The 72,089-nt window shown below is 35.9% G+C and overlaps 1 pseudogene across 1 annotated transcript; it reads left to right on the top strand.

Annotated features, from left to right (window-relative positions):
- The first annotated feature begins 54,432 nt into the window (after positions 1–54,432).
- LOC308279052 (eukaryotic translation initiation factor 5-like) lies at positions 54,433–59,825 on the top strand (annotated as a pseudogene). The gene is made up of 3 exons: positions 54,433–54,522; positions 58,391–59,401; positions 59,565–59,825. The product of its transcript is annotated as a eukaryotic translation initiation factor 5-like (transcript).
- The last annotated feature ends 12,264 nt before the right edge of the window (positions 59,826–72,089 follow it).

Below are 72,089 nucleotides of genomic sequence, written 5' to 3'. Positions count from 1 at the left end.
TTCTAGTTTCTTGAAGATTCAGAGTTCAATTCATGTGAGGCCAGGGTATGGTGGCAGGAAGCAGAGAGAAGGAAGAGCATTTGGGCTCTGCTCCTCACACCATGGAGGCCAGAAGTAGAGAGAGAGCACAGAACTGAAAAACTTTATATAATCCCTGAGGCCATGCTCCCAGGAGCCCCTCTGTAGCAACCAAGCCCTGCTCCCAACATTGCTACCTTGCTTCCATGTGGAATAGGGGAACATGCTACATCTAACCCATTACAACTCTCAAATTCTATGTGGTTAATTTTTTAGATTATAATATATTATATATTATAATATATATAACATATAATATATTATATATTATAATATATACTTAGTCTATATATAGATTATGAATGTTATGTAGTATTTGTGTTTTTGTACTTGGCTTATTTCACCTAATATAATTATCACTAGTTCCATTTAGGTTTTTGCAAATGACAGGATGTCATTCTTTTTATGGCTAAATGGTATTTCGTTTCGTCTATGTACCACATTTGCTTTATCCATTCATCAGTCAGTGGACATATAAGTTGTTTTCATTTCGTGGTAATTGTGAAGAGTGATACAATGAACTTGGAAGTGCAGATATTTCTTCAACATATTGATTTAATTTCCTTTGGATATATGCCAAACAGTGGAATTATCTTGTATTGTGGCTACATTTTTCTTTTTCTTTTTTGGGGGGAAACCTCTGTACTATTTTATAGAAATATACTAGTTCATATCTTCTGTACAATGTGAAGACTTTTTCTCTGGATCCTCATGCTTATCTTTATTTTTCTGACAAATTCCATACGTAATATAGATTGAAAGTTGTCAGCATCAATCTATATAACATATATAATGACTGGGAGGAAGTGAGGTGGAACCTAGAGGGAAACACAACTGTTGTCTACATGTATATTTCTCTCACTTGGAATCTCATTATAATGTATAATTATAATGTATAATTATGATGTGACAATAAAAACATTTTGACAGGTGAAAAATGATATTTCACTGTGATATTAATTTGTATTTCCCTAATGTTTAGTGATGTGGAACATGTTTTTCATGTACCTGTTGGACATTTGTATACCTTTTTTTGTGTCTGTGGTACTGGGGGTGGAACTCAGGGGCTTTTCTACCTCCAGGCTATACTCTCAGACCTATTTTATACTTTATTTGGAAACAAGATCTCACTAAGTTGCTGAGAGCCTCACTAAGTAGCTGAGGCTGGCTTCAAACCTGTGTGATCCTCCTGTCTCAGCCTCCCAAGCGCGGGGATTACAAGCATGTGCCACCACACCTGGCATATACCTTCTTTTAAGAAATATCTGTTCAAGTTCTTTGCCCACTTTTGAATGGGTTATTTACTCTTCTGCTATTGATTTCTTTGTATTCTGTACATACTTTGAATATTTATATTTATCCCTTATCAAATATGTTTTGTAAATTTATATTAATTAAATTCATTTTAAATGGAATATAAAAAATTTACATACTAAAGGGGCAGCATGATGTTTTAGTACATGTATATGTTATATAATGTTTAAATCAGATTAAACTTATCTTCTTAGACATTCAGAATGTCTTTTTGGTGAAAATTCCCCAAATCTCTCTTTTTACCTTTTGAAAATACATGATATATGATTGCTATTTATAGTTTCCCTTCTCTGTAATAACATACCAGAACTTCTTGCCCTTATCTAATTGTAACTTAGTATTTGCTGATCAAGTGTTCTCTTTCTCTCCCTCCCTATTACTTTCCCTGGCTTTTGGTAACCACCAATCCATCCTCAAATTCTATGATCAACTCTTTTAGCATCCACATATGAGTCACATCTTGCAGTACTTATATTTCCGTGCTTGCCTTATTTTAGTTAGCATGATCTCCAATTAAATCCATGTTGCCCAAAATTACAGAATTCGTTTTATTTTTATGGCTGAAGACTATTCCATGGCATGTATGGGCCATATTTGCTTTAACTATTCCTAAGCTTATGGACATTTAAATTCCTTCCATTTCTTGGCCATTGTGAGTAGTCCTGCAATAAAATGAGAGTTTAGATGTGTCTTTAACATAATGATTTTATTTACTTTGGATATATTTCAGTGGTGGAATGTTTGTAGCCTATGCTTGTTCTCTTGTAAAAAATTTGGAGAAACTGCCATAGTATTTTCCACAATGGCTCTAATAATTTATATTTCCAACAGCAGTGTGCAAGTGTTTTCTTTTTCCACATATTTGCCCTCAATTATTTGTATTAGTTTATTTGATAACAACCATTCTTGCAGGAGTGAGCTGATTTATCATTGTGATTTTAATTTTTATTTCCCTATGATTAGTGATACTGAGAACTTTTCATATCTCTATTGGTCATTTGTACTTCTTTTTTAGAAAAATGTCTGTTTATATCTATTGCCTAGTTTTTACTTGATTTGCTTTTCCCTACTAGGATTTTTGGGTTCCTAATATATGTAGCTTATGAGTACTTTCATTCCCTTATAAATTTTTCCTTTACTTTGTTATTACTTTGCTGAGCAGAGCCTTTTCTTTTTCATATAATCTCATTTGTTTCTTTCTGCTTTTGTTACCTGTGTTTTGAAGCTCAGAATATCATTGCCTAGGCCAGTGTCATGGTTCTTTCCCTTTATGTTTTTGTGTAGTGATTTGATAAATTCAAATCTTATATTTAAGGCTTCTATCCATTTAGAATCTTATATTATTTAAGATAAAAATCTAATTTTATTGATCTATAGAAGATATACAATTTTCCCAATGTTAGTTTTTGAAGAGACTGGGCTTTGTCCATGGGTTTCCTAGAAACATTTGTTGAAAATCAATTGACCATAAATGTATAGGCCTATTCTGGGCTCTCTAAATTGTTTTTATTAGTCTAAGTATCTTTTTGCCAATGCTATGCCATTTTCACTATAATCACTTTGTATTTGATTTTGAAATAAAAATTGCATTGTGTCCAGCTATGTTCTTTTTGCTCAAGATTGTTTTGCCAATCTCAGTAATTTTGTGATTTCATACAAATTTATTAATCGTTTACATTTCTTTGTAAAAGAACAATGAACATGTGACATTGGAGATTGTGACTTTGAAATTTTGATAGCTATTTCAGTGAATCTATAGATCCTATTGGGTGATGTGAACATTGCAGCAACATTAATTCTTTTTATCCATGTTTTTAAGGATATCTTATTCCATTTAATCCCAGCATTCAGGAGGCTGGGACCGGAATATCGCAGTTCGTGGAAAGCCTCAGCTATTTAGCGAGGACCTTTCCAACTCAGTGAGACCCTGTTTAAAAAAAAAACACTAAAAAACTAGGGCTGGGGTAGAGGTCAAAGGTACATGCCCCTGGGTTCCAACCCCAGTACCGCAATAAATAAATAAACAAACAAATAAATAAATAAATAAATAAAAAAGTACACAGGTTTTTTTCTTCCATGGTTGAATTTGCACATAAGTATTTAAATTTTGGTACTATTGTAAGTGGAATTGTTTTCCTGTTTTTTTCATGTACTTTATTATTAGTAGGTGCAAAACTACTGAATTGTTTATGCTGAATTGGTATCCTGAAACTGTGCTGAATTTATTACTTCTAAGAAGGTTTTGGTATAGTCTTGAGGGTTTCCTATTTATAAGATCACATCATAGGCAAGGAGAGAGAATTACATTTTTGTCTTTCTCATAGGTTTAAGGCCAGCTTCAGTGACATAATAAGGCCTGCAAATTAGTGAGACTCTGCTTAAATATAAAAAAAATTGAACTGGGGGTGTAGCTCAGAGTTAGAATACCCCTGAGTTCAACCCCTAGTACCACAAAATAAACACATATATGATTATATATATATATATATATATATATATATATATATATATATATATATATATAAATGCACTGGGTGTGGTAGTAAGTGACTGTAATCCCAGTACTTGAGAGGCTGAGACAGGAGAATTATAGGTTCAAGGCCAGCCTCAGCAACATAGCAAAATACTCAACAACTTAGTGAAACCAGGTTTTAAAATAAAGATTACAGCCGGTTGTGGTGGCACACGCTTGTAATCCCCACGCTTGGGAGGCGGAGACAGGAGGATCGTACTGGTTCGCCAGTTTTGCTGGCTTAAGAGACCCTGTTTCTAAATAAAAATATAAAATAGGTCTGGGAGTGTAGCCCAGAGATAGAAGAGCTTCTAGGAACCCCAGTACTACCAATAAATAAATAAATAAATAAATAAATAAATAAATAAATAAATATTAGAAAAAATACTGAGAGGTTAACTCAGAGATAAAATGCCCATGAGTTTAATCCCTAGTACTAAACAAACAAAACAAGAGTATTAACAAATATATAATGATGTATTCTAGGTTATCCTATTTGCTGTATGATTGTTTATAGTGTTTTTATAATCCTTTGTATTTTGTTGGTATCCATTGTAATGTCTTTGCTTTCATTTCTAATTTAATTCATTTGAATAATCTTTGTTTTCTCAGTTATGGATTTGCAATTTTTCTTTTTCTTTTTTTGTTTTTTATTGGTGCATTGTAGTCATCCATCTTAATGGGGTACAAGATGGTAGAGGCATACATGCACACATCACTCATTTAGCCCTTCCCCAATTCCCTCCCCATTCCTTCTTTTCAAAAGGTGACTTTTAATTTTTTTATTTGTTTACAATTTTTCTGGTTTCTACTTCAGTTATTGCTGCTCTGGTCTTTGTTATTTAAAGAAGTTTAACATTAAATTTTTTTGTAATCTTTCTGTTGTTGTAGTTGTTGGTGGTGGTACCAGGAGTAGAACCCAGGGGGCTTTCTACCTCTGGGCTATACTCCCAGACCTATTTTATATTTTATTGGAAACAGGGTCTCACTAAGTTGCTGAGAGCCTCACTAAGTAGCTGAGCCTGGCTTCAAACCTGTGTGATCCTCCTGTCTCAGCCTCCCAAGCGCGGGGATTACAAGCGTGTGCCACCATGCCTGGCAATCTTTCTGTTTTGTACGTGGGACCAGGGATTGAAGCCAGGGGAACTGTACATCTGAGCTACACCCTCAGCTCCATTTTGTTATTTTTATTTTGAAAGAGAATCTCTCTAGGTTGATGAGAGTCTTGCTACTTGCTGAGGCTTTCCCCAATTCTATGATCCTCCTGTGTCAGCCTCCCAAGCACTGGGATTTCTGGTGTGCACCACCACACCTGGTTTATTTTTATTTATTTATTTATTTTTGGTAGTACTGGGAATGGAGCCCATTCCCAGACCTATTTTATATTTTATTTGGAAACAGGGTCTCTGAAGCCAGCGCGGCTGACTCTGAACCTGCGTGATCCTCCTGTCTCCACCTCCCAAGCGCGGGGATTACAAGCGTGCACCATCACACCCCGCAATCTTTCTTATTTTTTATGCAGGTATTTATCTCTACAGATTTCCCACCTAGGACTGTTTCTGGTGTTTTTCATACGTTTTTGTATATTGTGTTTCCATTTTTATTTGTCTCAGGTATTTTTTTAATTAATTCTTGAAAGCTGGTGGTGTGGCTCTGTGGCATAACATGTTCCTAGAATATGCAAGATTCTAATAATAATTGGCCTCTGCATAGTTTTTTTTTTTTTTTTGCAGGTCTGGGGATGGAACCCAGGGGCAATCGACCTCTGAGCTACACTCCCTGCCCTATATTTTTATTCTTTATTTTGTAACAGCGGCTTGCTAAGTTGCAGAGGGCCTCACTAAGTAGCTGAGATTGTCTGCGAACCGCGATGCTCTGGTTATGTAAATTATTATCAGCCTCAGCATAGTTTTTTTTTGTGTGTGTGTGTGTTTCTCTTGTGGTTTTGCTTTGTTAACCTTCTTAATTCTCTTTTATTTTTATTTTTATCAAATTTGGGAAATCTTTTGCATTATTTATTCAAATTTTTATTTCATGCTCTTTCTATCCTCTCAAGATTCTTCAGGATTTCTTTGAGCTCATTATGTTCAGTTCATTATTTTTCAGTTTTTCTCCATGTAATCCATTTTTAATTGATTCTATGGCTGTAGATTCAAGTTTTATAATCTTCTACAATATCTAATTTACAGTCCAATATTTTTTCATTGTAACATTAGAGTTATTTCTTAAGTTCAATTAGGTTTATTATTTTTTATCCCTGATTAATATGTTTCATTTCATTCTACCATATGTGTGTGTGTGTGTGTGTGTGTGTGTGTGTGTGTGTGTGTTATTACTGGTATTGGACCAAGAAGCATTCTACCTTTAAGCTACCCACCCCCAGCCTGACTTTATATCTTACTTGGAAACAGGGTTTTGCTAAGTTGATGAGTCTCACTACTTGCTGAGGCTGTCCTTGAACCTGTGTTTCTCCTGTCTCAGCCTCCCAAGTACAGGGATTACCGGTATGGGCCATCATGTCCTGGCTTACCATCTTAATTATATAGAATTCAGTTATGAGAAATATTTGATTTACTTCTATTCATCCTTTTTTTGTCTATTAGTTCTATTATCTGTTTCATTTTGATTTTGGTTAATTTTTTCTTCTTTATTACATTTTTCTGACTCATTATATAACTGATGATTTCTTATTGATGTTGGTATTGTAAATTTTACCTTTGTGATTTCTATATACTTTAATGCTTCTAAAATTATTTTTAGCTTTTTTCTGGGATACTGTTACTTTCAATAGAACTTTTAGGTCTAGGCTTTAAGTTTTCATGCATGGAATATAGCAGTGCTTTTTCTAGGGTTAACTTTTCACCAACACTAACGCAAAATTCTTCTAATATTCTGTGTGGAATTATGCAAATTATTAGGTTTTCCACTCTTACAGGTAGGAACTATTTGCATAGTTGGGCCAATAATTATTTGCTACCTCAGATTTTTCCCTCTGGCTCTGGATAGTTTTCTCACATGCAAGTGTAATCAGTGTTCAACTGAATATTTGATGAGACCTCTCAGCAAATTTCTGCAGTTTTTTTTTCTATCTCCATCTCAGTCCTCTTCAATACTTAATTCTAATCATTGTCGTCTCCCCTATGACCAACTCCCATTCCATCTCCTTAATTTATTGGTTGACAGGATATGCCTAAATTCCTCTCTCCATGCTCTGAGTTGGAAATTATCAGGGGAGTATGTCTGACAATCATTTATTTGTCGAATTTATTTTCCAACTCTTAGTGAATCAGTGCTCATTCTTGCATATTGTCCAATGCCATCAGAACTATTTTATACTTCTTCTATATTTTGTCTGGTTCATAGTTGTTTTAGATAGGACACTATATATTGTTCCTCTTATTCCATCCCAGTCAGAAGTGGAAGCCTCGCTGTATTTTTAAATTCTGTAATAAATGTTGGGACTAGTAAAACATTCTGTAAATACATTACTATATAATCAGGAGGAAAATCATATATTTATTTATTATTTTGTCATTATTCATTTATTTTAATCAGGAAAAATAGCTTCATAGATTCTAATTACTCAGGATAAAAATCCTCAGAATATTTGCCTTTTTTCTTCTTTATTCTCCATACCTGCTTATTAAATGCTATAAAATATAATCCAAGATATCTTCCCACTCATTTCTTTCTCTCCTTAGTATTCTACTTCATGATCTTATCTGTTCTTACTTGGAATATTACAGTAGCTTCATTATCAGTATGGTCCATCACTGCATGTTCCAAACAATCCGTAACTCAACCATTCTTTACAACTGTATATATGGTGTAAGCCTCTTAACCTAGAATTCAGTGTATTTTATGAGCATGCTTCAAGTCATCCACTCTAGCTACCTATCCAATATTCTTTTACTCCTACTTTCTCTACTGAGATGATGTTGCTTATCATTTTTATATTTATGCCTCATATTTTTATGTTTCCATATTTTAACATGTTGTTTTATTTATTTTTTGAATACTGTATGTTGAACTGAAGGTTTCACACATGCCAGGCATCCATCTATCTATCTATCTATCTATCTATCTATCTATCTACCTATCTATCATCTATCTACTTATCTATTTACTTACTCATTCATTTCTTTTTTGGAACTAGACATTGAACCCAGGGACATTCTATATCTAAACTACACTCCAGCCTTTTAAAATTGTTTAGGTCAAAACATGGGTCTTACTGAGTTGTTGAGACTGTTTTTGAACCTGAAATTCTCCTGTCTCAGTCTCTTAAATTACAGGTGGAATTATAGTTGTGCACCACCATGCTGGGCTGATTTGTCCTCTATTTAAAATGGTGGCACATGCTTATAATCCCAGCATTTGGGAGGCTGAGACAGGAGGATCACAGTTCGTGGACAGCCTCAGCTACTTGGTGAGACTCTTTGCAACTCAATGAGACCCTGTTTCAAAATAAAGAATAAAAAAATAGGGCCGAGGATGTACCTCAGAGGTAGAATGCCCCTGGGTTCCATCCCCAGTACTGCAAAAAATAAATAAAACTAAAATAAAAATAAAATGCCCTGCTTAAAATGTACTTTTTCTTCGAAGCCTAGATCCATTTTCATTTCCTTCATGAATCTTAAATCATTTAAATGAAGGAATTATTTCTTCTTTTTTATTTTATTCTCATTTGGCTCTTTGTACCTTTCCTAAAATGCTGACATTAATTTTTACAAAGTATCTTGTGATGTACTGTATTCAACTAATCTAGTAGTGGCACATGCCTGGTTAAATATTTCTTGAAAGGCAGAATGATTTAATAAACCTCTGTAATTTGTTCTTCAGTTTCATTATTTTTAGATATGAAAATAAAACTATAGGAATAACATTATCTCCTAATTGGGTTTGTGTCTTTTGTGGAAGTATTCATATGAATTAGAATAGAAACAAAGGAAAGTATAAAGTACTCTAAATTTCCCTGAAGAGTATATTGATTTGTATGGTGATGCACACAATTATAAAGTGTAGTTCAGCTATAGGAGAGGAATAATCCTTTAGTGTTTGATAGAAAACCTTATTAAAAGGAAAAAGAATGGTATTCTAGAGCAAGATTGTTTTCTTTTTTGTATCATATTGTGGTTAAAAAGAATTAATTACTCGCTGGTGATTTCTGTCACTGATAGATTTTTTAGTAACATCAGAAGCATTATTATGCTTTGCCTTTAGTGGAAGTAAATAGCTTTATACTGAATTCATTCACTTCTGAAGCAATAAGTATATCTATCCTTGACATTTCTCAGGGGAGATTTACAGTCTAGGAGATTGTAATTTTAGAGGTTTTCAAACAGCATCTCCAAAGTTTCCATGAAACCACCAAACAAAGCTCCAGGTGGTGCCTCCTCCCAGTAATTATTACAAACAAATACCTTCTTCTTTTTTCCTGATAACATATTCGCAAAAATAAAAGATTAGGATCATGTTTGGATGAGCCTGCCCCAGAGCATTTGTAAAATTTTGAGGGAATAAAGAAATTGTTTAAGTAAATTAACACTTGGAAGTCAACTATTCCTTTGAGGAGGTGGTTATACTGTTTTTTTAAACTGTTTTAGTGGAATGCAGGCAGTGTTCCATGTTTCCTAAATAACAGAACATATATAATATGTAATAATTCACTGGAGAAAATGCCTTAATGATTAATATTCACCTTCATCTTTATTATATATATTTTTGGTGGTACTGGGGATGGAACCCAGGGGCCTTCTACCTCCAGGCTACACTCCCAGACCTATTTTATATTTTATTTGGAAACAGGGTCTCTTAAGCCAGCTGAGGCTGGCTTTGAACCTGTGTGATCCTCCTGTCTCCGCCTCCCAAGCGTGGGGATTACAAGCATGTGCCACCACACCCAGCCCACTTTCATCTTTAAAAAACACCTAGAGTTCAGAAAGTTCTCAGGAAAAGTTATTATTTTAAATGTTGATTATTAGTAGAATTAAAGATGGCAGAGTAGAGGAAGGTAGCGTGTGTTGGTTACTCTCAGATTCAGAACTCAACCATCAGGAATACTGCTTCTTGGTAAGAGAAGAAAAACAGTCTAAACTCAATAGAGGAAAAACAGTTGACATGTAATTGAATGTAGTTACAGCAAAATGGCAGAGGACTGAAAAGGGGCTCTGCGCATTTTACCCGGTGAACAGAAATCTGAGGTAGGAGCCATCATGACAAGCCTGTTCTGGAGCTGATGGCTGCTGGGAGGCAAATTCCAGTAAAGAAGAATCTAAATCCTATTATGCCAGGGAACCAATGGGAAAAAGCAATAACATTAACCTGTCAATGTACTCCCATAGCTGAAGTTGAACTATTCAGGACTGATAAACTATAGACACTTCTGCAGGGACCTGAGTGGCTAAACATTGCCTCTTCAGGACCACCTTGAATCTCCAAGAACTCAACCAGTGAACTCCTGTCTACAGTTGAACTCATGAGGACCAAGAAATGACTGAGTTGTTACAACTGGCCTTGACAAATAATCTTTGAGGAAGCCTGCATGATTGCAGAGTCTAAATGTGATGCATGTAATTTGCCACATGTAATACATGTAATTCACCACAGAAAAAGAACTAAGGAGAAAAATCACATGATCTTCGCAATAGATGCTGAAAAGGCATTTAACACCCATTTATTTTAAAAATACTGCAAAAAATAAAATAGAAGGAATTTACCTCAACATCGTTAAGATAATATATAATAAACACAAATACAACATCATCCTGAATGGGGAAAAACTGCAAGAATTTCCCTTAAAATCAAGAACAAGACAAAGATGTCTACTATAACCAATCCTTTTCAATATAGTATTCAAAACTCTATCTGGACAGATAAAGCAAGAAGAGAAATCAAAGAAATATAAATAAGAAAAAGTGAAATAATATCTATTTGTAGATTATATAATCCTATACTTAAAAGACACAAAAATCTCAACCAAGAGACATTTAGATATGAATAACAAAATCAAAAAAGCAACACGGTAAAAAATAAATCTATAAAATCAGTAGCTTTTCTATATGCCAACCATAAATCCACTGAAAAAGAAATACAGAAAACAATTCCATTCACAATAACCTCAAAATCAATAAAATGCCTCATAATAAATCTAACTAAGGAGGTCAAAGACCTCCACAATGAAAATTATAAAACGCTAAAGAAAAAAACTAAAGAAAATTTTAGGAGATGAAAAGATCTCCCATGTTCTTGGATAGGCCGAATAAATGTTATCGAAACAGCCATTCTACCAAAGGTGAGCTGTGGGTTCAATGAAATTTCTATAAAAATGCCAAGACCTAGAAAAATAAATAATAAATTTCATATGGAAAAGCAAAAGACCCAGAATAGCCAAAGCAATTCTCAGCAATAAGAGTCATTCCAGAGGCATCACAATGCTTAACTTCAAATTATACTACAGAGCTATAGTCATAAGAACAGCATGGTACTGGTACAAAAACAGACACATAGAGTAATGTAACAGAATATAAGACACAGAAACATTGTCATACACTTATAGCCAATTGATATTTGACAAAGGCACCAGACATCTACTTTGGAGAAAATATAGTCTTTTAAAAGACTAGTATTGGGAAAATTGATTTTAACATTTATAGCAAAATGGAATTAAACCCCAATGTCTCACCCTACACAAAAGTCAATTAAAGATGAATCAAAGACCTGAAAATTAGACCAGAAACTTTCAAATGATTAGAGTAGTGCATAGGTCCGACACTCTAACATAAGCCACTGCTAGAAACCTTTTCAACAAAACTCCAAAATCTCAAGAAATTAAAACAAAGATGAATAAATATAATTGAATTTAATTAAAAAGTATCTATCTGTTCAGCAAAGAAAAGAATCAAGAGTCTAAGCGAGAGAGAGACTGCAGAGTCAGAAAAAATCTTTGACGGATGAGAAGTGGAAGATGGTGACAGAGTAGGACCCTAAGGTGAGCTTGTCTTTAGTGTGTGTATGTGTGTGTGTGTGTGTGGTACTGGGTATTGAAGCCAGGGGCATTTTACCTCAGAGCTATACCCCCAGCCCTATTTTGTATTCTTTATTTTGAAAGAGGGTCTCACTAAGTTGCAGAAGGCCTCGCTAAGTAGCTGAGGCTGGCTGCAAACCTGCAATCCTCCTATCTCAGCCTCCGAAGTACTGGGATTAAAAGCATGTGCCACCACGCCCAGCTGTGAGATTGTCTTTAACTCTTATTGGGATATCAGAATTGAACAGCATCCTACATCCCAGACTACCTCCATGGTATGTGGAAACTCAAAACAATATCTGTAAGAAAGCTTTCAAACATCAAGGCAAAAGGAGAAAAAAATCTCTGAATAAGCAGAGATGCAAGAACAACAGCTTGTACCCATGAATGTTAGGAACTTTGGAAGGGCCAAAAATATTATACCCAGCAATCTGAGACTTACTCCATAGGCAGCACCAGACACAGATTCACACAGCCCCTTGACGGCTGCAGACAGAGGCAGGTGACCAAATCCACCACCCCATTCCTCACTATATTTCTGGACATACTGTGCACTTGGCAGAAGAGGTGAGTACAGGATCCAGAGGAAAGTGAGTGCAGGCACTATACCATGGATAGCTGAAAAGAGACTATAAAAAGAAAGGGTCAGAATACATGCCGACCTTTGCTACATGCTGCATTTGAAATTCTGAGAAAAATACCAGGCTTGGAAGATGCAGGTCAACCTAGCTTATTCTGTGAAAAATGTGGACACCCCTTGCTTGCTTTGGGAGAGACCCTAACCCTGGTCCCTGGAGCTAGGCCCCCCTGCAGACAGAGAAAACCAAGAGAGACACAGGAGCCCAGGATCTCACTAGAGGTCCTAATGCTATGGCTGCAGCCTGACTCCTTTTACAGGTTTCTGCGCAAGTTGAAATGTTAAAAATGGCCGGGGAAATGGATGGAACTGGAGGACATTCCGCTAAGTGAGAATAGTCAGTCACAAAAAATAAGAAATCAGATGCTTTCCCTAATATGTGAAAGCTAAGGAAAAATACGTCATAGGAGGACCTCTAGATGAAAAAGGAAATCCTATAGAGGAGCAAATAAGAAACCCTAACTGAGGGGATGAGAGGGGGAAGAAAACTCTCTAAAGCACATGATGTTCTTAAACATATCGATGTCAACCACTAAGCCAGGCAAGGGAAGGAGGGATGGGGAGGGAATGGGGTGGGAACTGGGTAGGGGCTAAATGGATGATGTGTACATGTATGTACACACATGTTTTTACCCCAATATGATGTATGAATATAATGCACCAATAAAAAACTTAAAAAATGGCCGGGCGTGGTGGTGCACGCTTGTAATCCCCGCGCTTGGGAGGCTGAGACAGGAGGATCGCACAGGTTTGAAGCCAGCCTCAGCTACATAGTGAGGCTCTCAGCAACTTAGTGAGACCCTGTTTCCAATAAAATATAAAATAGGTCTGGGAGTATAGCCTGGAGGTAAAAAGTCTCTGTGTTCCACCCCCAGTACCACCAAAAAAAAAAAAAAAAAGAAAAAGAAATGTTAAAAATGTACTCAGGAACCTACAGTACAAGTAGACTTTAAACAGCTGAAAACATTTACACAGGCCCAAGAGGACTACCGATTCTGAGTACAAGAGTCTGTGTTATTGCTGCTATTGTTTGGGTTTATTTTTAATATTTTTTGGATTTTGTTTTTGACTCTTTTTTTGATTGGGGTGCTGCTGTGTGTATGGTTGCAGGTTTTTCCCCCTTTGAGCTTTCTCTCTGCTTCATCACTCCTTCTTTTTCTTTTTCTTCTCTCCCTTTTGTTGTGGTTTATCTCAGAGGTGGAATGCCCCAGACCCACAAAAAACAACAACAACAACAAACAATAAATGTTGCAAGGATGTGGAGAAGTAGGAATTCCAATACAATGCTGTTAGGATTACAAATTAGTGCAAAAATTTTGGGAAACAGGGTGGAGGATCCTCAGAAGAATGGAAATGAACCTACCATATGACCCAGCTATGTCACTTTTGGGTATCTACCCAAAAGAACTGAAACCAAGCCGGCGTGTTGGTGCACGCTTGTAATCCCAGCATGCGGGAGGCTGAGACTGGAGGATCGCGGTTCGTGGACAGTCTCAGCTACTTAGTGAGGCCCTCTGCAACTCAGTGAGACCCTGTTTCAAAATAAAGAATAAAATATAGGGCAGGAGGTGTAGCTTGGAGGTCAAATGCCCTGGGTTCCATCCCCAGACCCGCAAAAAAAAAAAAAGTATTGAAACCAGACCACTATAGTAATGCATGCATATCTCTGTTTAGCTGCACAATTCATAATTGCCAAACTATGAAAACAGCCAAGATGTCCTTTAACAGATGAATGGATCACAAAATTTTGGGATATGTATACACATGGAATTCTACTCAGCCACAAAGAAGAACAAAAAATTATGTCATTTGCAGGGCAATGGAGATGAAGATTATGCTAAATCAGATTAGTCAACTACAAAAAAATGAAGAGTCGCCAGGCATGGTGGTGCATGCTTGTAATCCCCGCGCTTGGGAGGCTGAGACAGGAGGATCGCACAGGTTCGAAGCCAGCCTCAGCTACTGAGTGAGGCTCTCAGCAACTTAATGAGACCCTGTTTCCAAATAAAGTATAAAATGGGTCTGGGAGTATAGCCCAGGGGTAGAAAAGCCCCTGGGTTCCATCCCCAGTACCACAAAAAAAAAATGAAGGGTCAAATGTTCTCCCTCATATGCAGAAGCTATGAGAAATTTGTACAAAGGAGAGATTCCAGACAAATGAGAAATTTAGTTGAGTGAAGGACGGGACACAGAAAGTGAAGGGTTGTATGTTTTCACTCACATGTGGAAGCTAGGGAGTAATTGGGATATAAGAGGAGATTTAAATAAAGGAAGAGAGCCGGGCGTGGTGGCGCACGCTTGTAATCCCCGCGCTTGGGAGGCAGAGACACGAGGATCGCGCAGGTTCGAAGCCAGCCGCATGCGCTGACTTAGGAGATCCTGTTTCCAAATAAAAATGTAAAAATAGGTCTGGGAGTGTATCCCGGAGGTAGAAGGGCTTCCAGGAACCCCAGTACCACCAAAAAATAAATAAATAAATAAATAAATAAATAAATAAATGAAGAGAAATCCACTGTAGCAATGGAGGTAGTCTAGTGGAGGGGAGGAGAATTATCATACTTCCATTTATGTATGTACAAATGTGAGAATACCAATGTCAAACACAATATAGTGTATGGGGAAGGAGAGTATGTAGGGAGGGAGCTCAGAGGAAGCCCACCAATTGCTGTGTGCATGTATGTCCCTATAACTATGAACTATATTATGATGTGTGACTACAATATACCAATAAAAGGATATACACATCAATAAATAAATATTTTAAATAAATCTTTATTGTCTAGTATTAATGGAGTAATTAATTGGAAGTTTAGGAGTTTTTCTGATTTATTTTTCTTTTTTATTGTTTTAATTTTTGTTATTTTGAAAATATACTTCTATCGCTACATTGTGAACTTCACTAGAAGTGTTTCCTTCATAGATTTTCTCTCTGCACCACCAGCTTCCCCAGACTCTTTCATCACTCCACTACAATTTCTCTTCCATTATGTTCTCCAGGTATATTCATTTTCCTAAAAATGACATAATTTTGTTTTTCTTTATTACCGAGTAGAATTCCATTGTGTGGATATACCAGAATTTTGTAGTCTATTCATCTTTTAAAACATTTTTATTGGTGCATTTTAGTCATACACCTTAATGGGATACAAGATGGTGGAGACATATATGCACATATCACCCAATTAGCCCTTACTCAATTCTCACGTCATTCCTTCTACTTCCCTCCTTCTCATGTTTGGCTTGGTGATTGACATTGATATGTTTGTTAAAGTACATCATGTGCATTAGGGAATTTCCCTCTTCCTCCTGCCCATTCCTTCAGTTACGTGGCCTTATTTGCTCATCTATAGAATCTCTTTCTTTGTCTGAAGTTCCTCCTATGACTCATTTTCTTCCTAGCTTCCACATATTAGGGAGAGCATCTGATTTCTTATATTTTGTGACTGACTAATCTCACTTAGTATAATATCCTCCAATTCCATCCTTTTCCCTGTAAATGATGTAATTGTGTTTTCCTTTATGGCTGAATAAAATTCCATTTTGTACATTTCCCATAGTTTTATAATCCTTTCACCTGCTTATGAACATCTTGGCTGGTTCCATAGTTTGGCAATGGTGAAAACTCAAGGCACAAGAAAGTAAAAAAGGCGAATCAATACATGAGATTGTATGAAACGGAAGAACTTCTGTTCAGCAAAGGAAACTTTCAAGAACCTCAACTGAGAGCCAACAAAATGGGAGATTTTTGCCAACTACTCCTCCGATAGAGGAATAATATATAGAATATACAGAGAACTCAAGAAACTCAACACTTAGAAAACAAAGCACCCAATAACAAAATGGGCAAGTGAATTAAATAAACACTTCATGAAAGAAGAAATTTCAAATGGCCAATAAATGCATTCAAAATGCTGAACATCATTGGCAATCAGAGAGATGCAAATCAAAACTACCCTAAGATTTCACCTAACTCCAAATAGGATGGCAATCATTCAAAACACAAACAACAAATGCAAGCAAGGGTGTGGAGAAGTGGGAACTCTAAAACATTGTTGGTGGGATTGCAAATTAGTGCAATCACTCTGGAAAACAGTATGGAGGATCCTCAGAAGAATGGGAACAAATTTACTGTTTGATCCAGCAATACCACTCCTGGGTATCTACCCAAAAGAAAGGAAACCAAACTACCAAACTAATGCACGTGTATCTATGTTCTATTCTTTTCATCTTTTGATAGATACCTAGGTTAATTCCATGATTTGGCTATTGTGAATTATGCTGCTATAAACATGGATATGCATATATAACTATAATATTCTGATTTCAATTTCTCTAGGATGATACTTAGGAGTGGTAAAGCTGGATCATATGGTGGATCCATTCCAAGTTTTCTGAGGAATCTTAATACTGACCTCCACAGGAGCAATGCTAATTTGCCATCTCATCAACAGTTGGTGGGATTGTATAATAGTTTCTATTTCCCCACATCCTCACCAGCATTTAATGTTTTTGAATTCTTGCTAATTGCTTTTCTGATTGGGGTTATATGAATTTCAGTGTAGTTTTGATTTGTTAAACATATTTTTATATCTTTATTGACCATTTCATACCTTCTTTTATGAAGTATCTGTGTAGTTCAGTTGCCCACTTCTTGATTAGTTTTCATCTTTTTTCTTAGTGTTATGTCTTTCAGCAGCGTGTATATAGATTAAACCTTAGAAGAGAAAAGAGGAAAGCATTTGTCTCTACCACTGCTTCCTTAGTTACTTTCATTTAACATACTGCAATTAAATGATGATTAAACTAAAAGAATTCACCTTGCTAACCTCTACCTTTTCTTCACCTAAGGAAAGAAAATATCTTAAAAAAGTTTTCCCTCCTCAAAAAAAGGTTCAATTTTTAAAATGAAAATAACACACACAAATTAAATATAATAGCTTGTCACTTTAAATTGCAGCTGATGATATCTTTATTTGGTCTATGTAACTTATCCGTTTTTTCATATGTAAAGGATAAAATATGATGTTCTCTTAAAATTATTTATGTAAAATTAGTTCCTCCCAAGTTCCTTGTCATTGTAAATCCCAGATATTAATGAAAATCTGACAGCATACAGTCATCTCACATTTCAAATCAATAACTTTCAAAAAGATTAAAAATTAATGGCACAATCTAAACCATTTTCATCATGATAACTGACAGCCAAATTACTTTTATAAAATATTCTAAATATTTTTACTGATATAGCACTAGCTTTCCCAATTTTAACTAAAAACTCAAAACACCAAAGACCAGTAAGAATGTGTCACTTGGAGTGTAGATATTTTTACTTCCGTCCCCAATTGGGAAATCAGCACATTGTACAGGTGATGAAATTCCACGTCTGAAGCACTCATTCTGGCCTTGATTGTTGTAGTATTTGTAGAGCTGGTTTAAGTGACATATTGTGCTTGAATTTATTCTTCTATATATCTTTATTGGTGCAAAATAATCTCACATCATAGTGTAGTTCCTACTGATAGTGACACAAATGCACAGAGCACTTGATGAGCTTTCCCTTTACTCCCTCCCCACTCCCCCTGTTCTCATAGAAGATAGTGAGATTACCTGGTGTTCTCACATATGTATATAATGTCAGTAGAAGTGTTTCCTTCAATTAAGTCTCCCTCTCCCTTCTACCTAGCCTCCCCTTGACCATTTCCATTATTTCACTGGTGTTCCTCCATTATATAAAGTCCAGCCTGTATCCCAATTACTCCCTAGCTTCTGCATATTAGAGAAAGCATAAGGCCTTTCCCCCTTCCATGATGGTTAATATGACATAATATAATGTTCTCCAGGTCCATCTATATTCCTGAAGATGACATAATTTTTTCATCCTTATTGCTGAGTATAATTCTATTGTGTCTACATCCCATAAGATTGTAATCCATTTATCTGTTAATGTACATTCAGGTTGGTTCCATAATTTTCTTATTATAAATTATGCTGCATAATACATGGATATTCATGTATTACTATAATGTTCTGATTTAAGTCCCTTTGTAAAGATACCCAGGGAAGTATAGCTGGATCATATGGTGAATCCATTTCCAATATTCTGAGGAATCTCCACATTGATCTCCATAGAAGCTTCACTAATTTGCAATCCCAACAACAGTGAAGAAGAGTTTCTATTTCCCCACATCTTTTCCAGCATTTACACTTGTTTGACTTCTTGATTCTAAGTGGTATTAGATAAAATCTCAGTATGTATTTGTATCTCTCTGATTGCTAAAGATGTTGCATTTTAATGTATTTATTGCTCATTTATGTATAGTCTTGGATGAAGTGTCTATTTAGTTCAATTGCCCATTTCTTCATTGGGTTGTTTTTTAGTGTTGCCTTTTAATTCCTTCGTAATACTCTATCAGAAGAATAACTGGAATGATATCCCATTCGGTAGGACCTCCCTTTAGATCCTTGATGATTTATTTATTTTATTATTTTATTTTTTAGTGGTACTGGGGTTCCTGGAAGCCCTTCTACCTCCGGGCTACACTCCCAGACCTATTTTATATCTTTTATTTGGAAACAGGGTCTCTTAAGCCAGCATGGCTGACTTCGAACCAGCGCGATCCTCCTTTCTCCTCCTCCCAAGCGCGGGGATTACAAGCGTGCGCCACCATACCTGGCTTGATGATTTATTTTGATTAAGAAAAACATGTTAGTTTAGTGCTATCCCATTTATTATTTTTATATCAATTTCCTGATGCATCTTATTGGTTTTTATATCACTTTGAATGGAATTGTTTCTGGGTTTGTTTTTCAGTAAATTTATGATAGGCATATAGAAAATTACTGATATTTGTAGACTGAGTTTTTATCCTGCTATTTTGTTGACTTTGTTAATCAGCTCTAGAAATCTCTTGGTTGATATTTTTGGGTCTTCTACGTATAGGATCATGTCATCTTCAAATAGAGATCATTTCAATTGTTCTTTTCCTATTTGCATTCCTTTGTTTTACTTCTCTTCCCTTATCACTTTTTATTTTTGCAGTACTGGGGATGGAAACCAGGGGCATTCTGCCTCCAAGTGACAAACCCAGCCCTATTTTTTATTCTTTATTTTTTGAAACATGGTCTCATCGAGTTGCAAAGGGGCTCACTAAGGAGCTGAGGCTGGCTTCAAACCCGCACAATCCTCCCATCTCAGCATCCCAAATGTTGGGATTACAAGTGTGCACCACCATGCCTGGCTCTCCTTCTTTATTTCTGATTTTAATAATTTGGGTTGATTCTCTATTTCTTCGGGTTAGGTTGGCTAAGGTTTTATCAATTTTGTTAATCTTTGCAAAGAAGCAGCTTATTCTTTTGTATTGTTTTTTTATCCTCTATTTAATTCATTTCTGCTCTGATTTTAATGATTTTCTGCCTTCTGTTGGCTTTGGGATTAGTCTTCTCCTGTTTTTCCAGGTCCTTGTGGTGTGTCATAAGGTTCTTGATGTAGCAACTCCGTGTTATTGACACTCCGTGTTATAAATCCATTAGATGTAGCACTCTGTGTTTTAAATTTTCTTCTTAAATTTGCCTTCAAACTGTCCCCTAGATTTTGGTGTGCTGACTCTAGTTTCCTTTAATTCTAGGAATTTAAAAAACTCCCCTACCCAGGAGTGGTGGCACACACTTATAATTCCAGCATTTGGGAGGCGGAGACTAGAGGATCATGGTTTGTGGCCAGCCTCAGCTATTTAGTGAGGCCCTTCGCAACTCAGTGAGACCCTGTTTCAAAAATAAAACACAGGAATCAACTCAAGATGGATCAAAGACTTAGAAATTAGACCTGAGACTGTGAAGTTAGTAGAGGAGAGCATAGGTTCAACACTACAACATATTGGCACAGGCAGTAACTTTCTCAACAAAACATCCAAAGCTCAGGAAATTAAAGCAAGAATAAATAAGTGGGATAACATCAAACTAAAAAGTTTCTTCTCATCAAAGGAAACTATCAATAACCTAAAGAGGAAGCCTAAAGAATGGGAAAGGATCTTTACCAGCCACCATTCTGATAGGAGGCTAATATCCAGAGTATACAAAGAGCTCAAAAGACTCTACACAAGCAAAACAAACAACCCAATCAAGAAATGGGCAAATGAACTAAATAGACACTTCACAAAAGAAGAGATACAAAGGGCTAATAGATACATGAAAAGATGTTCTTCATCACTGGCCATCAAGGAGATGCAAATCAAAACTACACTGAGATTCCATCTAACCCCAGTCAGAGTGGCAAGCATAAAGAAATCAAACAACAACAAATGCTGGCAAGGATGTGGGGAAAGAGGAACTCTTTTACACTGTTGGTGGGAATGCAAACTAGCTCAACCACTATGGAGATCTGTGTGGAGATTTCTAAGAAAGGTGGGAATAGATCCACCATATGATCCAGCTTTACCACTCCTGGGTATCTTTCCAAAGGGGTTGAATTCAGAGAAATACAGCAACATATGCATACTTATGTTCATAGCAGCCTAATTTGTAATAGCCAAAATATGGAACCAACCCAGATCACCATCAACAGATGAATGGATAGCAAAACTGTGGGAAATACACACAATGGAATTCTATTCAGCCATAAAGAAGAACAAAATTATATCATTTGCAAGAAGATGGAAAGCCCTGGAGAACATCATGTTAAGTGAGATCAGCCAAGCACAGAAGGAGAAGATACATATGTTTCCTCTAATATGCCCAAACTAGGAAACACAAAGGATACCAGTGGGACTCCAGATATTGAAGGGGAAATACTAGCTAAGTTTGGATGGTAAGATAGGAGAGGAGGAAGGCTGATCTCGATTAATGAGGGTCTACACCTGAACATGTGTAAAATTATGAATAAGACATGGTTAACCTGGACAACCATTGGTGGGAGGGGGGAAGGGAAAACGGGGGCGGGGGGGAGAGGGCACCAAATATAGTGTAAATGTATACTATTTATGTTCACTAAAAAAATTGTTAAAAAATAAAATAAAATAAAATGGGAGCTATAAAAATAAAATAAAATAAAATGAGGTTTTGCTTAAAAAGAAAAAGAACAAAGCTAGAAGATATAAAAAAATAAAATAAATAAAAATAAAAATAAAAAAGATTTAAAAATAGGACTGGGGGTGTAGCTAAGAGGTAAAATGCTTCTTGTTTCCATCCCCAGTGCTGCAAAGAAAAAAACTTCTCCCCTTATTTCTTCTCTGATCCAGTCCTTACTCAAGAGTTATCATTCATTTTTTTTGTATTTATGTAATTTCTTTTTGTCTTCCTGTTGTTGATTTCTGCTTTCATTTCATTAGGATCTGAAAATATGCAGAAATTTATATTCCATTTTTAATTTATTGGTACTTGCTTTGTGGTCCAGAATGTAGTTTATTTCAAGAAGTTTCCATGAGCAGCTGAGAAAAATGTGCATTCAGCTGTTGTTGGTTGGGATATTTTTCATAAACCTATTAGGTCCATTTGACTGATAGTGTTCTTTAGTTCTAAAGAGTCTTTACTCATCTTTTTGCCTGAAAGTTGAATCTATTGTCATGGATGGTGTATTGAAATATCGAAATATTATATTTTTGTCTATTTGAGACCCAATATCCCAAAGAATTTGTTTTATAAAAGTGGGTGCACACCTATTTAGGGTATAAATGTTTCCTATCATTATATCTTCTTGTTGTATTTTTCTCTTATTAGTAAAAAAGTGATACACTTTGTCTCTTCTTTTAAATTTTGGCTTAAAGTCTCCTTTGTTGGCTATGTGCATTTCTATCCATGTTTGTTTTCAATCTCCATATGTATATCTTTTTCCATTCTTTCACATTTAGTCTATGGGTACCTTTGTCTGTAAGTTGAATTTTATGACTATGTTCTTTATTTCAGATTGTCATTCTATGCATTTTAATTGAAATATATTATAATCAATATTATATTATATTATATAATAATCAATATTATAATTGAGATAATTTTTGTTTTCTGTCATTTTAAGTTTTTTCTATGTTTTATAAGATGTTTCTCCTTCACTTAGTTACCAATAGGAGGAATTTACTCTTTCTCTGCTCTAGTATTTATTTATTTTTCCTATTTTGGTTTACTTTTTAAGTATTTTATCTAGTGTTAGCTTAGTATTCATGAATTCTTTTAGATCCTGCTTGTCTTAGAAGGTTTATATGTTTCTGTCAATTTTGAAAGATATTGTTGCTGGACATAGCAGTCTTGTTTGGAAATTGTTTTCTTTCAGGATCTGGAGTACACCATACTTGTCCCTCCTGGCTTTCATGATTTGAATTAAGAAGTCTGGAATGATTCTTACTGTCTTGTCCATGAATGTCATTCATTCTTTTGCTCTCAGTGCATTTAAAATTCTTTCCTTGATCTCTATGTTAGTCATATTGATTATTTTGTCACCTGGAGAACGTATTCTTTGTTCTTGTCTTACTGGGGTTCTGAATATCTTCTGTATGTGAATGTCCAACTCATTTTATATATTGATGTCATTCTATGATATTATTTCTCTGAAAATGTTTTAATACACTTGGTTGGTGCTTCTAGATTTTTTTCAATACTTATTATCCATACTTTAAGTCATTTTATATTATCCCACATTTCTTAAATGTTCTTACCATGTTATATTGTCTTCTCCATATTGTTGACTTTGTGGTCAGTTTTGAAGGTGTTTCTTCCAAGAGTTTCTCCTGCCTTCCAAGTACTGGGATTACAAGTATGTACCAACATGTACCTGGATTGTTGTAGCACTTTAAAACATGATTAGTTCTTAAAAAAAAAAACAGAGCAAGGCATAACTGAAGGAACCTTCCATATAATCTAGCAATATCACTTCTGGTTATTTACCCAAAAGAATGCAAACCAAACTATGAAACTAAATGCATGCATATCTATGCTCACAGTCACAGAAATCACAAATGCCAAACGATGGAACCAGCCAAGATGTACATCAAAAGATGAATAGATTGCAAATCTATGAGATATGTACACAATGGAATTTTACTCAGTCAGTGATAAAGAACAAAATTACATCATTTATAGGGAAATGGAAGGAACTGGAGAACATTATGCTAAATGAGATTAGTCAGTCACAAAAAGTAAGAAATTGGATATTCTCCCTAATATGTCAAAGCAAGAGAGAAAATGGGTGGGTCATAGGAGAAACTCTAGACAACAAGAAGAAATTATAGATGAGCAAATAAGGTGACCTGAGGAGAATGGGAGGGGAGAATAGGGAAATTTCCTAATGTAAATGATGTATATTCATAAACATATCAAAGCCATTCAGTAAGCCAAACATGACAAGGAGGGAGGGGTGAAAATGGGGTGGGAAATTAGTAAGAGATAAATGAGTGATGTGTGCAAGTATGTCTCTACCATCTTGTATCCCATTAGATGTATGACAACTCACCAATAAAAATATAAAATGTATTTTATATTTAAAATATAAAATATAAAATATTATGTATATACTAAAAATAGCTGGAAGGTGTAGCTCAGAAATACAATGTCCCTGATTTCAATATGCAGTACAGAAAAATACAGTGGTACCTTCATGGAGAGAAATGTAAAATTTTGTTTAGTATAATTGTTATAAACATGTCAGTTGTCCCCATGATAATAAAGTTCAATAAAATATGCAACTTGCATTATTTTTTGTGGTACTGGGGGTGGAACTCAGATGCTTTCTACTTCCAGGCTATACTCCCAGACCTATTTTATATTTTATTTGGAAACAGGGTCTCACTAAGTTGCCGAGAGCCTCACTAAGTAGCTGAGGCTGGTTTCGAACCTGTTTAATCCTCCTGTCTCAGCCTCCCAAGCGCGGGGATTACAAGCATGTGCCACCACGCCCAGCTTATAACTTTCATTTTAACATATAAATTGACCACCTAATTATAAAATATATGGTTCAGATAAACAGGAATTATTATTATTATTAATTATTACAGTAGTGGAGATTGAACCAAGGGGCATTCTACCTCTGAGCTACCTTTATTTTGAAACAGGGTCTTACTAAGTTCCCAAGGGGCTCACTAAGCAGCTGAGGCTGGCTTCAAGCCTGCAATACTCCTGTCTCAGCCTCCCAAGTACTGAGATTACAAGTGTGCTCCACTACACCCAGCCTAACATAGAAATTATTTGGAAAACTATATTCCAATAAAATGAAAAATCTATAGAAAATGAACAAATTTTAATATGTATGAAAAGTTTCAGATTTGAAAAAAGTGGATATAAAAACCTAGAGCAAGCAATAACAAGAAGATATCAGCATTAATAGTCTACCAAAAAATAGGACAGATCTATAGGTTTCGCTGCTGAATTTTACCACACTTTTAAAGAACTAATATCAATGTTCTTCAATCTCTGCTATAAAATAGAAAGCTTTCCTCCCAAACTCATTCTTAGAAACCTGTATTACCCTACTACCTAATCCAGCAAACTTTAAATCAGCATCTTTAATGAATACAGATGCAAAAATCATCAATAGACTATTTTCAAATCAAATTTAGAAGCACAATTAAGAGATAATATGCAGCTGGGTTTAGTGGTGTATGTTCATAATCTCAGTACTTGGGAGGCTACAACAGGAGAATTGCAGGTTTGAGGACAGAGTCAGCAATATATTGAGACTACAACATAGCAAGATCCGGTTTCAAACAAGAAAAAAGGGGGTGGGGTTATAACTTTGAGGTAAAATATTCCTGGACTAAATCCCCGGTACCTTTATCACTCTGAACTTCATTATGATGTAAGATTACAATGCACCAAAAACTTAAAAATCATACCATAATCAAATTGCTTTTATTCCAGGGATTCAATGATAGTTCAACATATTCAAATCAATAAACATAATACAGCACATAATTAGGATAAAAAATAAAGTTATAGCCTGGCGTGGTAGTGCACACTTGTAATCCCAGCAATCAGGAGGCTGAAAGCAGAGGATCGTGGTTCACAGACAGCTTCAGCTACTTAGTGAGGCCCTTTACAACTCAATGAGAACTGGTTTCAAAATAAAGAATAAAAAATAGGGCTTGCAGTGTAGCTCAGAGGTAGGAATGCCCCTGGGTTCCATCTTCAGTACCGCAAAACAGAGATAAATTTACATAAAAATTTCAATAGATTCAGAAAAAACCTGTTATTCAACATCCTTTGATAATAAAAATCCTGAAAAACTAGGTATTGAGGAATATACCTTGACATAACAAAGATATATTTATATATATGACAAACTAAAAGTCAACATCACACTGAATTGGGGAAGAATTTTATCTAGGATCAGGAATAAGACACGGTGCCTTTACTATTCTTATTCAATATAGTACTTGAAATTTTAGCCAAATCTATCAAAAAAGTGAAAAATAATAAAATGGACTCAAATAGGAAAAAGCTAAATCATTATATTTTGAAGATATGAATCTATGCATAGAATATTCTAAAGACTCCACCAAAAGACTCTTAGAACTGATGAGCAAATTCAGTAAAGTAGCAGAATACAATATTAAAATATAAAAATCAGTAGCTTTTATATACACCAATAATAAACTATTTGTTAAAGAAATAAGGAAAACAATCCTATTAACAATAGCCTCAAAAATAAAATAAGCTACCTTGAAATGAATATAAGGGGATGATAGACCACTACAATGAAAATTATTAAAAATAAAGAAAGAAATAGAAAAAGACACTTGGTGATAGAAAGTCCTCCCATGTTGTTAGATTGGGGGAATTAATACAGTTAAAAATGATCACATTAACTGAAAAATCTACAGATTCAATGCAATATCTTTCAAAATATTAGTGACATATTTCACAAAACAAAAAAATCCTAAGATTCATATGGAAAAACATAAAAGACTTCAAATAGCCAAAGAAATCGTGAGTTAAAAAGGCAACACTGGAGGCATAATTATAACTGATTTAAAAATGAATTAAACATGGTTACCCTGAACAACCATTGGTGGGAGGGGGGAAGGGAAAATAGGGGCGGGGGGGAGGGCATCAAATATAGTTTAAATGTATACCATTTATGTTCAATAAAAAATTTGTTTAAAAAATAAAAATGAATTACAGAGTCATAGTAACAGAAGAAGCATGGCATAATCATAAAAATAGACTTTAGATCAAACAAACAGGTTAAAAAACTCATAATTAAAGCAATGCTTCCACATCCACTTGATTCATTTTATTAACTTTATACTGGTGCATTATAATTTTACATGATAGTGATGTTTATAATGATACATTAATATTGACCATAACATAAAACAAGATACATTTAAAGAAAATCACCTAAAGGAAGTGATGTTATATGATTTACCACAAGATAAAATTCAAAATGATTATAATGATGCTAACATAACTCCAATCAGCAATGAATAAACTAGAAACTTCCACAAAGAGATAGTCCAAGAACATACCAAACAGGATACATAGATCTGCAAAATACTATAAACTGAAACAAAAAATGTAATAGATATATTCTATAACAGACTAGATAAAGAAGAGCAAAGGATCAGTGAAATTGAAGCAATCAAAGGAAATCACTCAATCTGAGAATTAAAAAGAGGAAGAGTGTAGCCGGGCATGATGGCGCACGCTTGTAATCCCCGTGCTTGGGAGGCTGAGACAGGAGGATCACACAGGTTCGAAGCCAGCCCCAGCTACATAGTGAGGCTCTCAGCAACTTAGTGAGACCCTGTTTCCAAATAAAATAGAAAATAGGTCTGGGAATGTAGCCCAGAGGTAGAAAACCTCTGGGTTCCACCCCCAGTATCACAAAAAAAGGAAGAGTTTAAGATATTTTAAGAGACTCATGGAACACTCACAAATGAAACAATTTATACATTAATTAATGGATTGCCAGAGGGAAAAAAATAAAAGAAAGGGACATAAAGTTTCTTTAAATGATATGAAAAAGACTTTCATAGTCTGAGGAAAAGAAATAGAAATCTAGATTCAAGAAGTTCATAGGACACCAAATAAAATGAATTTAAAGATATTCATAACATGATAAATTATACTTAAACCATACTTTGAGAGATACTGAAATATAAACCACCGAAGAGATGGAGAAACCAAGAAAGGAATGTAATTTTTTAAAGAAATCAAAATACAATAGAATGTATGAAACCATGTGACACAATAAAAGCATTAAGAGAGAATTTAACTTGGCACAGTGGTGCATGCCTGCAATCCCAACACTTGGGAGGCTGAGGCAGGAATATCACAAGTTTGAGGCCAGCCTTGGCAACTTAGTGAAATCCTGCCTGAAAATTAAAAAAAAAATGTGGCTGGGGTGTGGCTTGAAGGTTGAGCCACCCAAGGTTCCATCTCAATATCACACATATGCAAAAAGTGGGATGTTTATAGCAATGAGTGCCTCTATTTAAAAAATAGAAAGAACCAGGTGTGGTGGCGCACGCTTGTAATCCCAGTGCTTGGGAGGCTGAGACAGGAGGATCGCACAGGTTTGAAGCCAGCCTCGACTACTGAGTGAGGCTCTCAGCAACTTAGTGAAACCCTGTTTCCAAATAAAATATAAAATAGGTCTGGAAGTATAGCCTGGAAGTAGAAAGCCTCTGGGTTCTGCCCCCAGTACCACCTAGATAAATAAATAAATAAATAAATAAATAAATAAATAAATAAATGAAAGATTTAAAACAGTCAACCTAATGATGCTACTCAAGAAGCTAGAAAATTAATAAAAGTACCAAACATAAAGTTATCGGAAAGAAATTATAGAAACTGGCATAGTGGCACACCCCAATAATCCTAGTACTTTGGAGCCTGAGAGAGGAGAATTGCAGGTTTGAGGACAACCTCAGCAATATATCAAAACCTTGTTTCAATACAAATAAAATAAAAGGGATGATGTAGCTTGAAGATAGAATATCTCTGGGTTCAATTCCCAGAACAACACACATGTGTGAATATACACACAAAATAAATAATATAAATTAGAGCATTAATAAATAAAATGGAGTCTAAAAACACAATAAAAAACAAATTGTTGTTTTTAAAAGATGAACAAAAGCAACAAAAATTTACTTATTCAGAGAGAAGCCCTAATGAGTAAAATCAAATATGAAAAAAAGACATTAGGACAGATATCACAAAAACACAAGTGATCATTAAGGAATATTACGAACAACTATATACCAACAAATTGAAAAATAACTAAATGAATTGTTAAATTCCTGGTCATATACAACCTATTAATATTGAACTATGAAAGTACAAAATAATGCCTATTATGAATTGTGATGCTATAAATGTGGATATTTATATATTGTTATAATATTCTTATTTCAGTCCCTTTGGAAAAATACCCAGGAATGGTGTAATTGAATCATATAGTGCGTCCATTCCCAGTTTCCTAAACAAGATCGGTGCTGATCTCCATTGTGGCTGCACTAATTTGCAATCCCACCATCAATGTATAGGGAGTCGTATTTCCCCACACCATTCCCAGCATTAATTGTCTGAATTCCTGATTACTGCATTTCTGATTGGAGTTAGATGGAATTTCAGTGTAGTTTTGCCTTGCATTCTTCCTGGCTGCTAATGTTTTTTTTTTAATTTTATTTTATTGATGCACTGTATTCATACATCATAGTGGGATACAAACTTTTGTAGACATACATGCACACATCGCCCAGTCAGCCCCCACCCGATCCCCACCCCATTCTCTCCCCATCCCTCCTTCCCATGCTTGGCTTAGTGGTTGACATCTAGTATTATAGCAATTTATCCAAAATTAAAAATGATAATCTCACATAACAGTTTCATTTGTCTGATACCAAGTGTTTGATGATTTAAAGATAGCATTTCAATATTTCTTTTTGCTTTCTTTCTTACCAGGGAATCTATTTTTTCTATTTTTTAGGTGAAACTATCATATATTTATATATTTATTTTTCAGAAAATATCTATCCTAATATGGAATATGAATTCTAGATACCCAAAACGATCTTGAAAAAGAACAAAGCTAGCAGATATATATTTTCTGATTTCAAACCATATAAAGCTACAATAATTGAAACAGTGTAGTACTGTTCTAAAGGCAGATATATAGACCATTGGAGTTAAATACAAGCCTAGAGCTAAATTCTTCCCTATATTGTCAAGTTATTTTTGATAAGGTTTCCACGAACATTTGGTGGTGGAAATAATAATCTTTTAACTAAATATTGTTGAAAAATAATAATTACATGGAAAAGAATAAAATTGGACCTTTATCTAATCCCATATACAAGTATTAACTCAAAACAGGTAAAAGACCTAAATATAAATCTTAAGACTATAAACTTTTAGGAGAAAATCTGGGTCATAAAACCTCACAACATTGAAATTGGCAGTGATTTTTTTATATGATTTCAATGGCACAGGCAACAGAAGAATATACAAACTCCCTAAAAAATAAAAGAAAATATTGTATATCCAAAGACAATGTAAACAGAGTTAAAAGTTACTAATAGAATTGGATAAAATATTTTCAAATGCTATATCTGAAGGTATATTAATATCCCAACTAGAAATCCTAAAAATTAACAACAATAAAGGCAAACAATACAACTTAGAGATAGGTAAAAGACTAACAAATAATGAATCTCCACAGATAACCAATCTTAGTTGTCTGTTGGATGGAAACTCTTGTTTCTCTGGTTCTGGTGAGTGTTACCTATTTCTTCTTTGTAGTTAATCTCTTTGAGTATTTTCTCTAGCGCTGGTTTTGAAGACATAAATTTCTTCAGTTTCTGTTTGTCATGGAAGCTTCTTATTTCTCCATCTAATTTGATAGAAAGTTTTGCTGGATAGGAAATTTTTGGTTGGAAGTTGTTTTCTTTCAGAGTTTGGAATATGTTACTCCAAGCCCTTCTGGCTCTCATGACTTGGTTTGGGAAGTCTGGAGTGATTCTAATTGGTTTGCCTCTGAATGTCACTTGGCCCTTTGTTTTTGTTGCCTTTAAGATTCTCTGCTTGGCTTCCACATTGGTCATTTTGACAATTATATGGCGTGGGGATCCTCTTCTCCGATCCTGTCTAAAGGGAGTTCTATAAGTTTCCTGGATCTGTGTATCAACCTCTTGCTCTATATTTGGAAAATTTTCTGCTATTACTTCCTTGAAGAGATTGTTGATCCCTTTGGTATCACTTTCTTTTCCCTCCTCTATTCCAATTATTCTTAGGTTAGCTCTCTTAAGATGGGCCCATATTTCTTCAATGTCAGATTCCTGCTGTTGGATATTTTTTTCTAGATTAGAAACTATGCATTCATTTTTGGATTGCTCATCTTCTAAGAGCGAGATTCTGTTCTCCATGTGGTCTAATCGGTTGTTTGTGCTTTGAATTGAGGCCTTTACTTCATTAATTGCATCCTTTATCTCTTTTTGGCTCTCTCTGAGTTCTTTTCGAAGCACCTCTATTATTTCTACAGTTATTTTCCTGATTTGATCTTCTAGAAATCTCTGATTTTCTGTTTTATCAGGTTCTGATGTTGTGGTGTTGTGCACATTCATTACTCCAGTGTTATTCCTCTTTCCCATGATTTTGGAGGTTTGTGCCTTCTCTGGGTTCTTCCCTTGGGTCACTATGGCTTCACTTAAGGTGCTCTGGATCTCGAGTCTTTATTATCTCAGACCCCACTACTCCTTTACTGGGTTGTATCACAGAGTCTCCGACCCAGGGAGTCGATAGAGGCTGCTTTAAACTATGGGGGGTGCCAGGTTGCACGTTCTCCTATGGTGTGATATCTCTGCCACCACCACTCCCTCACTGGGTCAAGTCCCAGGAGGCCCAATACTGCGATTTCTCCTTTGTGGCCCGCAATTTGACTCACTGTTCTTGAGTACGCAGATGTAGCTGTACTGGACTCGGTGAATTCACTGCTGCTGCCGCCGCCGGTGGCAATATGGCGCCTCTGCCACGCCCTCGGCCATGAGGCTGGCGTATTTTTTCTTCTCTGGTTTTGATTTCCACTCTGAATCCCTGCAGCGTGTGCTGAGCTCAGCCACTGGGAGCTTTAAATGCTGTCTGTGCCGAAAGATCACGCCTGGCTGTTCCGCAGCGGCTCACCTGGCTTGCTGTAGCCGTCCCTTGAGTTCGCCGCTGCCGCCGGCAGTATGGCACTGCTGCCGTGTCCTCGGGCTCGTGTGTCTCCTCTGTGGCCCTGAGCTCTGTTCTCAGTCCGCTTTCTCTCTGGAGCCTGGTGGGTTTTTTTTGTTTTTCTGGTGATGGTGTTTTCTGGCTATGAAAGGCGCTCTTTTTGTGGTAATGGAAATTGGTTGTTAGCGGGACTCTTAAGCCCCGCTTTACTCGGTCGCCATCTTCCCGGAAGTCCTGGCTGCTAATGTTGATGAACTTATTTATTTATTGGACATTTATATTTCTTCCTTTGTGAAGTGTCTATTTAGTTCCATTGCCCTTTTCTTGATTGGGTTATCTGAGTTTTTTTTTAGTGTTAGATATATTTTATATATTCTAGATATTAGTCCTTATTATGGACTCAATCTACACTTCCACAAACAGATGAATGGATGACAAAACTATGGGATATACAAACAATGAAATTCTACTCATCAATTTAAAAAACAAGTAATTTGCAGAAACATGGATGAATCTGGAGAACATTAAGTGAGATTAGCCAGTCACAGAAAGTGAAAGGTCATATGTTTTTTGTCATATAAAAAAGTTAAGGTGCAATCAAGATAAAAGAGTAACTTTTTTATGGTACTGGGGACGGAACCCAGGGACCTTCTACCTCTTGGCTACACTCCCAGACCTATTTTCTATTTTTATTTGGAAACAGGGCCTCACTAAGGTGCTGAGAACCTCACTAAATAGCTAAGGCTGGCTTCGAATCCGTGTGATCCTCCTGTCTCAGCCTCCCAAGTACCGGGACTACAAGCGTGCGCCACCATACCCGGCACAAAGAACAACTTTCGATAATGGAGGAGAAACCGCAGTTTAGTAAGAAAGGTGGTCTACTAGAGGGTAAATTAATGAAGGAATTACATCCATGGACATTATATACATATGTGAGAATACCAATGCCTATCTCAGTATTATGTGTGGGGAAAGGGAGACTTGGGGCGGGAGCCAAGGGGAAACTCACCAAGTGCTGTGTGCATGTATGTCATTATCACTGTGAGTTACATTATGATATGAAACTTTAATGCGCCAATAAATGCATATAAGAAGAGAAGCATAAAGTTTATTCAAAAGAGCATGAAATTTTATGATGTGGTTGCAGTATATGGGCTGCCTGGGCACATAAAAAAATCCACTAAAGAAGCTGGTATGCTTATTAAATCTTTTAAAAAAGAGAAAATACAGAAAACTGAACAGAACAATAAGTAAAGAGATGAATCAGTAACAAAAATTATATCATCAAAGAAAGGCCCATAACTGAATTTTACCAAAATTTTAAAAAATAACTAAAAATAACTCTTATTAAACTATTTAAATATGAAATGATAGGGAATACTTAAAACTTATTCTAGAAGACCAGAATTAACCTAAAATTAAATCAGATGAGGATACAAGAAAAGAGAAAACTAAATTAATATTCTTGATGAACATAGATGGAAAAATCCTTAACATAATACTAGGAGACTGAATCAAATAATGTATCAAAAAGATTACACACCATGATAAAAAAGAATTTGAGGAACGAAAGACTAGTTCAAAACACACACATCATTTAATGTGATATATTATTTGAACAGAATAAAAAATCATGTGATCATTTCAAAAGATTCGGAAAAAATATTTGTAATATTCAGTATCACTCCAAGATAAAAGTCCTCAATAAATTGGGTATAGAAGGAATATAGTTCAACACTATAAGGTGCTCATATGACAACAGTTATGCTTCATAATTGAGAAGTTTTCCTTTGACATATGACAAGCTTGGCCACTATTAAACACAGTACTGGAAGTTGTAGCCAAACCAATTAGTCTAGAGAAAGAAATGAAGGACATACAAATTGGGAAAGGGGACGTTTAATTTTTCCTCTTTGAAATAATACGATATATATATATGTATATATATATTTTTCCTTTTTGAAATAATATGGATATATATATATAATTATACCAAAATATATGGATAAATATGGATATATATATAATTATACCAAAAAAACCTCTTAAAACTGTTAAGAGCCGGGCGTGGTGGCACACACTTGTAATCCCTGCGCTTGGGTGGTGGAGACAGGAGGATCGCGCAGGTTCGAAGTCAGCTGTGCTGGCTTAGGAGACCCTGTTTCCAAATAAAGAGATATAAAAAGATATAAAATAGGTCTGGGAGTGTAGCCCGGAGGTAGAAAGGCTTCCAGAAACCCCAGTACCACACACACACACACAAAAAAAAAAAAACTGATAAGAAATTCAAGAAAGCAGAAAGACACAAAACTATGGGATATGTACAGGATGGAATTTTACTCAGCCATAAAGAAGAACAAGATTATGTTATTGGGAGAGAAATTGATGGAACTGGAGTACATTATGTGAAGTGAGATTAGTCAGTCACAAAAAGTGAAAAGTGGAATGTTCTCCCTAATATCTGGAAGCTAGAGAGAAAAATGGGACATAGGAGGAACTCCAGACAAAATAAGAGAAACCTTAGATGAGTAAAGAAGTTGACCTAAATGAGAAATATGGGAGAGGGGGAGAGAAAAACATCTCAATGGTCATGACATACACAAACTTAGCAAACCCAATTACTCTAGTGAACATGAGAAGGAGGGAGGGGGAAGGAATTGGGTGGGAATTGAGGGAGGGCTCAATGAGTAATGTTTGCATGTGTGCCTCTACCATCCTGTACCTAATCAAGATTTATGATTACAATGTACCAGTAAATTTTAAAAAAGAAATATATAATTAATTTCTTTTGGCGGGTTTGGGGATGGAACCCAGGGGCATTTGACCTCTGAGCTACACCCCCTGCCCTATTTTTCTTTATTTTGAAACAGGGTCTCACTGAGTTGCAGAGGGCCTCACTAAATAGCTGAGGCTGTCCACGAACCGCGATCCTCCTGTCTCAGCCTCCCGAATGCTGGGATGACAAGCGTGTGCCACCACGCCCGGCTGAAATATCATATAATTTATCAATTCCACTATTGGGTATATATCCAAGAGAAATAAATCATAATAGACAAGAGATATGTGAACTTTTATTGTTCCAGTATTTAAAGTAGCCAAGATATGGAAAAACCCAAGTGTTATTCAATGAATAGATTCAAGAATATCTTATATATGGAATATTCAATAATAAAAAATAAAATGGAATCTTGTCATTTAAGGCAACATAGATGAGCCTTGAGGACATTATATTAAGCAAAATAATCCAGGCATAAATACAAATAGCACACATATGTGGAAACTAGAAAGTTGATCTCAGAAATAGAGAATAGAATAGTGTTTACCAGATTGGTAATGAAATTAGAAATGAAGACAATGTTCACATGTTCTACAGCACAGTAAGGTGACTATAGTTAAGAGTAATTTGCTTTATACTTCAAAATAGGAGAGAACTTTGAATATTTCAGCATAAAGAAATCTCTTTGAGGTGATCGAGATGCCAATAACTCTGATATGGTCAACATACTTTGTTTCACACTTTATCTTACAAATATGGTTAATTATGTGCCAATAAAAAATAAAATATATTATATATTTTAAATGAATTAAATAAATTTAATATATATTAAATATATTAAGTGTATATAACTGATGTGGAAATACTCTGTGATTGTCTAGGATATATACATATGTTTTTATATAATGCTCATTATTTTATCAATACTAATAGCTAATTCCAATAACTGCCATGTTTCTGGACATTTCTATTCTCAACGAGAAATACTTTGTTTTGCTTATAGTGCAGGGTATTGAACCAAGGGCCTTATACATAATAGGCAATCTCCCATTGATCTATGCCACCAGCCTGAGAAATATCTATTTTTTTCCTCACTGCAACTTCAGCTTTACACAAATATAGTGTAGAAGAAATCATATCAACTGACTGGAGAAGTGAGAAATTTTTCTTTTGATTAATCTAATAGCTGAAGCAATTCTTCTAAAAACTGAGCTTCATTTAAGCACTATGTCCTCCAATCTTTGTAACTCATTTTAGCTTTTATTTTATGAATTACAGGAAATATTTGCTTTAATTTGGTGTATTTGGCATTGTGTTACGTGGTATTGAAATTTATGATCTTGCTTTAATACAAAGCCTTTGTGTAAACCCAGAGGGAAACATTCTACACGAACTGAAACTGTAGCCAAATACTCTCTTAATCTCTGGTCATCCAGCACTTTCCATATTGGATTGTGTTTGAATTCAGAACTGAAGAATGAAAGCCAAAAAATTCAATCATTTCTCTTGTAGGAAAATTGGCCACTTGAACATCAGTGGCGGAAATTTTTTTCCTGACCAGCAATTTGTTCACAGGAGCAGGTTTCCCTTTGTGACCCGATTTAAAATAATAAGTCTACTAAATTAACTAAAATTTGAAAAACTCAGTGCTGCTAAATGTAATTCTGCATTAAATTTTAAAACCTGCAGAACAATGACCTTTCAAGTACTGTAATTACAGTGTTCCCACTCCATACCCTCACCAATTTGTCTAGATTGCTATAATTGTACTAAATCCAATGTGTGTGCCAGCAAACCTCCTCAGGTCTTCTATTGCCCATTTTGAAGTAAAATTTCTCTCAAATCTCAATACTCGCACTAAGATACCTGCATAATATATTTTCTGCTAGAAACATCTAAATAAAAGAATGCTGCTATATTCAACTCCCATTTCTATATACACTCAATCAAAATTTTATCCTATTGTAAGTTGACATCATCAGTGAGTTTCTCAATGATCTTTTCAAGCTTATGTCACCCTTCTACAATGACACATCATATCTCCTGCATACCTCAACTATTTCCTATTTTGGAATGCCCTTTACTTTATATTAATTCATTATTAATAATTTCTCAGAGTCCCACATATATGTTTTTGATCCCTTCCCTGCTCACCAAAGGGACAAATAAATATTCTGTGCTTTATTTGTACAACTGTAAATCATCACCTTATACACATAAGTTTACATATTGTATCTTTCCCATTTAACTCAGATTCTCTGAAGGCAGTGCTCTGGTGTGGAGGTGCCCATCTAAAATTCATGGTGAAACTTAATCCCCTTTGTACTCATAGTGAGAAGTGGAACATTTTGAGAAGTCATCCCATTGTGAGTACCCTGGGCAGCAGCAGCGAATTCACCGAGTCCACTACAGCTCCATCTGCGCACTCAACAACAGTGAGTCAAACTGTGGGCCCCAGAGGAGAAATCCCAGTACTGTATTCCCAGAGACTTGACCCAGTGGGGGAGTGGTGGTGGCAGAGATATCACACCATAGGAGAACGTGCAACCTGGCACCCCCCATAGTCTAAAGCAGCCTCTATCGACTCCCTGGGTCTGAGACTCTGTGATACAACCCAGTAAAGGAGTAGTGGGGTCTGAGATACTACAGACTCGAGATCCAGAGCACCTTAAGTGAAGTCATAGTGACCCAAGGGAAGAACCCAGAGAAGGCACAAACTTCCGAAACCATTATGAGTACCCTGACACAAGGAAAAGAAGGTGAGGGATAACTGATTTAGGTACATCTTTTCAGCTATGTGAGAACATCTAGGTGGCATCATCTATAAGGAACAGACTTTTATCAGACACTGAAGCTACTGGTGCCTTGATCTTAAACTTCCTAACCTCCAGCACTGTGAGAAATAAATCTTCATTATGCACGAGTTACCCAGTCTGAGGTATTTTTTAGCTAATTATAAATACCCCTACTTTAACAATTACTTTCTAGGATGGCATCGTCTGGACAAAAGGCTTTTCTCTTACACTAGTTATATGTGAACTGAAAAGGCATGCCAGTAAAAAGTGAACTGAGAGTCCTAATTTTATTCATTTCTTAAAGATTCCTTGAACATAACATACTTATAATTAAATGGAAATTAAAGAGTTACAGTACAAAAGTATACAGAAACTTTCTTTTATTACCTAAGCTACTTTTTCACTTTAGTAACATAAATAATCAGAAAACAGGCATGAAACACATGCCCTCATCTCTGAATACAATCCAAAGGCAATAGTACATTGAACTAAATAAAATATAAATATTTTTAATATCTGTGCAAACAAAGAACCCTTCCATATTTAAGCTGAACATACAACAAAAATCACCACTGAATGGCTGATACTGTGATGAAGTTTTCTTGCAGTTAATAGAGAATATCTCCAATAAATAAATTTATATTTGAAGTCATAAAGCTAAAAGGTTTTGAATATATAAAAGTGAAAGGCTTTTAAGTAACCAAAGTAAATAAATTTTGTCTTAAAGCATTTTAATAATTATACAGTATTATTTAGTATAAAGGAAGGTAGCTTAACATATAATAATATGATAAACTGAATAGTAGAGATAAAATTCTGAATCCTTAAAATATATTTATATTTGAAACTGTCACCTACAGACACTCTGGAATGTTAGATGGGTCTCTGAATATAATTCATCAAAGTGGATATTTTAACATCTCAAGACCTTACACAAAATTAACATATTAGAGAATTTAGGTTGACAATGAGACAGAAATGATCATGTTTGGCTGAAATGAACTATGGATGTTTTAAAAAAACATATCAGAGTTGTGTATCTAAATTAGTTTTGTTCATTTCACAATTTTTCCTTGGACTGTGATAGAGTAATAAAACTGTTTTCTCTTCTCAAAACATTTTCAAGCTGGGCATGGTGACACATACTTGAAATCCCAGCATTTGGGAGGCTGAGACAGGAGGATTGAAGTCTGCGGATAGCCTCAGCTACTTAATAAAGCCCTTTGCAACTCAGTGAGACCCAGTTTCAAAATAAAGAATTAAAATTAGGGCTGAGGGTGTAGCTCAGAGATAGAATGCCCCTGGGTTCCATCCCCAGCACTACAAAAAAAAAATTCAGAAATAATTTTGAGGAACTGCTTTCACATTAATTAAATCAATTTTATATAACTAACTGTAAAAACGTGACTACCAGTTTGCTTATAGTTTTATGTGTTCCATAAATAGTACCCGGATTACAGGTATGTGCCACTATACCTAGATTAATTTTTCTTTTTCATATCTTTTTTTTTCTTCTCATCTTAATTTGCCTTCATCCTGACAGGCAAGTTCTTTAAAACTCAAACATGGAGCCCCTATAGATTATCTAAGATGTATTTTAGAAGGACATCTCTGCTTTAGTCCTAAGAAAGCTATTTGTGGCCAACATGATAGCAGTAGATGGAAAAGTTGACTAAAGCATTATGGTAGAAGAACCGGGTAGTTTACCAATCTCCCTAGCGTCAAGTTTTGTGTAATCATTAAATAATTCAATTAAATCCTGAAAGCATTAAAAACACCTACATTCAGTTTATAGTACAACATTTTTAAAGCCAAAAATGCTTTCTTTTGAATCAGATCTGTATTATGTCAAATGGGCATGGATACTCTCTCTATATGACCATTCAAAATGATTTGTAGTTGATCTTAGAAGGCATATCACTCTTACATTTAAATACATGTGTCTCGCCGGGCGTGGTGGCGCATGCTTGTAATCCCAGCATTTGGGAGGCTGAGACCAGAGGATCGTGGTTCGCGGACAGCCTCAGCTACTTAGTGAGGCCCTCCACAACTCAGCGAGACCCTGTTTCAAAATTAAGAATAAAGCCGGGCGTGGTGGTCACACGCTTGTAATCCCCACGCTTGGGATTACAAGATAGGAGGAGACAGGAGGATTGGCGGAGACAGGAGGATCGCCCGGGTTCGAAGCCAGCCTCAGCTAATTAGTGAGGCTCTCACCAACTTATTGAGACCCTGCTTCCAAATAAAACATAAAAAAGGTCTGGGAGTATAGCCCGGAGGTAGAAAGCCTCTGGGTTCCACCCCCAGTACCACCTAAAAAACAACAAAAAAACATAGGTCTGGGAGTGTAACTTGGAGGTAGAAGGGTTTCCAGTAACCCCAGTACCACTAAATACATACATACATACATACATACATACATACATGTGTCTTGCCGGGCGTGGTGGCGCACGCTTGTAATCCCCGTGCTTGGGAGGCAGAGACAGGAGGATCGCGCAGCGCTGGCTTAAGAGACCCTGTTTCCAAAAGTAAAAAAGTATAAAATAGGTTGGGACTGTAGCCCAGAGGTAGAAGGGCTTCCAGGAACCCCAGACCACTAAATACATACATACACACACACATATATATATATATATATATATACATACATACATACATACATACATACATACATACGTCTCTAATATGCTGGGGATTTACTTAAAATCAGTGATGCGAAACTCTAAGGGGCTGTCTACTAAACTTTTTCCTGACCTCTAGCTCAACTCCTTATAACTGCCATGTTCCATCCTGCCAATGAATTACCTCACCTTTCAAACTGTTGGAAAGCAACAGCCAAAAGCAGAGGTGGCCTCTCTCCATAGACATTCTGGTTTACATCTTCATTTTCAGTTTCATACCTCTCCTTGAGCAAAGATATAATAGAACTTTAAATATTTTTTCTTCTAATCTTTGCTGTGCTCTAAGAAATGTGAAGCATATATAGAGTCAGTACTTAAAAATAGGTGATAGTCAATAAAAATTGAGTGCAATGTGGATAATGTTAATATATCTAATTATGTTTTATTCAGTAGATAGACTCAAAGAAAACCCCTACTTCTAACTGTGCATGCCATCACCACCATCAACAATAACTTGAATACCCACAAAAACGATAACTTCCCAATTTGTGTGTTTGTCTTAGTGTTACGTTGTTTCTAATGGTGCAAAGTGAGGTGAGATTTTAATTCATTTCTTTTTAGGCTTAAAAAATTTTTTCACTACTTTTTTCTCAGATGGAAACAACATTTAACCCCCTAACCTCAAATTTTCTTCATTCTTTAAATCTCTTTTGGTTTTCAGAGTCCATTTCTTTTCTTCCAAAATATCTGCTGATAATAGCTTACCAATTTTCACCTTTGAGAAAAATAACACCTGGAAAATTGTTTTTACCATACTTCTATCTCTGTGTTAAAAAGAAATCCCATTTGGGGGTGCCTTTTTCAGATCTATACCATTTCTAACTTACATATTTGATCTCCTAATTTTGAAACAAAAAAGTAACATTCAGTATGAATTTTGTTTATTGTTAGAGGGGGCCATTATATTTTGCTAACTGAGGGAGTTGAGATAACCAGTTACCAGATTAATTCTGGTTGCACATAAGAATTACCTTGATAGATTTTAAAATACATATTCATATATACATAAAATACATATTCAGTGCTCCAGTCATAGTTTTAGATTTTATTGGTTTGTACTGAGAATAGATTTTTTTCAAAATAGTTTCAGGGTGATTAAATATGCACCCAGGAGAGATGACCTATGAGGTGATAACTTCATGCTTTAGACTTCTGTGATTGTCTATGTTCTTCCTTACTATGAGATTCTGTACTGATGGGTGAGATGGTAAATGCTAGTAATCTCAGTACTCTGGAGGCTGAGACAGGAGGATCACAGGTTCAAGGCCAGCATCAGCAATTTGGCAAGACACTCAGAAATTTAGCAAGACCCTGTTCCAAAACTACATAAATAAATATACACGTAAATCTATTTACATGCACACACACACACACACACACACATACACACTATATATATATATATATATATATATATATATATATATAGTGCTGAAAGTACAACTCAGAGAGAAAAATCCCCTTGGTTCAATCCTCATTATCAAAAAATTTCTTTATTATAGATATATTAATTTTAAAATAATCTGGTGTTTAAAATAATCTGACGTGGAGAATATTGAGATTAGCCAGTCACAGAAAGTCAAGAGTCGTATGCTTTTTCTAATATGGAGAAGCTAGAGAGTAATTGGGATTAATGGAATAAAAAAAAACCTCAGAGGAGCCAGAGAGGTGGTCTAAGAAAAGGGGAGGGCAGCCAGGCGTGGTGGCGCACACTTGTAATCCCCGTGCTTGGGAAGCTGAGACAGGAGGATCACGCAGGTTCGAAGCCAGCCTCAGCTACTTAGTGAGGTTTTCAGCAATTTAGTGAGACCATGTTTCCAAATAAAATATAAAATAGGTCTGGGAGTATAGCCCAGATGTAGAATGCCCCTGGGTTCCATCCCTAGCACCACAAAAAAAAGAAAGAAAAAAGAAAAAAAAGAAAAAGGGGAAAAGTGGAGAGAGAAGAATGAGGTTAATTGAAGGAATTACTAATATAGGCTAGGTGTACATATGTGAAAATACCAATGTCAATTGCAGTACTCTGTACAGTGAAGGGGGGAGATGGGGAGGCAGGTGGGGATGGGAGCACCAAGTGCTGTGTGCATGTATATCACAGTCAACATGATTTATATTATGTGCTACTAGAATGAACCATAAAAGTATATGAAATAAATAAATAAATAATAAATCCTGGTTTTATTTACACCAAATGCTCTACTTTTAGCAATTATTCCCATTTTCCTGGCAAACCTAGATATCAGACTAAGAAGAGAGAGTTGGATTAATTGAGTGATCAAATCATACATTAAGCCAGGATAATGTGATTATCTCATCTTTACTGAAGGAATAGATTTGAGAAGGACTAGAATACCGGAACCAGCTGTCTATAGCATCCTGTTACCTGGAGTGCTGTAGGGAAAACAATGCCAAATCCTTGGCCTCAAAGGTCACAGTCTTCCCTAGAATCCTTGTAGATCAGATCCATTTAGTCTAGGGTTAGTTCTTAAAAGTTTCTAAGTCACAAATGTTTGTTTTACTTGCGTTAAAAAGGTGATGCTTTAATTTTTGTGATGCTGGGGTTTGAACCCAGAGGCATTCTATTTGTAAACTATACTCCCAGCCCCATTTTATATTTTATTTTTATAAAAGATTTTACTAGGTTACTATACGCTGTCCTCAAATTTGTGGTTACAGGCATGGGCCACTGTGTCTGGCTAATAAATTTAAAATTTTTAAAATTTATTACTGTATGTAATTTCTTTGTTAATGTTCCAATCTTAAATGTGCACCAAAGGCTCATATGCTGAAGGCTTAGTCCTTCAAATTTTTAGATTACTGCCATGGGCCACTGTGTCTGGCTAATAAATTTCAAATTTTAAAAATTTATTACTGCATGTAATTTCTTTGTTAACGTTCCAATCTTAAATGTGCACCAAAGGCTCATATGTTTAAGTCTTAGTGTCTGGCCAATAGCCCTGTTAGGAGGTGGTGGGATCTTTAAGAGTTGAGACCTAGTGGAAAGAAGTTAGATCACTGGGTGTAAATTTGAAGAATAATGGGACCTCAGTCACTTCTCATGATGTTTTTCCTCACCACAAGCCCAAAGGCAGTGGATCCAGTTGACCATAGACTAGATCTATAAGACCATGAACCAAAATAAACCATTCATCCATTTAAGTTGATTTCTTGACACTTTTTGTCACAGCAATGGAAAAGTGACTAACACACCAAGTTTTCTCTAGCTAGAATATAATGCATTAATTGCTTTTATCTTTATGTCTAAAAGGTGCTGCTATAATCATGTTTTGATAGAACTATATAATAGTCAACTTGATTGTTTTAGGTGATCCTAAATTTCTTCAGGCAATCATTTGCTAACTATACCTTAGGGTGTTTGCCAATTATACATTGCATTCCCACATGGCTTTGGGACAGCCTCATTTTCAAGTTGTTGCATATCACATTGTTTGAAAAACTATAAAATACCAATGCTACAGTACATATAGTGTATTGCTCTGAACAATGTAGTGGAGGTGTGAATAGATAGGGTTAGATTATTTACAAAGACTATTGAGTATTCATCATCTTCTTAAAGCTAGAAGCAAAAAGGTAACTCCCAGGGTAACTTTTGGGAGCACATACTTAAATATTTACATTTTCCTCCTTCCTACCCTCCCTCTGTGAGAGAGGGTTGGTTCTTAGAGAATATAGATTGTTTTCTATATGGAATGAAAAGCTATTGAAGAATTTTAAGCTGAAGAGTAATAGGATTGAAACTAGGGGCTTTCTACCTCTGAGCTATACCCATCGCCCTATTTTATTTTTATTTTAAACAGTGTCTCACTAAGTCATCATATGCTGTTCTAAAACCTGTGATTCTTCTCAAAAACTGTGATTACAGACATGTGACAATCACACCGGTTCCAGGTTAAGGGGCCATATAGCATAGGCCTTGTAGGGTAGGATATGGCTAGAGTGAGAATCACACACTATAATAAAAATAGCAGCACTTTATAGACTGTAAAAAATACAAGTATTTCTAAGGATAGTGGCACATGTCTGTAATCCCAATACTTGAGAGGCTGAGACAGGAGAATTGCAAGTTCAAGACCAGTTTTGGAAATTTAGTGAGACTGTATTTCAAAGAAAAAACAAAAACAGGGTGGGGTATAGCTCAGAGATAGAATCCCTCTGGTTTCAGTCCCCAGTGCCACAAAAAGAGATATATCAACAGTAAAAATATTATTTTTCAAAGAATAAAAAGTTGGTTATGGTGATTTTTTCCAAATATCGAGTAGTCCAAAGGAAGAGATGCTTTAAACAAATCACCTAGATTACAGTATCATCTACCAAATAATTCTACAGACCTGTATTGAAGACCTTTTTGGCTCAATGTTCTCTGATATCTATAATTTGATCTATTTGGACAATTATTCAGGAAATACACAAGAGTATAGATATATAGGTTAAAATGTTGAAATATTTCTGCACTGATTGGTAAATAGTTGCTTTAATCCATTTGCTTTGGATTTTCCCTCCATCAGAATAGAAAATCCATGTCAGCAGGTATGGTGACTATCTTTCTTAATATTTAATTCCCAGTGCCTCCTACAGTACTTTGAAGAAAACAGACACCCAATAACTGAGCCTATCTTACTCAGGTCAGGGGTTTATAAAAAGAACACTATAAACTGGATGGCTTAAATAACAACCATTTACTTTTCATAGACCAGGGTGTTGTAAAACCCAAGATCAGGATGCCAGCATAATTGGGTTCTGGCAAAGGCACTCAAACAGGCCATGGCAAAATGTTTTAGATTTTGTTTCCTTCTTGAGAGAATGTTGCTAGGTACTATGCCACAAATTGTTGATAATTGTATAATCACAGATAATCTGTTAGCATCTCTGATCATGTAGAAAAAATTCTGAAAAGCTCAAAGAAAACATCAGAAAGGAGGTAATATTACATCTGTATAAATGGATTATTAGAGTTAATAGAAAATTCATCCAATTTTCCAATTTTACAGATGAGAAAACACAGGCACAAAAGAGGGATGTTATTTACTGAAGGTCACTAATATATTTATTTGTGTGATACTGGGGAATGAACCCAGGGTCATCCTATCACTGAGCAACATCCCTAACCCTTTTAGTGTTTTGTTGTTTTGCTTGAAACAGGGTTTGGCTAAGTCACCACATGCTGGCCTCAAACCTGTTACTCTCCTGTTACTCTTAAGTACTGAAATTACAGATGTGCATCACCCCGCACAGTCACTGATATATTTTTCTTTGATTACTGCTGTATACCAGCCTTATAATAGATGTCATGAACTGAGCGTGATGATGCACTTTTGTAATCCCTGGAAGCTGAGGAGGATCGCAGGTTCATGGCCAGCATGAGGCCCTCTACAACTTAGTGAGATCCTATTTCAATATAAATAATAAAGAATAGAACTGGGGGTGTAGCACAGATGTAGAATACCCCTGGGTTTAATCCCCAGTACTGAAAAAAATTAGATGCCATGGATATAAATGTGAATAATATATATGTTTCTTACTTTCATTAACTAACAGTTTAATCCATTCCCCCACATTCTTGTCAATGTACCACCGTCTTTGAAATCTAAGTACCAAAATTCTCTGGTACGGTATACAAAATAGGACATCCATCGCAGTACACTGAAAAATATAAAATATAAATGTGAGGTATAATTTTTATAAAATTCACTTTTCTGGCAGCCTTATATTAGCTGGGTTAATTACTTTCTCATGTATCCTACTGAGGGCCAAGAAACTCATACTTTAGGTTTTCCTTTTTGATCTTAGGAAGGGCTTTTATCATAATTTTTCTTATTCCTGAAGGTAAAAAAATAAATATGAACCATTTCCTTCATATATTATTTTACACATCCCCATGGAATATGAGCTACTCTGGCCTATAGCATATTCTCTCATTGACAAAGAGATCTATTGGTCCAAAGACCAATTCAAGATTTTCAAACCTGGTTTTCTATACTTATTTATTTGTTTATTTGTTTATTTATTTATTTTTGCAGTCCTGAGGATTGAACCCAGAGGCATTCTACCTCCAAGCTACACCCAAGCCTTATTTTTTTCCTTTATTTTGAAACATAGTCTCACTAAGTTGCAGAGGGCCTCACTAAATAGCCTGTGATCCTTCTGTCTCAGTTGCCCAAGTACTGGTTTTAAAAGCGTGCACCACCACGCCCGGCTTGGTTTTCTGTATTTAAAAAAAGAGAGTAAACTGTAATTGGCATTTATCTATGATTGTATACTATCAAAATCTAATCACAGGAGGCACATATTCTAACTGTATTATATGTCAATAACAAAGAGTGTTATGTGGATATATAAAGTATAAACAAGAAAAGAATGGCTAAGCAGGATGTCAAATCTGATTGTTTCTCTCAATACAATGTTTCTAGTGGGGAAGTATAGACAAGAAAACTGTCTTTATAAGCAAACATGCTGTACATTTAGTTTATTAGGAGCAATCAAATTTCCCCAATAAAATGATATAACATCTGCCATATACACACCCTGAATACCACAACGCTGTATATATTGCCTTAAACAGTAACATAACTCAGGATTAAATAAATTAATTTACATTCTCTAAATCAAAACATCTATAACTGTAAGACATTGACTTATCTTGTCATATCTGACAATTCCAAAAGTTAATAAAATGGGACTCTCTCTACCAAAACTTTTGGAAAATATTTCCTACCAAACTAAATCAAACAAAAATATCAGAAGCTGAAACAAATTGCTGAAGATTTACAAGGACTAAAATTGTAGGTTGGGAGTCTAGGTATTATTTTTTTTTTGTTTTTTGGGTTTTTGGTTGTTTTTTTTTTTTTTTTTTTTTTTTTTTTTTTTTTTTTTTTGCGGGTCTGGGGATGGAACCCAGGGGCATTCACCCTCTGAGCTACAGCCCCTGCCCTATTTTTTATTCTTTATTTTGAAACCGGGTCTCATTGAGTTGCAGAGGGCCTCACTAAGTAGCTGAGGCTGTCCGCGAACCACGATCCTCAGGGTCTCAGCCTCCTGAATGCTGGGATTACAAGCGTGTGCTACCACACCTGGTTCATGGAGTCTAGGTATTATTGCACTTTTTATTTTTATTCAGTGAACATGACAGAAGGACATTTGAAAACAGTGATTTCCAAATAAGGTACATTGATTTCTTCTTAAATGTCAATTTTATAAGACAAAATTTAAATGTGGCTCAAATTTATAACTATTATAACCCCAAATCTAATGAGTTTCATCCAAAGCCTGAATGATTTTAGGGTCTAGATGATGATGATGATGATGATGATGATGATGATGATGATGGTGATGATGGTGGTGGTGGTGGTGGTGGTGGTGATGGTGATGATGATGATGATGGTGGTGGTGGTGATGGTGATGGTGATGGTGATGATGATGATGATGATGGTGATAGTGATGGTGATGGTGATGATGATGATGGTGATTATGGAATTGGCTGACAAAACTCATTAAACCACAAATTTGAAGCAAAAATTCTCCATAGCTGTCTGGGTTGTGATATTTTGTGTGTGGCATGTATTCCTCAACATTTTCACAGCTATAAACTAAAAGACTTGACAGTGTAACGTAGGAGAATGAATATTTAAGCAGGGCATGGTATCGCATGCTTGTAATCCCAGCATTCAGAAGGCTGAGACAGGAGAATCTGGGTTCACAGCCAGCCTGAGCTACTTAGTGAGGCCCTTTGCAACTCAGTGAGACTCTCTTTCAAAATAAAGAATTAAAAAAATAGGGCTGGGGTGTAGCTTGGAGGTGGAATTCCCTTGTCCCTTGGTTCCATCCCCAGTATCGCAAAAAAAAAAAAAAAGAAAAAGAAAAAGAAAAAGAAAAAGAAGGAATATTTATTAGCTCATTATTTTGTGGTTCAGTCCATGTGAGGCTGGGGACCAAAGATCTCAGCACATGGTAGCAGGAATTAGAGAAAAGGAGAGCTCGAGGTTGAACTTTTCACACCATGAGGGCTGGAAGCAAGGCAGAGATTTAGGGGAGGAAGAACCATATATAATCCCCAAGTTCACAGCCCCAGGGACTCACCATGTGAGACCAGCCACATCCTACTGGCTTAGGCCACCACCAGATAAATCTATTACAGTGGATTTATCTATTGCTGAGATTGTAATTCTCATGACTGAACTCTATCAACCCTGAATATTAATAATGAGTTCTTTGGGAGACATTCTGTATCTAAATATAACAGTGTATATATTCAATAAAGCTAGAATTCATTCCTGTTTTGTTTTACTTTTGTTTGAAGAAATGTTTCTTTTAATTGTAGAAAACTACCCCTAGTATGGTCTAGAAAGGGAACATTTCCCCAAAGACTTCTATGTTATCAGTTTTTTGGAACAGGAATATAAAAAGAGAGAGAAAGAAAGAGACAGACAGATATAGAGATAGAAATAAAGATAGAGGGATAGACACAGGGTGAAAGAAAGATAGTCCCGCTGTAATGTGTAACCAGTGAATTTCAGGAGGCCTGGAGGAACATACGCATGGAAGTTCAAATGGCACAAAGCAAGCTTCAGACTTGCAAAGTGTAGCCCAGAAGTAGAAAGTGTAGCCCGGAGGTAGAAAGCCCCTGGGCTCCACCCCAGTACCACAAAAAAGTGATCATTGGATCACACTTCCAGACGTATTTTATATATATTTTTGGAAACAGGGTTTCACTAAGTAGCCGAGGTTGGCTTCGAACCTATGTGATCCGCCTGTCTCAGCCTCCCACAGTCTCTCGAGTACTGGAATTACAAGCATACGCCACCACGCCTGGCTAGATCACTTTAATTTATGATCATCTGCTTAATCAGAGTTTCCCCTGGATAAGAAAGAGTGAAATTAAATTGAAAATGAGGCAATTTATGGCTTTTCCTCAATGAACAGCAGGCACAATTTAAGCCACTTTATACATCAAAATCATAAGATTCTGAAGTGCATAATAACTGCGTCCTCCTTCCTGTTCTTCAGTCTCTGTGCATTTGTGCATATGAATGGTTTGTCTTTAGAACAGAGACCATATTTAAGATGCAAATAATGTTGGGAATTTTCATTTTTTTGCAGGCCTGGGGATGGAACCCAGGGGCATTTGACCTTCGAGCTACGCCTCCTGCCCTATTTTTTATTCTTTATTTTGAAACAAGGTCTCACTAAGTAGCTGAGGCTGTCCGCAAACCGCGATCCTCCGGTCTCAGCTTCACAAAGGCTGTGATTATAAGTGTGCGCCATCATGCCCGGCTGTTGGGGATTTTAGTACCACACAAGTCCTAGAGTGAGAAAATATTTTATGGACCTCATATTCATTTGCATAAGTCAATGAGGGACAAAACTACATCAACATGTCTAACTCATACATACATTTATTATAAAATATCTATCCTAAAATTCAGAGGGAAGAACAAATGATGAGACTAGACAAAGCAATTTTGAGCAATAAGAGCAATGCTGGAGGCATCAGAATACCCATTCTCAAACTATACTGCAGAGCAATATTTTAAAAAGCAGCTTGGTGTTTGCATGGAAATAGTCACTTAGACAAGTGAAATATAATAGAAGATACAGAGACAAATCCCCACAGAAATAGTCATCTGATCCTTGACAAAGATGCCAAATGCATACAGTGGAGAAAAGACAGCCTTTTAAACAAATGGTGCTGGCCAAACTGAATATCCAAATGTAGAAGAATGAAACTAGACTGCTATCCGTCGCCCTGCACAAAAGTCAACTGAAGGTGGATCAAAAAGCTAGGAAGAAATCAGGGTAAAACACTCTCCATCATACAGGCATAGGCAGTGATTTCCTCAATAAGACTTTATAGCTCGGGAAATAATATTAAAAAATCAACAGATTACACTGCATCAATTTAAAAAGCTTTTTTCACAGCAAAAGAAACAAATTGAGAGAGTAAAGAGAAAGCCAACAGAAAAGGAGAAAATATTTGCTAGATACGCTTGACGGAGGATTAACATCCAGAATATATAAAAAGAACTAGAAAATAACTTATTACCAATAAAAGAAATGGGCAGATGAACTAAATAGATATTTCTTGAAAGAAATATAAGTGACCAAAACCTATATGAAACAGTGTTCATCATCTTTAGCAATCCAGAAAATGCAAATCAAAACTATATTGATGCTGCATCTCATGCCAGTTAAAATGGCAATCATCAAGAATACAAATAATAGCCAGACATGGTAGAGCACGCTTGTAATCCCAGCATTCTGGAGGCTGAGATTGGAGGATCGCGGTTCGCGGACAGCCTCAGCTACTTAGTGGGCCCCTCTGCAACTTAGTGTGACCTGGTTTCAGAATAAAGAGGGCACCAAATATAGTTTAAATGTATACTATTTATGTTCAATAAAAATTGTTTAAAAAATAAAGAGTAAAAAAACAGGGCAGGGGGTGAAGCTTGGGGGTCAAATGCCCCTGGGTTCCATCCCCAGACCCGCCAAAAAAAAAAAAATACAAATAATAATGTTGGTGAGGTTATGGAGAAAAAGGAACTCTTACACATTGTTGGTGGGACTGAAAATGAGTATAACCACTATGAAAATCAGTATGGAGATGCCTCAAAATACTAGGAATGGAATCACCATATGGTCCAGCTATACCACTTCTGAGTGTTTATCTAAAGTAACTATAGTAAAAAAAAATAAAGTAACTAAAGTCAGCGTACTAAAACAATGTATGCATTCCCATGTTTATAGCAGCAAAATTCACAATAGGCAAGTTGTGAAACTAGCCTAGGTGTTAATAGATGAAAAAAGAAAATGCAGTATATATGTGCAATGTATTTTTACTCTGTCATGAAGAATGAAATTATGTCATTTGCTAGAAAATACATGGAATTGGAAAAAATTGTGCTGAGTATAATAAGTCATACTCAGAAAATCAAGGATCATACATTATCTCTCATATGTTGGAGCTAAAGAAAATTAAAAAATAAAATAGGGGATTTATAGCTTCATGTGGTGGCACCCACCTATATAACCCTAATACTTGGAATGATGAGAGAGAAGGATTTCTGGTTCAGGACCAGTCTCGGTAACTTTATAATACCCTCTACAACTTAGTGAGACTCTATTTCAAAATAAAAAAATAAGCCGGGTGTGGTGGAGCACGCTTGTAATCCCCACACTTGGGAGGCAGAGACAGGAGGATCGCGCAGGTTTGAAGCCAGCTGCACTGGCTTAAGAGACCCTGTTTCCAAATAAAAAGTATAAAATACATCTGGGAGTGTAGCCCGGAGGTACAAGGGTTTCCAGGAACCCCAGTACCACCAAAAATAAAAATAAAAATAAAAATAAAAATAAAAAATACAAATAAAAAGGCCTAGGGGTGTAATTAAGATGTAGAGTGCCCCTTGGTTCAATCTCCAGTAACAAACAAAAAGGGGACCTTATGCAAATAGAAGGGGATACCAATAAAGCAGAGAAAATGGATGGGAGGAAGGAAGAGGTGTAGGAAAGCGGAGGTATTGTGAAGTGAAATTAACCAAATTTTAAGTATATATGAATATATCACAATGAATCCCAAGTTTGTATATAACTACAAGCATGAATAAATTTTAAAACCACTAGTAAAGATAGTATATTATTTAGCCAGAAAAAATTGTTCTTAGGAGAAAAATGAACAGAACTTGTGGTCAACATGTTAAGAGAAATAAGAGAGAGACATAAAGACAAATATTTCATATATGGAAAAAAATGTTTTGATGGTATTGGGGATGGAACCCAGGGGCCTTCTACCTCCGGAATACAGTCCCAGACCTATTTTATATTTTATTTGGAAACAGGGTCTCTTAAGCCAGCTGAGGCTGGCTATGAACCTGTGCGATCCTCCTGCCTCGCCTCTCAAGTGCGGGGATCACAAGTGTGCACCACCACGCCCGGCCATATATGGAAAATTTTTTTAAATGACCTGAAAGTGAATGGAAAGTGACTATTGAAGAAGAGGAGGGGGATTGTAGAGAGAAAGGGAATAATAATAATAATAAAATCAGAATTTCTGAATGTTAAGAAATAAAGTCCCTGTAAAATTAAAAAACTTAAAAAGAAAAGAGTATATTACATACATATTGTTTTTGTGAAGAGGAGTGACATATAAATTCTAAGATCAATTGTACAATATTTTATTCCTTCTTTTTTGATAAAATGGATTTTATAAACAAATGATTTATAACTAGAGCATCAGCTCTATAAAGTTTACAGACATTTGATAAATATTATTATTATTTTAATTTTTTGTTGGTTAATTGTAGTCATAAATCTTATATTTTATACCTTTTAATGCTGGATCATTCTACATTTTTGTGAATATTATTATCTGTACACATAGAAATTAGTGAAACAAATACATATCTAGGTCTGCCTTCTCATCCTATAAAAAATGGCATGTTAAACACTTCAATAAATTTTATTTGCAAGATAAAAATATAAACAATATCAACATCTTTATTTTATACCAGCACCCCAACTTTCACCAATAGAATTATTAAATGTTTTATCTATGCACAGATATGTATAACTTACAGGACTTGAATCAGTATTTGTTTAGCTGCACATTCTGTTTCTTGTTACAAGAGTTATATTTTAGTACATGGCAAGGAATAACTTGGATTCTAGGAGTATATGAAGATAATTATGAAAGGCCAGATTTAAAACTGGAATTTATTATCAGGGTTATAAGCATTGTCAGAGTACTGCTTATTCCAATATTCTGGCTATTTCTCTCTTTAGGTACAAAAGAACTACAAATTGTAGGCTCAACCATCTTAAATACCTCAATAACCCATTATCACTGACAAGTAGAATCCATGACTAGCTGTCATTTTTAACTCTATAGTAGGTGCTTTTAGATAAATCCAGAGCCCGCAAATGTCCTCTAAAATGCATATCTTTCTTGACAGACCTTTCATCCCCAAGCCAGTATTATGGTTTTCCAGTCCTAACTCAGATTCTATTTTACTTTTCCTGAATATATCATTTGGAGTCCTATGTCTACAAGCCACAGAAACCAAGCCTGGCTAATGTTAGATAATGCGCAATTGATTGAAAAGATAGATTTTTTAATGTAATTTTTAGAAGGCTGGTGAATTAAGGTTAGAAATGGGCAATAATTGAGGCAGTTTTCAAAGCAGTAGAAAGATACAGCTAAAGAAATGGGGATGCTCTTTTAGCAAAATACTATGCACTGGACCTTATGCTGGCATAAAATAAACTGAAGCTTCTTTCAGTCCCTTCAATTTCCAGAAATACAGCGTTCACTTGGCCTCAATTGGATCACTTGTTCATCATCTTTTGTCTAGGGAAGGAAGAGGGGCATGATTATAGACCCACCAGACTTTATGTAATGGGAAAGAGTAAATTACTCATAATGAAATTAAGGTACTAGTTAGGAAAGAGAAATTTGTTCTCACAAACCAAACCAACAAACATTCATAATGCTGCATATTTCACAGCTTTCCTATTATCACTTGAGAAGACTCCTTGGCTTTGAAAAACCTATGTAGTTCTTGATTTCTCCTGTCGAAAACCTACAGCTTATCTATTACACTCCCAGGTTTTGATATCTTCTCCAAACTGCATAGATGGGCAAAATCACTAAGATGATCTTCAATCCTTATGCACAAGGACAAATATTGTTTGCCCTAAACTACTGCTACTAAGCATTACACATTCCATTCCAGTCAAATCAACCTCATTTGCTATGCATCTTTGGAAAGAGTGATTTCAACTCTTAGCTATTCATATCGGGCCCAATTCTGGTACTACAGCCCAGTCCTGACCATCTTTAGTTTCCTTCTTTTCTCATGCAGAAATCAACTGAGGCCCCTGTGTACCTCACTGGTGAAAATATCCAGACATGTCAAGCAGTAGGATATAATTCCAGCTCTTTAAGCTCTGTGAAGTTCAATTTGGAAGTAGCACCCAAAGGATATGATTACAGACAATAAGGAAACAGTTCCTTGGCAAATCAAAATTGTACATTGTAATGTTTGTCACAGTGTGAACACTTGTGCCAGAATCACCAGGAGAGCTTGTTAAAAGTGAAAATATCAAACTGATCAGGAAGATGGCATCAGAGTAAGACCCTTCTGTGAGCCTTCCTCTGGTACATTATGAGAACCTGAAGTTGAACTGATAACCACATGCCAAACTACTTTCCTAAGAGCTAAGTAATTAAGAGGAGTGCAACTCAGAAATAATTACAAGGACACTTTTATCCACCAAGGCTGAAAAAAATGAACATGTTACTAAGTAAGATGAGATGAGAAAGAACAATAGTATGTACCTCTGATGGCGGGAATTTTGGAGCTGTAAAAGAGAAGTAACCCATATTTGTGAACCCCAGATCACAAATACGGCTTCCTAGGATTCAATACACTACACAGAGAGGGTACCTGACACAAAATCTCATACCCGCATGATGACTCCTGGAAGGACACGCTGGAGAAAAACAGCACCCATAAGCACCACCCCCATTCCTCTGGAGACCAAACTGCAATCTGAAGCTGTGGTGAGTGCAGAACTTATAGAAATGGGAAATAGAGAAGAGACCTGAAATGGAGTCAATGGGAATACACACTGATATCTGCATACAGCAGTTTGCTTGCTATACACTGCACATGAATTTTTTAGGCGAATCCTGGGCCTAGAAGCCAGAGATCAGTTCAGCCCAGCCCTTGCCCCCTCCCTACTGCCAAGTAGAAAGTGCTGTCCCCAGGGGTCCCAGGGCCTTGAATGCAGGGCCTTGAGTAGGAAGGATGCAAAGAATGCAGGGCCTTGAGTAGGAAGAATACCCTCCAGATCTCAACTCTAACAAAGAGGGCTGAGTCAGAGGTGACAGGTGATGGCAGGTTTCTAAGTTGAAGGAAGCCTGCATAGAAAAGGTTTTTCACTCGACTGGCAGTAACAGTTGGGCCTTAAGTGAGAGAGAGAATCTGAGCCAAACTTGAACTATAACTTGGAGAGCTGAGTCACCCGTGATGTAGGGCTTCTGAGCAGGCCAGGCAGCCTGCATGGGAAAGACTTTTCTCTTGGCCAGCAGCAACAGTGGGACTCTGTGACTGAGCCTCTTTTCGAGTCTGCTCTCCTACTCTGATCTGTCCCATTAGTGAAGTACTGAGAAACTCTTTAAGCAACAGAAGTGCAACCTACCTGAGACCAGCCCTCCGTAGCAAGAGACTGCAACATCTCCATCCTCCTAGTCCACTCCTTCCCATTCCACTAATGAAATACTGAGCAAGCACACAAGACTAGGAAATTCAATCTACCCTAGCCAATCCCCCTCTGGCTCTCAAACTGAACATTCTCTGCTAACCACCCCACCTCCTTCAGGACACCTGATCAGAGCTCAGGAGTGGCATTTACATATCTTCAAAGGAGGCCGAAATCTAAGATGAAAGAAAAGCCTAGCATAATAGTAAAAATAAAAGAAATTAATAGTAAAAAATTTAAAGTGATAAAATAGAAAAATAAGAGGCACAGGCAAACAGATAAACTAGGAATCAAACAATAAAATCCTTAAGAATTGTTTAACAAAATGACAAAATTTTTCCCTATTGGAAAGGGATTGAGTAAAGTAAATATACTTAGTGGCAAAACAGTACAGATTACACTAGACTTCTCAACCCAAATTCTAAAAGCCAGAATGGCATAGAATTAAATCTGTTAAGTCCTGAAAGAAAACAATCTCCAACCAAAACTACTATATCCAACCAAGCTATCTTTCAATTCTAAAAGTAAGATTTTTTCCATGATAAATAAAACTAAAATAATATAAAAACAGTAAGCCCACCTTACAAAAGCCATTTAGAGAAAAAAATCATAAAGAAGAAACCAACACCTCAAACACAGAGAAGGGACTGTCTCTATTAAAAGAATAACAATAAACTAAAATTTAACAAAACTCAAAATGTTAGAAAACAACAAATATATCTCTATGATAATATTGAATGTAAATGGTCTTGATTCCACAATTAAAAAATATAGATTAGCCAGGCGTGGTGGTGTGTTTGTAATCCTAGCATTCAGGAAGCCAGTCTGAAGGATCCTGGTTCACATACAGCTTCAGCTAATTAGCAAGGCCCTTCGCAATTCAGTGAGACCCTGTTTCAAAATAAAAGATTAAGCCGGGCGTGGTGGCGCACACTTGTAATCCCTGCGCTTGGGAGGCTGAGACAGGAGGATCGCACAGGTTTGAAGCCAGCCTCAACTACTTAGTGAGGCTCTCAGCAACTTAGTGAGACCCTGTTTCCAAATAAAATATAAAATGGTTCTGGGAGTATAGCCCAGAAGTAGAAAGCCTCTGGGTTCCACCCCCAGTACCACCAAAATAAAAGATTAAAAAAAAGGGCTGAGGGGCCGGGCGTGGTGGCACAGGCTTGTAATCCCCGCGCTTGGGAGGCAGAGACAGGAGGATTGCGCAGGTTCGAAGCCAGCCGTGCACACTGGTTTAGGAGACCTTGTTTCCAAATAAAAATGTAAAAAAATAGGAGGGTAGCCCGGAGGTAGAAGGGCTTCCAGGAACCCCAGTACCACCAAAATAAATAAATAAATAAATAAATAAATAAATAAATAAATAAATGGGCTGAGGGTATAGCCCTGAGGTGCAATGCCTCTCTGGCTTCCATCTCTGGTACCACAAAAAAGAAAAAAAGAAAAAAACAGACTGGAAAAATGGATTAAAATTCAAAACTCATCTGATACATTGCTTATAAACAACTCACCTTATAAGCAATGATATACAGAACATAAAGAAAAAAACATATTCTGCAGAATATTTAACTCAACAACTAAATATACATTCTTCCCAGCCATTCATGGAACCTTCTCCAAAGTAGACCATATCCAAGGCCAGAAAGCAAGTATCAGTAAATTCAAAAGAACTGGTATAATGCCATGCATCTTCTCAGATCACAGTGGACTGAAACTATAAATTAATAATACGATGCTATTAAGGAACTCTATCATAACATGGAGACCTAATAAACTTTTTTTTGCAGGTCTGGGGATGGAACCCAGGGGCATTTGACCTCCGAGCTATACCCGCTGCCCTATTTTTTATTCTTTATTTTGAAACTGGGTCTCACTGAGTTGCAGAGGGCCTCACTAAGTAGCTGAGGCTGTCCGTGAACCATGATCCTCCTGTTTCAGCCTCCTGAATGCTGGGATTACAAGCGTGCGCCACCACGCCCGGCTTGAGACCTAATAAACTTTTGAATGACTGGATCATAAAGTATATAAGAGAAGAAATCAGAAAATTCCTAGAATCAAATGAAACTGAAGATACAACCTACCAAAATCATTGGAATACCATGAAGGCAGTCTTAATAGGAAAATTTATAGCATTGAATGCCCACATAAAAAAGACTCCGAACAAACAACCTGATAATTCATCTCAAGGCCTTAAAAAACAGAAAGAAAGCAACCCTAGGTCCAATAGAAGGCAAAAAATAAAGTTATGACAGCAATAAATGAAAGAGAATTAAAAACAGTACAAAGAATCAATTAAAGAAAATCTCTTTTTTGAGAAAATAAACAAGATTTACAAATGCTTAGTCAAACCAAAAGAAAAAGAGAAAAAGCCAAATAAAATAAGAGACAAGAAATGATTTATCACCACAGACGCCATGGAAATCCAGATGATTTTCAGGAAATTTTACACTGGAAAATCTAGAAGAAATGGGAAGATTTCTAGACTCTCACAACATTACTTTATTGAACGAACAGAGCATAGAAAACCTAAATTGACCAATAACAAGCAATGAGATTGAAACAGCAATAAAATGCCCTCAAACAAAGAAAACTTCAGGTCCCAATGGACTGTCAGTTGAATTCTACAAAACCTTCAAGGAAGAGGTAAGCTCTATACTCTCAAATTATTTCGCAAAATAGAAAAAAAGATGAAATGCTTCCCAACTCATTTTATGAGCCAGCATCACCCTGATACTCAAGGCAAATAAAGATACCTCAAAGAAAATTGCAAACCAATTTCCTTAATGCATATAGATACAACACTTCTTAAGAAAACACTAGCAACTTGGAACCTGCGCGGGGTGAGGGCCACACTCCTACCCAGCCTTCCCACCCCTCCACCTATGGGCCAGGTGGGGCAGGCATCACCCGACTGCCCTTGGATCACCACAATGTCCCTGCAAGGTTGCCAGGCTCAGTGCTGCAAGTGTGGACACTGCTGTCACTGGGACCACCCCTTCTCTGTTCAGAGGCAGCACCTGCCTGGCCCCACCTCTTCAGCCTGGGTTTCTAGCGCCTCTTTCTCCCAGTCCTAGGCGAGCAGCGTTGGGTTTGTCTTTAGTGGAGAAAATGAGCTGTTGCGCAGCCATTAGTACCTGTATTGGGGAAACCAATTCAAATGCTAAAAGATATGCCATCTGATTGTCAAGGTTGAGGGCAAAAAATGGAATCAAGACAGTCATAGTCAACATGGTTGACGTTACAAAGGAGCTTAATCGGCCTGGACATACCCCACCAAATATTTTGGTTGTGAGCTGGGAGAGCACACCCAGTTTGATGTTAAGAATGACCACCACATTATCAATGACTCTCATGAGGTGAATAAACTGCAAGTCATGTTGGATGTACTCATTAAAAATTTTGTTCTCTCTCCTGAGTGTGATAATCCTGAAACAGATCTGCATGTCAACATAAGGAAGCAAGCAATAGGCAATTCTTGTAAAACCCGTGGCCAGGGAGGCATGCTTGACACACATCATAAACTCTGCACATTCATTCTCAAAACACACCTGAAAGTAGTGATAGTGGAACAATAAAGAAAGAAAAAGAAAAGAAAAATAGAAAGGGTAAAACCCAGGAAGATGGTTCTGTATCTAGAGGTGAGACACCACCACTACCACTGCCACTGCCAAATGAGATCTGTCCTTCTCTACATGTTGTGGAAGAAGAGGATGATGACTGGGTGAAGGATACCACGTAGGAAGCTCAGAGGCACAGAATGGCTGAAATTAGTGACCTTGCAAAAGCTTTGACACACAGTGATGATTTGGAAAGAACAATGGAAAAGTGCGTCAATACCCTATTTGATTTTTATAAGAAAAATAAATAAGAAGGTATCACTGACTCATCTGACAAAGAAATTGTAGCAGGACCAGAAAGATTGGATGTAAAAGCCATTGAGTCCTCTTCTATTGACTGAGGTTCTATTTAATGAGAAGATTAGAGAATAAATTAAGAAATACAGGGGCCATTTCTTAAGATTTTGTCACAGTAACAACAACAACAAAAGCTCAGAGGTACCTTCTTCATGTTTTGGAGTGTGTGGTAGAAATGCATCAAGTTCAGCTCACCTACAAGATTCTGTGTATCTTGAAAATGTATGATACAGACCTTTTAGAAAAGGAGGTCATCAGCCAGGTGTGGTGGTGCACGCTTGTAATCCCAGTACTTGGGAGGCTGAGACAGGAGAATTGCACAGATTCAAAGCCAGCCTCAACTACTTAGTGAGGCTCTCAGCAACTCAATGCGACCCTGCTTCCAAATAAAATATAAAATAGGCCTGGGAGTGTAGCTCAGAAGTAGAAAACACATGGGTTTTCCATGGGAAAAGGTGTCCAAGAAATATGACTCAAAAGAACTTGCCAAAGATATTCGTGTCAAAGCAGAACCATTTATAAAATAAAATGTTTGAAGAAGGCAGAGGAAGAATCCTCAGGTGGTGAAGAGGAAGATGAAGATGAGAGGATTGAGGTGATGTGTTCGAAGACTGCCAATGTACTGACAGTTGAAAGTGTGAGGTCTGAAAACAAGGATGATGACAATGATATTGATGTCAAAGAATGAATGAAACCTAGCTTGACAGTGTAATGCTGCAATTTTTTTCTTCATTGTCAGCCAGAAGTGCAACATGTATGAGGAAAAGCTAAAAAAGGGCTTAACACTGTACTACACTTTATACTAAATTTTTTTTACTGTGAGTGGTCTGTTATTAAGCCCAGTGAGACATCTAGGAAGTACACACACACACACACACACACACACACACACACACACACACACATTAGTGAGCAGAGCAGATATAGTTTGCTTATTTATAGTTTTTCAGCATTACCTTTAAGGTTGAAAATATAATTTAAAAATGTTTAGACAAATAAAGAAAAGATTAGCAACATGAATACAAAAACATATTAGGAAAACCATCTACTATAACCAAGCAATATTTATCCCTGGAATTAAAGGATGGTACAATATACACAAGTCAATAAATATAATTCACCAGATAAACAGAAAAAAAACAAAAATCACATGGCCTTGTCAATGGATGCTGAAAAAACATTTGACAAAATTCAACATCCTTTCATGGTAAAAACAGTCTGAAGAAACTAGATATAGAAGAAAATCGTCTCAATATCATAATATGATAAACCCAAAGCCAATAACATACTTAATTTGAAAAATTGAAAAATGTTCCATTAAAATCAGGAACAAGATAAGGATGTCTACTATCACCACTGGCATTCAACATATTACTCAAAATTCTAGCTAGAAGAATAAGACAAGAGAAAGAAATAAAAATGATATAAATAGGGAAAGAAGAAGTGAAATAATCTGTATTTGCTGGTGACATGATCTCATATTTAGAATACCTCATAAAATCAACTAAAAGACTTCTAGAGCTGATGAGAAAATTTAGCAGAGTAGCTGGCTACAAAATCACTGTACAAAAATCAAAAGCCTTTCTATATACAAGTTATCAATCCAATTAGAAGAAAATGCAGAAAAAGAGCCCATTCACAATCACTCCAAAAGGAGTAACCTAGGTATAACTCAAACCAAGGAAGTAAAAGTTCTACTATGAAAACTACAATGCCAGGTGTGGTAGCATACACTTGTAGTCCCAGCATTCAGGAGGCTGAGACCAGAGGATTGCAGTTTGTGGACAGCCTCAGCTACTTAGTGAGGCCCTCCTCAACTTGGTGAGAACTTTTTTAAAAAATAAATAATGAGAGCCGGGCGTGGTGGCACACGCTTGTAATCCCCTCACTTGGGAGGCAGAGACAGGAGGATCGCATAGGTTCGAAGCCAGCCGTGCTGGCTTAAGAGACCCTGTTTCCACATAAAAAAGTAAAAAATAGGTCTGGGAGTGTAGCCCGTGGGAGTGTATCCCAGAGGTAGAAGGTCTTCCAGGAAGCCCAGTACCACCAAAATAATAATAATAATAATAAATAAATAAATAATGAAAAATAGGGCTGGGGGTGTAGCTTGAAAGTAGAATGTCCTTGGGTTCCATCCCCAGTACCACAGAAAAAAAAGAAGGAAAACTACGGAAAATTTTCATGCTACAGTCTCAGAAGCCAGTATTCTCTTGGCCAACAGAGTTTGTGTCCAGTTATCACACAGGACAATGTCTGAAAGTTCTCAATGGAATCACAATGTGATCAACAGTGATATACCTAGGCCATCAAGGCTAAAGATTAGCACTCCAAAAGGTATTACCTGTCTTCAAACAGCAGAACAGTGGTGTCTGTGGGGCACTGAATCTAAGCCAGCAGGCTCTGAATGGAACTTTAGTCTCTGGACTTGCTGAGATTGGGCCTGGAGAATACAGAGGTCTCTAGCTAATCAGAGACTCCTGATTACCAGCACTAACTAAGAACTCTATCTTGTTATAGAGGTTCTGGAGGATTAATTCAAAATTCAGATTATATGAGACAAATCCATTGAGGTAAATATATACCTCCAGCATAGGCCTTCTAAATGAATAACAAATATATATAGAATTCCCACATAAAGAGGAAGAAAATGTCAAGACAACAGAAATACAAACCTGAAAATTTTGAAAACATGATAATGAAGAACAACTAAGAAACAGTAAACTTTCACAACTCTGCAAAGGAGATCACCAATGCTGAGCTGCAAAATATGCCAGAAGGAGAATTTAGATTTCTCATTTTTTCTTTCTTGTGTTCTTTTATTGATGCATTATAGTCTCATATCATAATGTAGATCATGTTGACAAAGACATACATGCACTTGCTCTTGGTGCTCCCCCATTTCTCTCCCTCCCAATACAGAGTATCCAGATTGACACTGGGATATATTCACATGTATACACATAGTCTATGACAGTAATTTTTTAACCTAAGTCTTCCTCCACCCCTCCACTTATTTCCTTCTTCCTGGCTTCCCTGAATTTTCTCATCATCATCTGGAGTCTCTCTTATATCTCAATTACTCCCTATCCTGCAAATATTAAAGAAAACATGTGACTCTTCACTCTCTGTGATTAGCTAATCTCACTTAACATAATTTTCTCCAGGTCCTTCCATTTGCTTGTAAATGATGTAATTTTATTTTTCTTTATTGCTGAGTAGAAATTCCATTGTGTGTATTTTCCACAATTTTGTAGACCATTCATCTATTGATAATTTTCAATATGATCAAAAGCCTTAGAAAGGAAATCAGAGGAAATCTACAGGATATGGACTATATTAATAGAGAAAATGAGACCCTAAGTAAGAATCAAAAAAGTCTCTTAGTGAAATGTATGAGAAAAATAAATGAATTAAAGAACTCAATGGAAACCTCCTTTGGCAAAATACATTATATATATATAAAAGAGCCTTAATATCTTGGAAGACAGCTCATTAAAATTGACTACCTAGCCAACAATATTGAGAAGACAAAAATGACCAGAATATTCAATAAATAGGGGATAATAAAAAAGGAACTAGCAGATAATAGGCATTAAACAATGTCTAGAAGCACAAACCAGGGGCATTAGAAACCTCTTCAAGGAAATATAAGCGAATGACCCAAATACATAAAATGAGTTGGATATCCATTGTACAGAAAACACTGGCGACCGAGAAAAGCAGGGCTTAAGAGCCCCACTAACAACCAATCTCTATTACCACAAAATCAGCGCCTTTCATAGCCAGAAAACACCACCACCAGAGAAACAAAAAAAAATCAACAGCCCCAGAGAGGAGGGGGCCTCATAACAGAGCTCAGAGCCACAGAGGAGATACGCCAGCCTCACGACTGAGGACGCGGCAGCAGTGCCTTACTGCCGGCGGCAGAGCTCACCGGACGGGTACGGCTACAGACCAACACATGCAACAGCCCACCAGGCTCCAGAGAGGAGCAGCGGGCAGCGAGCCGAGGTGAGCCGCTGCGGAAGAGCCCGGCGGCATCCGGCAGATTCTTCGACGCAGAAAGCATCTAAAGCTCCCAGTGGCTGGGCTCAGCACACACTGCAGGGACTCAGAGCAGAGTTCAAAAACAGAGAAGAAATAGGCCAGCCTCACTGCCGAGGGCGTAGCAGCGGCGCCATATTGCCACCAGCGGCAGCGGCAGCAGCAGCGAATACACCGAGTCCACTACAGCTCCATCTGCGTATTCAACAACAGTGAGTCAAATTGCGGGCCCCAGAGGAGAAATCCCAGTACTGACCCTCAGGGACATGACCCAGTGGGGGAATGGCGGAGACAGAGATATTACACCATAGGAGAGCGCGCAACCTGGCACCCATATAGTCTAAAGAAGCCTCTATTGACTCCCTGGATCTGAGACTTTGCGATACAAGCCAGTAAAGGAGTAGTGGGGACTGAGATACCACAGACCTGAGATCCAGAGCACCTTCAGTGAAGTCGTAGTGACCCAAGGGAAGAACCCAGAGAAGGCACAAACTTCCGAAATCATGGGAAAGAGGAATAACAATGGAACAATGAATGCCCACAACCCCACAACATCAGAACCCGATAAAACAGAAATTCAGAGATTTCTAGAAGATCAAGTCGGGAAAATAACTGCAGAAATAATAGAGGTGTTTCGAAAAGAATTCAGAGAGAGCCAAAGAGAGATAAAGGATGCAATTAATGAAGTAAAGGCCTCAATTCAAAGTACAAACAACCGATTAGACCACATGGAGAATAGAATCTCGCTCTTAGAAGATGAGAAATCCAAAAATGAATGCATAGTTTCTAATCTAGAAAAAATTATTCGACAGCAGGAATCTGACATTGAAGAAATATGGGCCCATTTTAAGAGAGCTAACCTAAGAATAATTGGAATAGAGGAGGGAAAAGAAGGTGAAACCAAAGGGATCAACAATCTCTTCAAGGAAGTAATAGCAGAAAATTTTCCAAACATAGAGCAAGAGGTTGATACAAAGGTCAAGGAAACTTATAGAACTCTCTTTAGACAGGATCAGAGAAGAGGATCCCCACGCCACATAATTGTCAAAATGACCAATGTGGAAGCCAAGCAGAGAATCTTAAAGGCAACAAAAACAAAGGGCCAAGTGACATTCAGAGGCAAACCAATTAGAATCACTCCAGACTTCCCAAACCAAGTCACGAGAGCCAGAAGAGCTTGGAGTAACATATTCCAAACTCTGAAAGAAAACAAATTCCAGCCAAAAATTTCCTACCCATCAAAACTTTCTATCAAATTAGATGGAGAAATAAGAAGCTTCCATGACAAACAGAAACTGAAGGAATTTATGTCTTCAAAACCAGCACTAGAGAAAATACTCAAAGAGATTAACTATAAAGAAGAAATAAGTAACACACACCAGAACCAGAGAAACAAGATTTTCCATCCAACAGACAACTAAGATTAGTTATCTGTGGAGATTCATTATTTATGTTAGTCTTTTACCTATCTCTAAATGGTATTGTTTGCCTTTATTGTTGTTAATTTTTAGGATGTCTAGTTGAAATATTAATATACCCTCAGATATAGCATTGGGAAATATTTTATCCCATTCTATCAATAACTTTTAACTCTGTTTACATTGCCTTTGGATATACAATATTTTATTTTTTAGGGAGTTTGTATATATCGCCTTTGGATATACAATATTTTATTTTTTAGGGAGTTTGTATACCCTTTTGTTGTCTGTACCATTGAAATCATATCCAAGAAATCACTGCCAATTTCAATGTTGTGAGGTTTTATGACCCAGATTTTCTTCTAAAAGTTTATAGTATTAAGATTTATATTTAGGTCTTTTATCTATTTTGAATTAATATTTGTATATGGGATTAAGTAAGGGTCCAATTTTATTCTTTTTCATGTAACAATTATTTTTCAACAATATTTAGTTAAAAGATTATTATTTCCTCCACCAAATGTTCGTGGAAACCTTGTCAAAAATAACTTGATAATATATGGAAGAATGTATCTCTAGGCTTTTATTTAACTCCAATAGTTTATATATCTGCCGTTAGAACAGTACTATACTGTTTCAATTATTATAGCTTTATATGGTTTGAAATTAGAAAATATATATCTTCTAGCTTTGTTCTTTTTTGAGATCGTTTTGGGTATCTAGAGTCCATATTACATATTAGGATAGATTTTTTCTGAAAAATAAATATATAAATATATGATAGTTTCACCTAAGAAAATATTCTCTGGTAAGAAAGCAAAAAGAAATATTAAAATGTAATCTTTAAGTTATCAAAAGCTTGGTATCAGACAAATGAAACTGTTATGTGAGACTATCATTTTTAATTTTGGATAAATTGCTATAATACTAGATGTCAACCACTAAGCCAAGCATGGGAAGAAGGGATGGGGAGGGAATGGGGTGGGTATCGGGTGGGGGCTGACTGGGCGATGTGCGCATGTATGTCTACAAAAGTTTTTTGTATCCCACTATAATGTATGACTACAGTGCACCAATAAAAAACTTTTTAAAAAAAGAAAACAGTGAGAATCACAATAAGACAAGATCAATGAAGAACTTCTCAATTCCACATAACAATCAAAATGACTGACAAAAAGGTCAAGGAAAGAATCTTAAATGCATCTAGAGTGCCTTAATCAGCATTCTCACTGCTATAATCCAAAGACCTGTCTACATAACTTTGAAGAAGAAAGATTTATTTGCTCATGATTTTCCTTAGATATTTGGAAGTTCAGTCCATATAAGGCTGGAAACCGCACATCTCAAGACACAGTGGCTGGAAGAGGAGAGAGAGAGAAAGCATAGGGCTTTGCTCTCACATCACGAAGGCCAGAAGTAAGAGAGAAGTGAGGGGAGAAACCATATATAATTTTTAAGGCTATTGCACCAGAGATTCACATTCTCCAGCCACACCCTACCAGCCCAGGCTACCACCCAGATTAATCCAGGTTAACATGTTAGATTTATCAACAACTAAGTTTAAAAATCTCATCATGTAACTATATCAATGCTGAATGTTAATAAATGAGCTCTTTATGGGACATTCTATAACTATAACAGAAAGCAAAATAAGGGGTGACATTCAGGGGCAAAATAATCACTCCAGATCTCTCAACAAAAATTACAAAATCCAGGAGGGCCTGATGTGATGTACTCCAGACACTAACAGTAAACAACTTCCAACCAAGACTGTTATATCCAGTAAAGATATCCATCAAAATTGACCAAGAAATAAACACCTCTAAGATAAGCAGAAAGTAAAATAATTCATGACTACTAAGTTGGTACTATAGGAGATGCTTAAAGATATAAATTACAAGAAAAAATAACTACAAGAACTAGAAAAAAGGTGACTTCTACCAGATGGGCAACTAAACAAAGGAGAAATAACACAGAATCAAATATATAATATGACTCAAAATGACAAGAAACAAAAACCATCTCTCAATAATTACATTGAATGTCAAAGATCTAATCACCCCAATTAAAATTTATAGACAGGTAATGTGGATTAAAGAACATAATCCAACTATATGCTGTTTGCAAGAAACTTATATCATAGGCAAAAGGTAAAAGGAATAAAAAGTTATTCCTTGCAAATGGAGACTGAAAACAAGCAGTGGTAGAAGCTGCATTTTACAAAACTTTTATAGTAAAAATAAACCTTAACATTATAAATGCAATATGCAATAAACTCAAAGCCAACATCCTATTGAATGGGGAAAAGCTGAGAATTCTCATTAAAATCATTTGCCAGGAAATGGATGGACCTGTTGAACATTAGTTTAAGTGATATTAGCCAGTCACAGAATGTTGAAGGGTCATATGTTTCCTTTCATATGTGGAATAGAGGAAGAACTCAGGATACAAGAATAACTTTAGATGGTAGAGGAGAATTTCCAGTGGAGAAATGAAGGAGCTATAGTGGAGGGTGACAGTGGGGAAGAAGAATTGACAAAGAAAACACTTCCTCTCTAGTTATGTCATATGTGATAATTCTAGTGACAATATCAACATCTTGTATTAGTAAAAGAGGAGTAAAGAAGTAAAGAAGAAGCTGTGGGCACTGATTCACTAAGCTCATAAAGATTTCCACTCTTTTCACTTTTATTTAGCACTGTACTATGGGTTCTATCCAGAACAATTAGGCAGGAAAAAGAAATAAAGGGCATCCAGATTGGAAAGAAAAAAGTAAAATTATTTTCAGTCTCAGATGACATGCTATTATATGTAGAAAACTTTAAGAAATCAAGTAAAATTCGATTAAAACTAGTAAATGAGTTTTTTTCAACCTACTGGCTATAAGATCTATTTGTAATAAATTATATTTCTATATCCTGGCAATGAACAATTCAAAATTGAAATCAAAAGCAATTAAGTATAGAATAGCATCTAAAAGCATAATATAATTAACTAATAAAGCAAATGAAAAAGATATACTCTAAAAACAAAAATCCATATAGAAAAAGAATAAAAGTTGTATAAAATAGAAAATATCTCATGATCCTGAATCACAGAGTTCATATTAAGAAAGCAATACTTCCCAAACTGATTTAAAGTTTCAACACCATCTCCATCAGAATTTCATGTAATTGCTTTATATAAATTGAGAAGCTTATTTGAAAATATTTTAAAATATGGGATTCTCCAATCACTGTGATGAACATGGGAAGGTGGGGAAAGGGGAAGATGGGAATGGGGGAGGTCTCATTGAGTGTTGTGTGCATGTGTGCCTCTATTGCCCTGAACTGAATCAAGATGTATGATTATAATGCAACGATAGAAAAAGATAAAAAAAATAACATGAACTTATAAAAGGACCATGAATAATCAAAACAATCTTGAAGAATTAAGTTGGAATGTCCATGATTTAAAATAAATAGCAATCAAGTCTTATTGTATAGGCATAAGGGGATACATATAGAATAAGGGAATGGAATTGAGAGTCCCAATATAAACATTCATGTTGCCAGGTGTGGTGGCACACGCTTGTGATCCCCGCGCTTGGGAGGTGGAGACAGGAGGATCGCACAGGTTCGAAGCCAGCCTCACTGGCTTAAGAGACCCTGTTGCCAAATAAAATATAAAATGGGTCTGGGAGTGTAGCCCGGAGGCAGAAGGGTTCCATCCCCAGTATCATAAAATTAAATAAACATTCATGTTTATACTCAATCATTAAAATGTTTTTGTTAATTAAGGTACCATTCATATAACATAAAATCAACCATATTGAAATGTAAATTCAGCTGGACGTGGTACCATACACTGGTATTCCCAACTGCTCTAAAAACTAAGTAGGAGGATCACAAGTTCTAGACAAGTTTGGGCATTGTAGTGATACACTGTCTGAAAATTTAAAGTAAATGAGTTCATAATGCAGCTCAGTTGTAGAGTACTTGACTAACATGTGTGAAGTCCAGGGTTCAATCTCCAGTACCAAAATAATTAAATAAATGAATACATACATACATACATACATACACATAAAATGAAAAATTCTATGACACTCAGTATGTTCACAATTATATGCAATCACCACTTCTGTCTAGTATTAGCATACTTTTATTACTCAAAATGGAAACTCTGTACACTCCCTCTTTTGTATGTCTTCTATCCTCCTAGTCCCTTGAAGCCATCAATCTTTAATAAATTTACCTATTCTATGTATTTTATATATAAGAAATCACATTTAAAAATTGATTTTTAATGCCTGGCTTTTCACTCAGTATGTTTCCAATGTTTTTCCATGATGAAGTTTGTTCCAATATTTGATTTCTTTTTCTACCTGAATAATATTCCATTATATATGTATATAACATTAAATTTCTTTTATTGGAGCAGTGTAGTCATACATTTTAATGGAGTACAAGACAGTAGAGGATATATGCACACATCACCCAATTAGCCCTTCCCCAATTCTAACCCCATTCTCTCCCTTTCCCTTCTTATGTTTGGCTTAGTGATTGACATTGATATGTTTGATAGATTAGTGCTCTTTGATCTTTATGCTGATTGATTATAGATTAATGCAGTTAAATTGTATTTCCCACTCTTAAAGTTCCACTAGTCTTATTGTAAAACCTCTTTTAAAGGTTTATAGAGTTTTGATACAGTTCTGCCCCCTCACTTTTACTCTAATTTCTCCTTTTTCTTGTTTCCTTCCTTTTCATTGTTTTACTTCATTCTCTTTTATTTCTGCTTAATGTACTTTAATTTAATTTCATCTATTTCTTTCTTGTACTATCCTTTATATCCATTAATAATTGTGAGAAAACCTATTCATTATCCCTCGTCTTAGAAGTTAGAGGTTGACTTTCTAGTAAAGTCATCATGAACAATTGTTCCAGGATTGCAATTTGCCATATCCAGCATTTTATTATTGCTTGATATCAGACCCTGCTTGATTTCAAACATCCTTGGTTCTTCTACTGCACTGAAAGGACAACTTGTTTTCACCTGTCCACTTAACACAGAACAACTGAACTTAGAATGTAATGCTGTAATAATCTTCATGATAACGTTCTGTGCCTCAATATCAAGTTACTCATGCCACTTGTTTGGTCCTGAAATTATACACCTATGGGCAAATTGTTTTGATTTTATTCTGATACTCTGTCCCCATTTACTTATGACTTTTGGTAACTGTTTTCCAATACTATTTTTTCTTATTGTTTAGTTTCATTTTTCTACATAAGATTAACCATTTTTTTCCAATACCATTTATTTAAAAGGCTATCTTTTCTCCAGCATCTGGTTTTGGCCCCTTTGTCAAAGACCAAGTAGCTATAGGCATAAGGATTTATTTCTATATCTTCTATTATGTTACACTGATCTATGTGTTTGCCTGGGTAAATAGCATTCTGGTTTTATTACTATATATGTGTAGTATAGTTTGAAGTCAGCTATTGTGATACCTTGACAATATTTTTGTTGATTGATTTGGTTAAGTAGATTTGGCTCTTCTGGGTCTTTTGTTTTTCTATATGAAATCTAAGGAGTTCTTTTTTCTATTTATGTAAAGAATGATGTTGGTATTTTAATAGACATTGCATTGAATCTGTATATTGCTTTTGAAAGTATGGACATTTTGATAATGCTTATTCTGCCTATCTAAAAACATGAGATGAACCGGGCATGGTGGCGCACGCTTGTAATCCCCACGCTTGGGAGGCTGAGACAGGAGGATCGCACGGGTTCGAAGCCAGCCTCAGCTACTCAGTGAGGCTCTCAGCAACTTAGTGAGACCCTGTTTCCAAACAAAATATAAAAAGGGTCTGGGAGTATAGCCTGGATGTAGAAAACCTCTGGGTTCCACCCCCAGTACCACAAAAAATAAATAATAAAAACATGAAAGGTCTTTCCAGTTTTTAAGATCTTTCTTTTTTTTTTTCAATGTTCTGTAGTTTTCATAATAGAACTTTTTGGAAAATTTGAGTCCTCTCTTTTATTCTTGATTAATCTCACTAAATATTTGTCATGTAAAATATTTTTCTAAGAATCATCTTGAGGTTTCATTGATTTTTCCATATATATTATATATGCTATAATATATATATGTGCATATATATTCCCAATTTTATATGTATATTCCCAATTTTATATATTTATATGTGTATATAGTTCCAGTTTTATTGATTTTTAATTCTAATTAATCTTCATTATTTTACTGTTTGCTTAGCATTAGTTTGCTCTTTTTCTAGTGTCTTAAAGCAGAATATGATGCTATTGTTTGAGATCTTTCTTCATGCTTAAGAGAGGCATTTATATCTATAAAAATGTCTCTAATTGATTTAGGTGCATCCCATCCATTTTTGTATATTGGGTCTTTGTTTTAATTTCTCTCAATGTATTTTCTAATTTCTGTTCTAATTTATTATTTAACCTATTGATTAATAAATAGTGTGTCTTTAAATTTTTCTAGTATTTTTGATCCACAACATTGTTTTTGTAATAAAATTCTGAATTTCCCTCCATTTTGGTCAAGTAATCTACTTTTTATTATGTATGGCCTTTAAATTTATTGTGGTCTATTTTATTATTTATTGTTGTTTATCATGTAGTCTATCCATTGTTAGGGATATTTTATAATGATAAAAGTGCCGATCCATTAGGAGGATAGAAAAATTATAAACATATTTGCATCTAATAACAGAGCAAAAATATCTTCAACAAATCTGACATAAATGAAAAGAGAAACAGACAATTTGACATTAGTATTTGGGAAATTTAGCACCTAACTTTTGATGATATATAAAACAATTGGAAAACATGTTTCTTTACATTTGTTTATGTATTCTCTAATATGCCCAAACCAGGGAGTATTAGGGATACCAGAGGGACTCCAGACAATGGAGGAGAAACTTCAGCAAAGCTGGAATGGAAGGATAGGAGAAGAAGAAGGCTGAGATTGTTTAATGAAGGAGCTACATCTAAATTTGTGTAAAAATATAAATATAGCATGGTTAACCTGGACACTCAATGTTGGGAGGGGAAAGGGGAAGTGAAGGGGGAAAGTACCAAGCATAGTCTGAATGTATGCCATTTTCAATATGTTCCACATAAAAATTTAAAAAGTAATTAAAAATAAAACAATTGGAAATATGAATATGAAAATAGATCATTTGAACAAGACTATAACAAGTCTAACCTAAAAATACTTATAAAATATCCTTCTTTATCATTAGTAATATTTTACTAGGTACATTTTGTGTCATAACAGCAATTCTAAGATTTAGCATGTTCATTTCAAAATAGATTTTTCTAAACTTACTTCTAAAGTATTTGTATGTTTGAATACAAATGTTTCTCCTATAGAAAGCAGATACTTGTATTCTATTTTAATCCTGTCTGATAATATTTGCTTTTTATTGCATCATTTAATCCAATTATATTTAATATCGTTTTAATAT

This window comes from Muscardinus avellanarius (assembly GCF_963383645.1).
Source record: "Muscardinus avellanarius genome assembly, chromosome: X".
Taxonomy (NCBI): Eukaryota; Metazoa; Chordata; class Mammalia; order Rodentia; family Gliridae; genus Muscardinus; species Muscardinus avellanarius.
Note: the sequence above shows the minus strand (reverse complement) of the source record. Positions and strands in the feature narration are given on the sequence as shown.